The 72,089-nt window shown below is 42.4% G+C and overlaps 1 long non-coding RNA gene across 2 annotated transcripts; it reads right to left on the bottom strand.

Moving 5' to 3' along the window:
• Window positions 1–18,964: 18,964 nt before the first annotated feature.
• LOC306652758 lies at window positions 18,965–58,666 on the bottom strand. 2 transcript variants are annotated; one of them, XR_013761527.1, is made up of 3 exons: window positions 58,568–58,666; window positions 57,547–57,647; window positions 18,965–19,747 (listed from the first exon to the last, which is right to left on the bottom strand). It is a non-coding gene; the product is annotated as an uncharacterized lncRNA (long non-coding RNA). The 2 variants fall into 2 exon arrangements; XR_013761528.1 differs by lacking the exon at window positions 18,965–19,747 and adding an exon at window positions 56,717–56,765.
• Between the last annotated feature and the right edge of the window lie 13,423 nt (window positions 58,667–72,089).

Genomic DNA, 72,089 nt, shown 5'->3' with positions numbered 1-72,089 from the left:
CTCTCCTGCACTTTAATTTTATTGGAGGATCTCAGGAAGGTTTCAAGAGAGTCCTGCCTAGGTCTGACTTTTGACTGACAGCTGGATGACATCAGACTGTTATGACTCCACTGCCAATGACAAGTCTAGGTCTCCTTGGCTCATGGTGTTTCAAATTGGATTCTTAACCTTAAATTCTGATAGATTATCTTTATCACCCTGAGTTTCAGGATCTGGTCTGTGGAAAGGGTCATAGAAGTCTCCCTCTTCAGTGTAACTTGAATCCCTCTTATCAACATTATTTCAGGCCTGCATTTTTCCTGCAGATTAGAGGTAATTTACTGAGGAATATGCCATAGCCCATCCACTTAGGCTAGGGAGTAATGCAGGTAAATTGCTTCTTGGAAAAGAAAATATGTGGGGGTCATCACAGTGGGCCCACTTTATAGAATAATTCTCTTAATTCTCTTAATTAGAATGGGGTTCTCTCCACTCAAAGCTATCTATCCTCAATTGATATGGGAAATCAGGATCAAGTTCTCTGACAACTGAGTGAGCCAACACATGCATAGAAAACAAGTTTTATTTAAAATAAATAACAGAGATAATAGACTCCTCAAGAGATGATCTGAGACCCAGAACTGGTGTTCCTGGGTGTGGGAATGTTTTGCTTTTTGATAGACCCCCTACCTCCTTTATTTCATGCAGATGTTCCCAAAGGCAGGAAAGGGTAACCTCAGGGGTTAATTACTTGTGTTGGAACTTGTGATCCTTCTAACCTGGAGGTACTGCCTATCAGTTGAGCTTGAGTTGGGAAGTGTTATCCAGGGGTTATCTGTTAGCAACTCATTTTCTGTTCTTTGATGAACATTTAAAGATCCTTTGCTCCTGTCCTCTAGCAGTTTAGCCTAAGTCACACTATGGTTCAGATTGTGATCCCAACAGTGGGCCCCTGACCAGCAACTGTTTTATGAGAGAAATTGATAGCAATGCAGATTCTCAGGCCACACCCCAGACCTGCAGTATGTGACTCAGTGTGGGTCAGGAATCCTAATTTTTATGATCCCTCCAGGTGCACACTTGCCTTGTTTTGTTCTCTCCTCCAAGAACAGAATCTTTTTCACCACTTTGCAAAATGACTTTTTATGATAACCTCACTCACTGACCCCTGGCATACAGGCATCCAGTGTTAGTTACAACCAAGGTGCACAGACCTTGAGATAAAAGGGGCTAGGCTTATGGTTTCTTAGTGCTTAGGATTCCAGGGAATATTGTTCCAGTGTTCCCTTTAAGACCTTCAAACACAGCCAAGCCTAAAAGTCAAAACCCTGTAAACATTTTGACTTTATTTCTCCAGAGGTGAAAGCAAAAGCCAATTCATTGTTTAATAAGTTCTGGAAATCATATTGTAGCTCTGTGACCACTATTGAGAGGACCAGTTTGGAAGGATCATGTCTTTTTTATATGGAAGATCCTGGTTTGTGGTGCACAGATCCCCACCATTGTCCCTTGTGACCACTAGATTATGGGGATGCACTTTCCTGCCAGCACCTAGTGGCACTCTGCAGTCAGTTTCCCTGCTTCTTTGGGTTCCATGATAGTCTCTGAAATGTCAGTGTGCTGAGGTCGATTGTAGTGAGGTGTCCATGAAGTGATATGCATCCAGGGGTTGACTAGAGGGAGCAATGGCCATGATACTGTGGCAGGAAAGTCCTTTAGAATTTTACAGTCTTCCTACCCATGCAGTATAAGCTGACTATCTTCCCATAATCCTGAGTCCTAAGAGGTGGTGGCAGAGCTCTGGACACAGACCCTAATACAGTCAGGTGGAGGATAGCTCATAAAGTGGTGACCATTTTCTTTCTCATAAAGTGAGAAGACCATTTTCTTCTCATAGGAAGTCTAATAATCTGTTTGTAAAGAGAAAAAAGACCTGTCTTTTTTGATGCTTTAAAGTGTCCACTGGAAAGGTAACTGAGGAGGTGGGAAGGGAACTAGCATTTGAACCTTGGTTTCAAATCAGGCTCTGCTCCTGACTATGGGGGCTTTGGTCTGCTTCAGTGCCTCTTCTGTGACCCAATTTTGTTGCCAGGACAAGAGAGTGTGTGCAACAGGAACCATGTTTACACACTTACTCTTCTAAAGTGCAGTGGTCTTTTTATACTCCCAACCCTGGCAGCATTCCTATTCCCTGGATTAAGATGGGAGGGCCTAACAGAAAGCACAGTTCTGTGTACGCCAACTGAGAAGCTTTGTAGGTTTGGTATTGATGTGTCACCAATACCAAACTGACTGCAGACACTTGTCATGCAATAACCTGGGTTTGTGTTAATCAGTTAATGGCAAGACTCATAGAAACAGATTTGTCTCTCACAGATGGCTATATTTTCTTTAAAAATGTTGTGCATGGCAATTTGTGAAGTATGGAAGGGTTATGGAAAATAATATTCCTATAAAACAGCTCCCAAAGAAAATGGAGGGACAGTGTGGCTTGGAAGGAGGGAGGGGAAATTGATGGAACATTAAAACTCTCCCAGGGCATTCTTTTATAATAGCAATTAATGTTGGGAGAAAGGGGTGGATACTGAATCCTGGGTCCTAAATCTTGACCGTCTCCCATGGCAAATTAGTCCTAAATGACAATGAGTAAGATTTGAGTACTCATCCCTCAGGATCCAGACTTTTATCCTCCCAGACAATGAGTTTCAGACTTTTTAAAACTACCCTCCTAAACTAAAATTTTAACCTGTAAAACTTGCCCCTGATGGTCAAAACTGCATGTACATGGTTTCCAATTACATCATTTTATCCTACAAAACCAAATCTCATCTGTAGTTGATGATCAGTTTTCCATCTGGAAAGTGGAACCCCACCTTGCCCAAGTCCGTGAAGGAATAAAATCTTTTCTGAATCTACTGATGTCTGCCTCTTGTCTTTTTGTGCTTACAGTAAGAACCCTTTCTTTACAACCTTCAACTCTTCTGACTTTTGACAGGACTCTCACAAGTGTACATCTTAATTTATATTTAAAGAAAAAACATTGTTTTTCATTTGAGTTGTCCATGTAGGACTGCTCAGGCTATACTCTCCTGCCAGGTGTTTCAGACCAAGCTAGTCAAAACTGACCTTGTTTATATCTATTCTTATGAATGAGCTGAGATTCCTCAGAGATCACACTTGAGGATGCATGTGACTCCTCCTGACTCCTTCACCTTTCCTGTACCAGTGGTGCCATGTGCCAGAATGGATGAAGTCAGTGTCTTGATGAACAAATGTGGCTTCTCTTAGAAAGTATCAGGGACATTTCTATGTCCAATGACCCTCTTCTTTGTAGAAAGTACACCATGAGCTGGCCTTCTATTCTCTAGAGACCTCTTGATCTTCCTGATTGGCAGATCAGGTGTTCATCAGAATTTCAGAGTCCTTAGAGGAGTTCCTCCTATCATTCTTTGGATACTTGCTGACCTTGGAGGGCAAGAACCAAATATTGACTGCTTTTTCCTTGGTCTTTTTACTTCCTTGATTTTGGTCTCCAAGGTTTTTTGTTTTTAGATATTCAGAAAGACTGTTTCATAAATCTTAAGGAGGGAGTAAAGGTTATAACTTCAATATCTCTAATTCTACAGCCATTTACCTCTTCTCTTTAATCTGGGTCTGCTGGGGTCCAGTCCTAGCAGCAGTCGGGGGTCCGAGGTGGATGAGAGGCATTGGCATGGTGGAGAAACAGCACACAGAGACACCAAGTGTTCTGAGGCTAAGTCTGAATCTTTATTGTTCACAGAGTCTTTTTGTATGTTTTTTTCTTTGTTACTGATTACATCATTTCATGATTAATACAATGAAATATTAAGTAAAAAAACTTGAAGAGTAAAATTAATGATCTTATTCAATAAACATGTTTTTACTGTATGATACCCTAAAAAGAAAAACAGTTCCCAGCAAGGTAGAGGGCACCATGCTTCGTTTAATTTTAATTTCTCTGAAAGAAAATGACATTACGTTTATGGAGTAGTTACCCCTTCCAAAAGCTCTAATGTTAGTTATTAACACTGGAATATTCTTTGTTATTACTAACAGAGAAGAGATGAATCAGCTTATAGTTAATATTTATTCTATTTCATGTACTCAGTGATGGATTAAAATTCTAACTAGACATAGGAACAATACAAATTTTACCTATGATTAACCTATTTATTTATTACATGGGAAAAGTATCCTTAAACTTAATCATAAACAATAAGAAAGCAATGAAGACTAAACACCACATCAAAACTCAGAGGAATACTCTCACATACTTTATATAATTTTTAGAGAATTAGAATACAAAGAAAATCATAGGCTCTTTACGAATTACAGTAAATCATAATTGCTTATTTATAATTTCATGTATTAATATTAAACTTTATTGTATGTTATTTTGTGTCCCAGCACCATGAAATCTCCCCAGTATTCTCTATAATCTGAATCCAAGTATATATTGATTAATAGTATTAAAATCAACTGCACATGGAGACATGCCATGCCTATGGCTCCCAAGAGGGAATATGATTTTTCAACATAACGGTGTCAAGTGTTGAATTCTCTGCTCCAACAGAACTGTGTCAAGTGTCAGAGTGGTAGGAAATAGATGCAGCAGGGGTCAGTATTAGTATTGAAAATATTATATCTGGTCTGTCCTCTGTAGATGATTACCCATTACCTCAAATTAACTCGGATTATTATATTAGAAGCTACACTTTTGTGAATACTAACATGTAACAATTAAAGTTTACAAGGAAAATACTAAATGAAATTAACAATATCAAAAATGCATTCAGTTTGTATAATACCTATGGTCCAAGAAGCACAACATTTTATAATCGCAAACCTTACTTATTTATATTATACCTCCTGTTTGAGACAACAGTAATTTTTGCAACAAAAATTTATCTTCTGAATACAACTTTAAATAAGCATAAGCCTAAACAATTTGGGAGTCATTCTAACATGGAGAAAGGTGGGAGGCAGAGCCTTATCTCAAATTAGGTTGGGCTCTTCACAAATCACAATACAACATTACATCTGAAACATGAATCAATGTAAAGCTTAAGAGATTTTAGATACTTTTTTGTTGGAAAGTGGCAAAATTCTTGTATGTTTTACAATATTCACCCTTAAATAAATCAGGCTCTCATTATCTTTTTAAAATACATTTAAATTTTACCCCAGTGTAAAAAGTAACATAAAATTTTACATACATCTTATTGATTACAGATTCAGTTACAGAATATTACATGACATTAATTTCTAATTTAACATTTTTATTTCTATATGGTTTAAAATTACCAATTTAGACAACTTCAGTTTGGATAACACCAGCTTGGTAAAATGTTCTTCCAAGCTTTATATTTATAATTTGTATCTTAGAAGAAAATGAGTATACTTAATATACAAAGAACTAATGATATCACCATTATACTGATGTCCTTATATTAACTAGGTTTAATTTTCACAGTAAAATTCAGAATCCACAAATATTTACAGGCTTGGAGAGTTTAGCAAAAACAAATGATAGCCTTAAATCTCTTATCTCTTAAATTTCTTTAAGGAACAGTGTTAAAAATTCAAATTAGACTTAGTTAAAGCAGACAGATACAGGTAAGTTTTCTAAATGGCAGTGTTACCCTATGCCAGCTGTCAGGTATAAAAGATAGCACTTACTGGTTAAATCTACATGAACTTTTATTTTTAAACTTTTATAGAATATATAGATAAGTCTCAAATATATTTAATTTCAGATGTATACATATTTCTAGTCAGGTATATTTAGGTTATTCTTGAAAATCAAGCCTGGTCAAAATATTAAGTCATCTGTTTCTCTGATAAAGAAAAAATTTAAAAGCAATTGATGTCACATTTTAATATTTTATAGCTGTCGAGTCTTACACAAATTAGTATTCATCAGTGTAAGCTTTTATACAGGCAGAAGAGGCATAGTAGGATATCTGGCAAAGCAGACTCATTGTACAATTTTAAAAAACTGTCCAGAAGAGAATGAATGCTTCTTCTTTTATTATTATTATTTTATTTTCACAGACAGCATTTTGATTCATTTTAAACAAATGGGGCACATATTTTTGTTTCTATGGTTGTGCACAATGTAGATTTATACCATTCGTGTCATCATACATGTACATAGGATAAAGATATCTTTCTCATTCCACCAATTTTCATACCCCCACCCTCTCATTTTTCTCTATGTAATATAAGGTTCCTCTATTTTTCTCTCACCAACCACACCACCACCCCCATCATGTATCATCATTAACTTATCAGGGAAAACATTCTGCCTTTGGTTTTTTTGAGATTGGCTTGTTTCACTTAACATGATATTCTCCAATTGCATCCATTTATCTGCAAGTGTTATAATATTATTATTCTTTATGACTGGATAATATTCCATTGTGTATTTATATCACAGTTTCTTTTTCCATTCATCTGTTGGAGGGCATATAGGTTGGTTTCACAATCTAGCTATTAAAAATTAAGCTGCTATTTCCCCCCCCCCAGGGCAAGTTATTTCCTCCTAAAAGTAAACTTGGTTAAGATAACATTGATCACTTTTCCCAGGGTCACTTTCTCTTAAAAGGCATTTCTCACTTCTAGTAGACCTCTAGCAGGGCAGGTTCTGTTTTCTTTGCCTGGAAGATACTTGCACTTGAAATTTTTAATTTTGGTATGAGTATGTTGACACCATCCAGCAGAGTAAATTTGGCAGGGGAGACAAACGGGCAGCAAGACTCGAATTTGAAGCAGTTTATTGATGATTCAGGAACCCAGAACACCAGAGCTCAAGGAGAGCCAGCTTATATTCCCTCTAGGAGGCGAAGGATAGGGCCAATGCTAGTTATGTGAAGATAAGGTGAGGAGCTAGCTGTCCAATCATGGTAAAGTTCAAACAGGCATGAGCAGGAGCATTCGGGAATACATGTGCACACATTGTGTGCATGGACTTATTTGAATACGGCCAATGATAAAGCACTTGGGTGTGTCTATGTTAACCGACTTCCTCACCACCAATGTAATCAAAACAACTTCTGGCTGGTTGCCAGGCGCCATCTTGGCATAGTCCGCATGACATAGCCCCAACAGTATGTTATCTGTACATTTAATTTACACAACAAATTTTATCCCAGCAAAGGGATTAGGCAGTTTGGCATTTTTTAAATTTGTGCATTAAATCTTTTTTATTTCCTGTATACACTCAAGGGATTGTAAAACAGGTTATGGTTTGATCAGTCTCCCTTACTATCCTCATAATGCCATCAACTTTAAGTGATTTCCCCATTGTTAATTTTACTCAGAGACTCTCTCTTTACATACTTCTGATATAAAGGCACTGTTTAGTGAAGGTCACAGAAATTAGGAACCTCTTTCTTCAGAAATCAGCAGGCCAAAAGACAGGTGTTTGAATTCACAGGGACTCAGGGCAACACTTGTATTTTAGCTCTGTGGGCAAGAGGGAAGGCCTGCACCCAGAAGTATCCCCTGATAAAATAGGTCAGATCTTAATAAGAGGAGACAATATTGTCCTCACATTATAATTTAATAATATTAGAACCCATTATTTCATTTACTGTTATTGGCAGCTTTCATCTTCCATCCCCATTAATATAGTTTAGTTAATCATCAATAAATATAATGGGTTCCAGATAGGGCTTTTTCAAATATGAAACCCTGAGGGGTTAAGCATTTCAGTCCACTCCTTTGTCCCAGAGTGGCAGGAAAATTGGGGTGGACCCAAATGAAAGTTACAAAAAATTCAGACTTAGGAACTAAAAGATCACAGTCAAATAGAAAGTTATGGGTCAAGTCAACAGCCTTGTTATTGTCCCAATATCTATACAGAATAGATTCCAACAATTAGCCTTAACACTTTTAATATTTGTTGAGCATAGACTCTAATAAACACCTTTGTCCAAAGCCTAATTTCTAAACTAGTATTCTCAAGTGAAAAAGCTTTCCAAATATTTCCCCCTCATATCACAGGGAGATCCATCTTTTTTCTTTCATTCAAAACTAATTTTATTTCATTACGTTTGTCCTCTGCCATCATCCATGAATTTCACTCTTTTAATCCAAGGGGCAAGAACTCAGAAAGAAAATCAGTGAGGTCTATATTTTATATAGATACATTCATCTGCAGAAGCTGTGAACTGAGCCCTGTTTTCAAACTCTGGTTGTACTTTCATGGGCAAAGAATGGCTGAAAAGTAGGATAGAGGCCACATCCTCCTTGCCTATTTCTCTATAGATCAGGCAGCTTTCCTGAGATTTTCTTTTTTCTTCTTTATATCAGGACTGTGTCCCTTACCCATAGCAATATGATTTGCAGCTACCTGGGGCAAGACTGAGAAGTAGAACTCAGACTGTTAGCACTGGTTTGGAAAGAAAAAAAAGGAAATTCTACTTGTTGCCCTGCCATACTCACATGTTAGAGGGAGCACCTTTTTGAGTTCTACTTAGTTTTTGTCTGTTAGGATTTATTACATAATTGCATACATGCCTGTACATACAGAATATTTTGTTTATTTTACCTCTAACTGACAACTTCCCAAGTGCAAGATTGTAAGAAATCCAAAAACCATTCAGAGAGCAGACTGTTACAGTAAAACATCATATTTTTCTTAAGCAGGTTTACACCTATAGGTGGTCAATTCATTCAAGATCTTTCCCAAGAAACAATCTATAGAATCAACACAGAATTTCCCATGTCTTAAGGGACCAGAAACAAATGCAAACAAAAAAAACCAAGAGACAGACAAAAGAGGATCCCCAAACCATGGCTGACAGAGGGAAGCCTTTAAAAAAGACAGACCAGATGTGGGAAATTTATTTCAAGTTCCCAACAATGACTTAACTATTACTTCTACACCAGTGGCACCACAGATGTCCCCACAAAAAGGGACTAGATATTCCCAAAAAGGCGAACCAGATGCATAGAATCAAGGGTCTTGGTGTGCACACTGAGGAAGCTTACCAAATGGCTGAGGTGTACACACATTACTGCATTCAGTATCCTTTTTCTCAAAGCAGACCAAGATGGAGTAATCCTTAAAATGCAGGAAAGGAAGGCTGAAGTTCCCTGAAGCAAAGGGGTCTTTAGTAGCTGCTGGGAATTCCTCAGTTACTTCCTTTACTTAAAGGAATAGCTCCTTTTGTTCAACCCAAGGCAAGCTGTTCCATCTACTAATTTTCCAGTAGTCAGTTCTCCAAGTTTGCCACACATCTTCATTCAGCATGGAAGTGCAGTTGCTTGCAGTACCAGCCCTACCCAAGGAAACCAAGGTTGGAAAGGTGCTCTTGGTTCCCCAGGTAGGGGAACAAATTTGTCCTTGTTCCCAAATGCTCTGTCCTTGTTCTCATTGAAAATTAAATAACAAGGACATGGTATCGAGAAAAAGAAAAAGAATTATTGCTTTGCTAGCAAAAGAGAAACACAGGACTCTTATCACAAAGGCTGTGATTCTCCCCATCCGGAGGAACAAGGGCATTTTAAAGAAACTTTTCAAAGACTTCATTCCAGTAGTGCCCTGACAGGGGATACCAGGGCACACTGATGGCATGTTAACATTGACTTGTTAATTTGGAAGGTATTTATTTCCCAGATCTTCTTGCCGATATCTCCTTCCTGTGGAGAACATGTAACTCAATGTAATCTTGTTCCCCAACCCCAGGTTATGGAGGGGGAGAGGGAGAAAAGGAAAAGGAAAACACACCCCTTTAAAAAATAAGCCTCAGATCTATATTCAGAAAGAAAAGTGAAACACTTCCACAGTTACACCCCCCTCCTCTGCATCAGGGCTGCTGTGTTTGAACCTAGGGCTGTCTGAGGCAGTGGACAGACAAATTGATGGAATTTCAGTTCATAGAAAAGCAACCCTCTTGCCCTGAAATGACTCAAACAAACCCATAAATTATTCATGACCCTTGAAATTGAAACGGGGGCCAACATCATCAACTGGAAGCTGTAAAATAGATACCAGCATAACAGTGACATTTTCCGTCTTTGGTTCTAGCTACACTTTACTGGTACATGCTTCTGTTGCTCTCTGAAATATTCCTGGATATTTCTACTCACAAAGTAGCAGTATTGAGGAGGGATCTTTGTGAAGAAGTTCTTGGAAGACCAAGAGACAGACAAAGAGGATCCCCAAACCATGGCTGAAAGAGGGAAACCCACTTCATCAGCAGTGATGAAGACCTGCAAAAATGTAAAACAGTCTTCAATTTGTACCTACATGCCATCTGTTATTAGCCTCATGACATGAAGTAAGTATTGGATTTCATCTACCTTGGATTGCCTCTGCTTTAAGAATGATTGGTAGAAATATTAAAGAGCCTACTAAGCTCTTAGTGCTTTATAGCATTTTGGTGAACACTCAGTAACTATAACTAGTATCATATTAAAATTATTTACAAATGATATGACTGTTCGGCTTAAACACAGAAAACAGTGAGTCTGTTGCAAAGGCTGAGTCTTGCAGCAGCATGGGAGAACAAGAAGAACTGAAGTTGAAGACATTATTTCAAACTTTATTAAATCCAAAACTAGCCCTAGATGCCCAGAGGAGATTTCATCATGTGCTGGGGCTGTCCATGATGCCATGACCATGGACGCCACTGCTGCTGCCTGCAGGTCCTCTCTGGCAGATGGGGTGTAGCTGCCACAGATGCCTGGAGATGTTTTCCCTGGGCTTTACTGCTGCAGTCACCTGTGCCACAGCTGATTCTGATGCTCCTGCTTCAGGTGCCCAGAGGTCTTTCTCCAGGCCCTGTTGCGTGGCTTGATTCTGTTGCAGTCAGTGTTGCCTGGAGGTCTGCTGCCCCGATGGTGCTTCAGATGCTCGACTGTCAACTACACTGCTGCTGCTGCTGCTGCTGCTGTTGCTGCTGACACCAAAGCTCTTTCTGCTCCCAGAAGATCACCTAAAGTTCTCCTCTCTGGGTGCTGCGGCACTTGCTGCCATAGCCACAGCTGCCACTGCTGCCACAGTCCTGCCACCTGCTGCCAACACCACTGATGACTGCAGCTCTTGTTGACTCCCTGTCAGTTACCACTGACTTGTGCTACTACCCCTTCCAACACTGCCCAGAGGTCCACTGCCAGGGAGAATTCAGGCTTGGTTGCATGTTTTCACATTCATTATAAGGTGCCAACTAGAGCCTGGGGTTAGTTTGTGGTGCCAGTGGGTTTTGTGCCACTGCCATTTTGGGGCACAGCTGTACCTGTCTGGGGTCACCAGCCAGAATATAAAGGTTCAGCATCAAGGTGCCTACAGGATTGGCTGCAAGTGGGATCTGCCTCCTGGGAGCATGAGTTGCTCCCATCTAGTACAGAATCTCAGGGTTGCTCATCCGTTGCTGTCTCCCTCCAAATTCCAGTGGCACTATGATCATGAGATTGCAATGTAGCAAAACCCAGGACATCTGAGGATCAGAGTGGTGAGATAGTGGCTAGGTCTTCAAGGGTCTGTCTTGTGATAAGTCAGAGACAGGGCTGAGAAAGATTTGCATGATGGCAGAGACAGTTGTTCAATTTTTCACTGAGATTAATTTTATTATTTTTTCTTCTCTGATGTCTCTATCATATTTGGAGCAGGGTGTTTTTGTGCATCAGTTTGTTGAAGACAATAATATACATATGGTGTTCTGCTATATATTATAGCTATATATTTTGTATAATCTTCTATTTTTAATTTTTTTCTTCTCTCAGTATGTATTCTTCCTCTTGCTTATCTGTCTGCCTAGATTCCCTTTCTACTGTTTCTTCACATAACAGCCAATCTCTGTTGGTATCTCTCCCATGCTTCCTGGATTTTTATTTCTGGTTTCTCTGTTTCTCCCTCATGAACACCATGCCCTGCACTGTTTCTGTTCTGCCTTTGTCCACTATTTGAGATTTTAAATCTGTATGACAAATTTTCTGTTTTTATTGTGGACAATGATTGAACTCATCATTGCTGTTTTTAGCAAGAGGGCAGTGAAACCCTTGCAGGGAGATATTAGATATGAGGCTGTATATTGTTTGCTCTAGGTGTTGTTGACATTGGTCTCTCTCTTAAAGGTGGGATAATGGAAATCTTTATTTACAATATAGGTGTACAGGGTAGAATATATATTATCTCAGACCCATAAAACTAGATGGGAAAAGACACAAAACATAAAAAAAAGTGAAAAAAAAAGGAACAAGCAAACCAAGATGCCCCAATTAGAGAAGCCACTTGACAACACAATAGAAGAAATATCCAAGAAGTTTAGAAAGTATATGGTTAATCTGGATCTGTGAAATAAAGGATGGTATAAAGAATGAAATCAAAGAGAAAATACAGAAAGTGAAAGATCATTTCAATAAAGAATTAGAGTTTCTGAGAAAAACAAACATAAATCCTCAAAATGAAGGAATCAATAAATCAAATTATAAACACAGTGGAAATCTTCACCAGCAGACTAGACAATTTGGAAGAGAGAACTTCAGACAATGAAAACAAACTATTTAATATTAAATATAATGTTGGGACTGGGGATATAGCTCAGTTGGTAGAATGCTTGCCTTGCAAGCACAAGGCCCTGGGTTCAATCCCCAGCACTGGGAAAAAACAAAACAAAATGATAATAATGTTGGCCATGCAGTAATGATAAGAATTCATGAGCAGTACTTCCAGAAGCTATGGGATAACTTGAGAACAATTTCAAGAGTTATCTGGTAGAAGAAGAAACAGAGATACAAGCAAAAGGAATGCAAAATATTTTCAATGACATAATACCAGAAAATTTTCCAAACCTAAGAATGAAATGGAAAATCAAATATAGAAGTCTTTCAGGATGCCAAATATACAAAATTACAGAAGACCTACACCAAGACACATTATAGTAAAAATGACTAAAATATAGAATAAGGATAAGATCTTGAAGGCTGTGAGAGAGAGAAAAAAAAAAAAAGTTATGTATAATGGGAAAACTGCACAGCTTAATCCTTGACAGTCCCTAACTGTGACTTAGTATAACATATGTCTCCAGGAGGATTACTATTGGCTGTCCTGGAAGTTTTCAAGGAGGCAGACTTAGGTGGGCACAGTAGTTCACACCTGTAATCCCAGCAGCTTGGGTGGCTGAGGCAAAAGGACTTTGAGTTCTAAGCCAGTCTCAGCAACAATCAAGTGCTAAGTAACTCAGTGAGACCCTGTTCTTAAATAAAATAAAATCAGGGCTAGAGATAGGGCTCAATTATTGATTGCCTCTGAGTCCAATCTCTGGTTACTACTCCCATTCCCACTCAAAAAAAAAAAAAAAAAAAAAAAAGAGAGACAGACTTACATACAACAGAATGTAATTGGTGAAAGTAAATTGCTTCCCTTGAAAATTGACAACCTAAGCATTTATTAACCCATGTTTTTTAAGGGGGGAGGAAGCAAACCTAAAGACAGAAGGAGGAAAACCAATACTTATTCAAAGCAGGAATATATAAATTAGGAAAAAAGTATTTCAGAAAATGACTAGAAGAAAACATGCTCAAGATAAAAGAACTGCTGAGTTAGGGGGTCTTTATTATTATGGGCCAGAGAGATCCTCACTGGAAGATCCCACTAGAAGTCAGTTGTCTGGACACCTAGATCAACAGCTTTCCTTTTGGGCTGGCCCCACTAAATAACAAAAATTTTTGTTTCTGAAGAAAATGAAAAACCTTTCTCCTGAGCTCTCTGAGAGAACTCTGGTACCCTTGGTACAAACTACTCAATTTAAACTCAGAACTCTGAAGTTTGTAAAGAGCCTATGGTGCAGATCTAGAAATTAGTGGACAGGCCTGAGAACTTCTATATTCTTTGAATGGTCCTGCTTTCATACATATAATTCATCCCTTCAGCAAGTCAGCAAGGGCTATGGCATCCTTTTCCACATTTCCTAACTCTTTGATGGAGTTGTTACCCACTAAATGATTAATTTGAATGATTGCAGATGTACACAGTATCATCAGGAGACCCTGAGAAATTTGAAAAGAATTCCTGGCCATTGCAAGAATTTACCTCCATCTTAGCTATTTGTTGCTGCATAAAAATCATCCCCAAATTTTGTAGTTCAAAATAACTACAAACAACCATTAATTACTTCTCATGATACTGTGACTGTGATCATCTGAGGTGGGAGGGGTGATTCTGTTGTGTGTGTTATGGACTGAGATCACACTGGTATTGATGGACTGTATTCCATCAATACTAGGCTGGAGATGGAACATCCAAGATGGCCTTTCAGCCTCTAGATAACCTCTTCACTTGGCCCCTCAGTGCTTGGGAGTTTAAAAGCCCGGCCCAAATTCCTGATGCCCAGAATAATGAGAAATAATAACTCAGGTGGTTTGTTATATACCAATAAATTGAGACAGTTCTCCACATTTCTTTTCTTCTTTTCTATTTTCCACCCTACACATTCTATCTTTGGGAACTGTGTTTGTTACTATCTCCTCCAGCACCCTCCTTGTAAAAGGTTTCAATTCTATTTTGCTTAACTGCTGACTTTACAGATTGCAGAACAGTCAGTATATATTGCTTATTAGATATTTTAAAAAAGGTATGTAGAGGACCTGTAGGAATCCATGGAAAGTTGGCATCAGGTCTCTTAGAAAAGGATGAGAAGCATGATGCCTTTCTGCAGTATCTGCTGATCTTTTTACCATATCACATTGCAACAATTCCATGGTTTCCTTGTGTTCATCCAGTTTTCTGTATTGCCTCTACAGCTAGATGGACACTGTTTAAAGGATGGCCCATGGAATATAGAGTCAGAGAAGAAATATGTGGGAATGCCATTTTTTAAACATTATTTCTATTAAGACATAACTGAAATGCAAGGAACCATACATATTCAAACTGGTTTGAGTATTTTCACATAAATACAGCAGTAAAATTTGTACTGCAATCAAGTAAATAAACACTTTACTATCTTCATGCCCTTCTATAATTCCCACTCCAGGTATCCACTGATATCTGACAGTGACTTTCTGTCCCTATATATCAGTTGCACTTTCTAGGGATCTACAAAAGTGAATATATATTTTAAAATACGGATCCTCTCACTCAGCATAGTTGAGATTCGTTCATGTGGTAGCTACTCAGGATGAATTAAAATGTTGCTGTGGCTTCTTTAAAGAGATGATAAGATCTCATCCAGTGACCACATGTAGATAGATAGTGAGGAGATGGCCTAGCAGCAGAACTCTGAGCCCATGAAGAAGGATATTTGACAGTATAGAGAACCATCATCACAAAATCTACCTCTCTAGACAAGATGACAGACATGTGTGTTAGCACCCCATGCTTTGTACACAGTGATTCATCCACATGCCCAGAGAGATGTGCCAACAGTTCACCTGAGTGTGTGATTTTAATTCAGAGAAAATCCCTTCTGGATAGTCCATTACTCATTAGGCTATTTCTCAATTTCATTGATCAAACCTGCACTGGAACATCTGTGGACAAGAGCTAAGCACTTTCACAGTTAATAATGTGGGACTTGTTTCCTTGGAGCCTTTGATGGAGCCTTTTCAAAGTTCCAGCAACTCTAGCAAGGCTTGCTTATTGATTAGTATAATATCAGAGAGCTGTCTGGCTGACTCATGGGCATTTTGACTATGTGAGGGAATGGCTATAACTGCCCACGTGACCCCAGAATGTGCTCTTCTTGGGGCCAAAGTAGATTGAGGTAGTTCACTCTATAGCAGGGCAGCATTATTATAAACTACAATCCCATTTAAGTTATCTTTCCAGAGGCATCACAACCCTGCTTGCTTTAATTTTTTGGAGATAAAAAATACTTTATTGTCTGTGACACATGGTTCTTCTTGCTATTGTTTTATTTTTAATACTGTAAATATCTTACCCAAATCTTTTTTAATTTGATTAATTTTTCAAAAATGTTTTTGGCTCATTATATGCAAATGGGGTATAACATTCATTTCTCTGGTTGAACAGTAAGTAGATTCATACCATTTGCATAATGATATATGTGTATAGGGTAATGATGTTTGTCTAATTCTATTATTTTTCCATCCACCCACCATCTCCCCACCCCTCATTTTTTCTAGACAATCCATCCTTCCTCCATTCTTGCCTCCCTCCCAGCCCCCATTATGTATCATCATCCACCGATCAGAGATATCATTTGGCCTATGGCTTTTTTGGGATGGGCTCATTTCACTTAGCATGATATTCTCCAACTGCATCCATTGACTTGCAAATGCCATGATTTTATTCTTCTTTATGAGTGAATAATATTCCACTGTGTATATATAGCATGGTTTCTTTATTATTCATCTACTAGAGGGCATCTAGTTTGGTTCCACAATCTAGTTATTGGAAACTGAGCTGCTATAAACATTTATGTAGCTGTATCACTGTAGTATGCTCATTTTAAGTCCTTTGAGCATAAATTGTGGGCTGGGATAGCTGGGTCAAATGGTGGCTCCATTCCCAGTTTTCTAAGGAATCTCCACACTGTTTTCCAGAGTGGCTGTACCAATTTGCAACCCCACCATCAATGTATGAGTGTACTTTTTCCCCACATCCTTGCCAAAACCTATTGCTTGTATTCTTGGTAACAGTCATTCTAATTGGGGTGAGATGGAATCTGAGGGTCGTTGTGATTTACATTTCTCTTATTACTTAGAGATATTGAACATTTTTTCATATATCTGTTGACTGCTTGTACATCTGAGAAGTGTCTGCTCAATTCCATAGCCAATTTATTGATTGGCTTATTTGTATTCTTGGTGTAAAGTTTTCTGGGTTCTTGAGAGATTCCGGACATTAGTGTTGTATCTGAAGTGTGTGTGGCAAAGATTTTCTCCCACTCTGTAGACAATCACTTCACATTTTTAATAGTTTCCTTTGCTGATAAAAAGCTTTTTAGTTTGACTCTATTCCACTTATTGATTCCTTCTATCATTTCTCGTGCTTTTGAAGTCATGTTAAGAAAGTCTGGTCCCAAACTGACATGATAAAGATTTGGAACTACTTTTTCATCTATTAGGTGTAGGGTCTCTGCTCTAATTCCTAGGTCCTTAATTTATTTTGAGTTGAGATAGTTGTTTAGGGCGAGAGATATGGGTTTAGTATACCCTTGGCAGTTTTGAAGAGTAGGATGCAATTTTTTATCTGGCAGTCACCCCTATTGCAATGGATCAACATCCTGCTCCTCTGGTGTAGCTGGGCTGGTCTTTGATCCACTGTCCCACAACTGCCCAGCCCTGTTGAATATAGTTCTGCACTCCCTTGAGCTTACTGCTCTGCATTTCACATGTGAGATAGACACACAGGTATCTCACTGTTGCAGAGAGCCTGAGATTCCACCAGGGCTCAGCCCTTTCCTGGGGACCCATCCTGTGGGCCCCTTTCTATCTATCCTGGCTCGTGATAGGTAAAGTTGGAAATGACAGTGCTCAGACTTTTAAAGGTTCTCCTAAGTTATATGAGTGTGGTGGCATGGGCCTGAAGGGCAGTCATGGTCCTGGGTAACCCCTACATGATTCTCAGACAAAAGACACTGGTGTTGCATGCAAGTCCCCTTTTGCAAAAGGCATCACTTAAGGAGCAAAGATTGCTGAAGGAGCGGACTCACCCCAGTGACAAGACAGGTCCGGGAACTACTGTTTCCAGAATATAGCAGGTCATTTTGAAGGCAATGGTAGAGCTTCTGAATCATTACATGATTCACATATGTAGGATGAAACACACCTGGTGAGGTATTACAAGGCTCTGATTACCTCAGCACAGCCATGAAAGTGGCTGAGGCATGGACTATAAGTACCCATTGTTCCAATGGGTGCATGAAAGGCAGTAGGCTCCCTTATTTCTCAGAGTCATAAATTAGGGCATGGACATTCCCCCTCAAGCTGACAATGGCTGTGGAACTCTCACAGTGGAGCCTGCTCAGGACTTGGGATGTTCTGGAGCTGCCTGCACCTGGGTCCTTGTTGTCCTTGGACATTTTATCTACAATTATTGTGCTTCTTCACTTTATGTGTTCCTCATTGTGCATTTGGGTGAGGAGGGTGCCTGGGAGTTATTAGGATTTTATTGTGACTAAACATGATTAAATTTTGTCACCTTTCTTTCTTGTTTTAATTGCTGCTTTGAAGTTTACTTAAGTAATGAATAGAAATGGAGATAATGATAATCTCATTTTCATTGACTTAAAATGAATTAAAATCTTATTTAGAATTTTACCTGCACAAACATTACCATGTTTTTTAAATGAAGAGAGCATATTAAAGAGGTGTAATGAAGGTGCACATTGAAAGAGTAGGAAAATTGTAGAATAGCAATTGAGCTCAAGGCAGAAAATCCAGATCAGTTTGCTTCCTGGACACCAACAGAAGCATCCAGGGAGCCTTCACCTCCCTCTTTGTGGCTTTGCCTTCAACCTGAGTGCACAGTCATCAGTCATTTGCAGTCACTTGTCTGCTTTCACATTATTAAGAGATTCAACTACATCCCCAGAAACACCAGCATCGCTGCTTCCATTTCCTTTGATATGATGCTGTGGACACAAAAAATTCAAGTACAGTGGGAAGAATACCAGATCCAACATCAGTCCTGGCTCTGTCAACTGGTGGGCAGCCTTGGACACACATGTTCTTTCCTGTGCCTCAGTTTCCTCATCAGTCCAGTGGAACCAGTATCCTTAAGTTCAGTTATGTCTGTGTGTGTATGCACCTACATCCCGTGACCACAGCTGGAACTCATCCCAACCCACCAGGCTCTCTGTCTTGGCCACAGGCTTTCCCATGATTCTCTTACAGCAGGCTCTTGCAATGTTTACTTCTTATTAAGAATCAACTTGTTCAAATCTTTTCTCAGTTTCTTCTTGTGAGAAATAGAATGTCCAGAAGTCTATTTTCAGAATAATAAGTCTATTTAGCCTTACGTGTTACATTGAGATACGAGAAAGGCAGCCAGAGGGGAAATAGCATAAAAGAAAGTTGCACAATTTCTTCAGAGCCCATGGATGTGGCAGATCCAAAATTCATCACCTAAACATCCCCATGACAAACAGGTGGGGGAAGGGTTCAGTCTAACCAACAAAGATAGAAACCCCTCTGGTAAGCCAGAGTAACTTAGCTAAGTAAGAGCTAAATACATGTCAGAATGCATGCACCACAAGAATGCTTTTCTGCCAAAAGAGAACACAGTGAGGGAGGAACAAATCAAGGTATATTTCTATAAATATCTAAATTAGCCAAATGCATAAATTATACCCCCAAATTTGTTTTATCAAGTCAAGGGTCAGAGCTACATTAGGGATAAAAGCAGGTGGACTGCCCACCCAGGTGTGATTGCTCTGCAGACCTTATTTGGTAGCACACCCTTCTGCAGAACTACTTTGCTTTTACTTTGCTGGGCTAGTTCTGAGCATAAGTCTGATTCCTCATGACACTTGGCATATAAAACATTCTCAGATCTGAAAAGTTGGGTGTTGTAATTCATGTCATTGTCTTTCTGATGACTGTGAATACAAAACCACAGCTCCTAAACTTTGATGAGCTGAATGTGACTGTGCTGACCAGAAGTGGGCAACAGGGAACAGGCACAGCTCCACTTTCTCATATTCTGTGTGGTGACACCTGGCTTGGGCCCAGGCAGCCTGCAGGAATCTGAGGTCCACTGGCAAACTTCTGGATCAATGGCAAACACTGCAACAGCAGCCACCTATTTCTTCCCTAGCCTTCTTCACAGGTCCTAAACAGAAAAATAGAAATTCATCAGTCACTGTAAAGAAGAACACACCTGGACCACAGGGTGAGAGACTAAGACATTTCCAGGGCCTGCCTGAAGCCTGCAGCAGCAATCTGAGTGAGAGGGGGAAGTCACAGTATGTTTGAGCAGAATAACACCATCTATTCTTAAAAGGATCATTCTGGCTACTAATAAAGATGGGAGTAACTGAATAGTGACAAGAGGCCAAGTCAGGGCCACTGGTACAACCTACTGGGAGGTTGAGCTAGCCTTGATTAGGAAATGGCTTTCAATTTGAGCTGGTCATAAATGAAACAAGCTGCCTCAGGTGGTGGTAAGCAAGTTGTTGAGTCAATGGAACCATGGGGGATGGGTTACTGAGTAGGGAAGTTGTGCCATCGACACTCAAGAATATGAAAGGATCTGACTTAAACAACTCTCCAAGTCTCTTCCAACTCGAGATAATGTGGTTCAGGGAAGTCAGCTGAAGGGATTATTTTTCTCAGAGTAGGGATAGCTGACCACCTGGGAAGATAAAGGAGTGTTCAGTTGTGGAAATGTGGGAGAGGCAATACTGAGTAAAGGAACAGCTTGAGCCAACCTCCAGAGGTGAATAAACAGGGTCTTTGGGGAATCTAGATACAAAGAAGGGAAAGGTACATGAAGAATGGGGAGGGAGATGAAGCTAGTGAGAGATGCAGAATCGAATAGGGAAGAGCTCCCATGGAGCCTGAAGATGCAGAGAAAACACTTCGCGAGCCCTTGTTGAAGAAGAAAATGAGAGACTGTAGGAGCCAAAGAAGGTGGTTTTGACCACTCGGTTCCCCTGAACTTTTTTTTTTTTCCCTGACAGCTTGGTCACAAACTTCTTGAGGGCATGCCTACCCAAAATTCACTGTGTTCACTGTGCTCACTGTCGAGATTCCCACTGGAAAATATGTCCAGAAATGGCTTCCTAACAAGCAACAACATAAATATAAGTCCATTAGTGGGTAGAATCTTGATTGTGGGGGCTGTTTTGTGGCTTCACCGTAAGAAGTTGGGAACAGACAATTCTGGTGGGCACCAGTACTTGATGGAAGAGAACTATGCTCATGAGATGCTACAAGATGAAGTCCCTGCCTTTCATCAACTCAGAGCCACCCCACAAGCACCAGCCCTGGAATTCCCAGTGCTCAGAACCTGGTGACATCATCTTTAGGCAACAATGGGGCTTGAACTTTCCAAAGACTCCTATTGGTGGACAGATTCATGGGACAGTTGATACTCTGCTAAGCCATGGGCCTGGTAACAAGCCTCAATGGTATGTATCCTCAAATGGAGAACCTGGGCCTTTCTTTCACTAAGTATCCCTTCAGTCCTATGAGTGTGCAGATAAACTTTCAAGGAAGATCCTTTGTATCAATGTGGTGGTGGCTGCCTGCATGGGGTGCTAAATAGTTAAGAGACAGACTCCTCTAGGAAACTAAAGAGTTTTAGAAGGCAGAAACCATGTTCTGCCCAACCAGAAAAGATACATTTGTGCCCTTGTCAAGTGGTTCCTTGAGGGTCTTGCCCTTAAGTTCAGTTTATCCATCTGAGGGATTGGATGGGTACTGGACTGGGAGCCAGAAGGCCTGACTGAGCTGACTGAGTCTCAGCAGGTCATATTCCCTCTAGACCTAGTGTACCTTATCTCTGAAAGGCCAACATGGACTCTTAGGCTCCCTGCAGACCTAGCTTTAACTGAATAATAAAATGATGAGGTAGGTCTTTAAGGAGGGAGGGAGGAAATGGATGGATGAATGAGCCAAATCAAGGAGAAAAATGAGAAACAGTTCAGGGCCCAAGCCAGAGCTGTCAGTCAGCTGCCTCTTTTCTTTCTTTTACTGCTTCAGCCTGTGTCTCTCCATACTTTGGACTCATGGGACTCTCTTGTGTAGTAACCAGCAGCTGCATTATATTTATTCACTGGAAGAAGACACTGAGGGTGGGAGAGGCATGCCCAGCACTGGATGGAAGTGATGAACACTTCCACCTTCATTTACAGTCCACTGTTGTATTGGATAAATATGCAGAGATGCCATGGTATCAATGCAGCTATCAAAATTGGCCCTCCCACTGTTGTTACCAACACTGAGATGAAAGTCCATATTCCAGATTGTCTGTGGGAGTCAGAAATCCCTGAATGCAGGGGTTATGGCCTCAGAGGCAGCAGCCCCAGGACAGAGAGTCCTGTTGCTATGCAAGCCGCTCTGGTGGTCTCACAGCAGCCCCTATCTAATCAGATGCCACAGTGCCAGACCAGATCCCCATTCCCGATTCCCATCTTTCAGGAGATACCCTTTGTCCCACCCCTCCACAAAATGCCCCTGATGCTGGAACACACTCTCTCCTACCCATTAGATATCTATCTTGAAATGAATGTCCACTACCATTCACTTCCCAAACTGGCCCTGGAATGAACTGTTTCAATGCCAAGCTTTTGCTTCATATCTGTAGCCTCCACTCACTGAAGGTGGGAGATTTAGGTATCAGGTGTATGAGTAGAAAATGGAGCTAACCTCATGGCAGTCATGTTGACACAGAGAGCCCACTTGGATGTTATGTTATTAAAGATTTTTGGAAAAGTCAATCTGTTGTGTCTCATTTGCCAGTAGGAGGGCAATGTCCTTCCCCTGTTTGATGGTGGCACAAGTCTAATCAATACAATGAGAACTGGAGGTTGGCTTTGAAGGGGCACATTGAATCAATACTTGTGGATGAGCTCAGTTTCCTCCATCCAGGATTTAAGTTCATACATGTTCAAGACCCTGGGTTAGGTCCCCAAAGGTAGTGCTGTTCTGCAGGATGGTAAGTTCAATTGCCACAAGAATGACAGTTGCTGAGGGCACACAGGTATAGCAGTCCACAATGGCTATGCCACTTGTCAAACAAGTCATCATGAGGCCCATGAACCTCACCACACTATGGGCTGAATGGCTGATATCTATGATGGATTGAATCTCAGGTCTCTGAATTGGTTCTAATACAAGAACACTGCAAAATGGCTATCATGAGTCTTCACTTACTGATGAAGAGACAGGTTCCAAGGGCATATGCCATTATCTTATATTTTGTTGTTGTGTTGTTTCTGAGCCACTTCTCCAATTTGCATCTGCCATACCACATGGTATAATTTATCTAATCCTGTCTTGTTCAAACATATGTGGTGGATTCTTTTGTGTGTGCAGAGAGTCATCTGCTTGGTCTATAGATTTGCTTAGAGGAAGGGTTGGTATCTCCTAAAATTATACATAGGAATACATCCATAGCATACAGAGATCCATGGCTGCCCAAAAGTGAAGAGTCCTCTGTCACTTAGTTACAATGGAACACCTTGAATACTTTCTGGAAATGGTCCTAAAAGGAGAGATGAATATGATTATGAACTATTTGGCTCCAGTTTAAGGATGAGAAAGCCTGGATCATGCACAAAACTTTTACCCACTGACTTTGGAAATGAGCAACCGACTCACCATAGTTGCTCTAAACTTTAAATGTAGATTTCCCTGAGAGGAATGGCCTGTTTTTGCTTATCTTGTGGTGTGCGTGTGTGTGTGTATGTGTGTGTGTGTGTGTGTGTGTGTGTGTGTGACAGAGAGAGAGAGAGAGAGAGAGAGAGAGAGAGAGAGAGAGAGAGAGAGAGAAAGAGAGAAAGAGATTTTGAGAGATTGTGATTCTTGGCTCTTACTAAACATAGGTAATATAGGTAATTTCTTTTTTTTTTTCCTGTGTGGGCTGAAGGAATTAGGTCCAGCAACTGAAAAGAAAGCCCTAGCCCTATCTATGTGACTTCTCTCTTGCAATGGCTTTTAAACATTTTTCTTTTAATTTTGAAATGTAAGTGGAAACTTTTTTCCACTTTCATAAACAAAATCTTATATTGTAAATCAAAATATAAAACAGGAATAAGTGGATGGTCTCTGGTAGAAGAGGGGCAGGGGTTCACTCCTTCCTCACTTTGTTGCTTCTTATCCTTGGTGCTTTCAACCATGCAGTTGCCTAAAGTCTGAGACTTCACTAGAACACTGCTTTATGCCCACCATCTGTTAGCCCTTGCTTTCAAAGGAAGATGGAATCCATAAATGGACAGATCAAAGCAGATATTTTTCTCTTATGAACCAGGGGAGTAGGGGGAGGCTTTAGTAAGACATAGTGAGAGAAAAAGGAAATGTTTTATATAGACATAGTATAGTAGCTACTATCACTGATATGAAATAAATAAATCTCAAATGGAGTCAGGAAAACCTTGAATTCACTCACTAAAGAGAACTAAAATTGCTTATGTGTGACCAATATAGCTCCACTAGAACAAAGTAGATTTATATTTCTTAATATGAGAAATCAAAATAGTTTAGGTTCATATAAAAATACATGCTCTATAAATTCTAAGGAAAGCCACATATTTTCTGGTTTGGTTATGAAAGAAACCACATCTTGTTGGTATTGGTAAGCAATCCAATGAGGTGTGCAGCAAACTAAAGTGGTCACTACAAATCAACCAAGAGGTCATTACAAGTATGAGTCCATTATAGTCAAAATCCTCAACTGGAACTGCAGGACCAGCAAGGGGGGTGGTAGAGGTTATGTCCAGCAACTTCAAAGAAAGGAAACTACAGCAGAATGCAAAACAGCCAGCAGCAGAAGAAGGGTGTCCACTGCTCAGCCTTGTTGCCTCAGACCCTATCCTGAGTGCCAGGTACTCTGGAATCATCTTGAAGCCACTCACATTATTTCTTTGGGTCTTTGCTTTCTACATCACCTGTTTCCTCTCAGACTTGGGGAAGGCTCTTTAAGTAAACATTATTCAAGAAATATATAAATATATATTTAAAGCATTCAATAAGAAAGATCAAGTAGAGTGCTTTGGGAAACTAAGAAATGAGGCAGTAAGAGCTGTCAGAGAAAAGAGGAAAAAGAATTTAAAATGAAAACCAATCTTTCTCACAGAGCTGAGAATGTGGCAGGTGAGGTTTGACTGTAGCTCAACACAAGGCACAGGCTGGGTGAGTGAGGATGGCATACAGATGTAAACCTGAAATTAACATGAAGTTATAGGGCATGTAAGCTGGGGAGTCTGCTGGATTCGAACAAAGGAAGTTGAGATGCCTATCTCTGCCTGGGAGACATGGTAGTTTCTCATGCAGGATGACAAGGGTATTACAGGCCCCATGCAGGATGGGTTCCCCTGGCAGAACAGGCAGGGGAGGGGATGGCACTGTACACAGTTCATGGGTGATGCTGGCAGCAGACAAGCTTGAGGTGGGAAGAACAGAAAAGATTCTGAAAAAAAATTTAGTTTCCCATGAAAATAGCAACTGGATGAACAAGAGAAGTACATACTACAAGAGTTAAGGTGTTCTTAAGTATATGGCTATAAATAAGAACTTGAAACTAAAAAGGACAAGCTACCTTGTCCTCAAGTATATTTCATATAAATCAGTTACTCAAAAAATACCTTCCAGCTGGGCACAGTGGCACACGCCTTTAATTGCAGTGGCTCAGGAGTCTGAGGAAAGAGGATCACAAGTTCTATGGCAGCCTCAGCAATGATGAGGCACTATGCAAGTGTCCAAAGAAAATACAAAATAGGGCTAGAGATATGTCTCAGTGGTCAAGTGTCCCTGACTTCAATCCCCAGTATCCCTCCTCCCCAAAATATTACTGCCATGTGCAGATATACCATTTATATATGTATAAAACATAACAGTATAATTAGATTTATTGCTAGCACTTTACTTGGTTGTTACAACATGTGTAAGGTTGTGTTTATGAAAAGGGAAGAGGGCATGGAAAGCAGTCAGAAGAATAAGAAATTATCTTCAAGTTTCCTACAGTTCCAGGCTAATTTTAACTATATTTCCACCTTTCCATGAAAGTGAAATAACATGGATGTGCAAGGGAAATGTTAAAGAAAAACACTTTTAAAGGGTGAAACACAAGCAATAATGACAAGCAGACACATTCATTAGAAAAGATATTGTCTTGCTTTAACTGAATATTAACACTTCTAGAAAAAATTTAAGGTTAGCCAACACCAAGCTGAATGCTATGTGAACAAAAACACCAGAGTTTCCTTATTTAATGGTAGTAGACTACACTGGCTTGCAGGTCAACTTGGACAAGTTAAAGGAAATGAACTCTATTAGAGAAATCAGTGCCAGGGGAGAGCCTCTAGTTTCTCCCTGATTTGGCTACAGCAATGTTTTGTAAGTTTTCCTTTTGTGTTGTCCCAAGACTGCTTCTAGAAACAATAGCAAATGTTAACTCAACATATAGGTGACATGTAGGTACCAACCGTTCCAATCTAGGGTACTGTTTGCCAGGTGGACAAAAGGGAAAAGTATTATACTTCCCATCATCACATGAAGGCTCCTGCCACAGTGCAAGCTACAGTTAGGCATCCTCTGACAAGAAAGCCTCTATCTACTTCTGAGCTGATATCAGTAAGGAAAGGATATGATTTCACACATTTCAGTTTACAAGGTATTTGGTCTTAGTCATCTCACCAAGAAATCTCTCAGATTCTTGGCTTGCTCCCAGGTAAAGTCTCAAGGGATAGTTTCTTGAGTTAAAAGTAGATGGAGCCTTTTCTTCTAATGCTCTGGATGGCTAGTCAGACAGTGACTACAGATTTGCTTTTTACCATTCAGAATGGAGATGATACTGAAGGAAGGAATCAGTTAGAGTCTTCAGATAAACTTGTGTTGGGTAGAGGAAGAAAACCTAACTCACTTCAGGGAAAATGTAGCTCTCCACTGAATAACTTTTTATGCTCATAAACAGAAAACAAAACTTAAAATGAGAAAAGTCCTCAAGCTCTGGTTCACAGGAAAGAATTTATTGAGGGTATATGAATAAACACTCAGAATTCAACTTTCATAACCCTGGAGCTGTCATCAAGTCTCTGAATCAACACATCTGTCTTCAGGAAAAACCCATGGCAGCACCTTGGTCTTTGAGGGATAAGTTCAGTATATATGAACGTGGTTTCAGCTTCTCCCCAGATCAGATAAATAATTTTTAATACATCATTTGTTCACATCCTGCTAAAAATCATTCTTTGTACTTTTCAAACATGTATATTCTTTCATTTTAACTATTTACAAACAGAAAAGGCCTATCTTTTAGAGACACTTTCTGAGTCTTTGTAAAAGGCAGGTTGGTTTTTGTAAATAACTTACTCAGCTTTTTAAACATGTTAAAGTGGAAATGTGTGTTCTAAAATAGTTGGAAAAGTAGAGTGCTGATTTGTAAAAGGGTTGTTTTGGTTATTTAAGTAAATTTTAGGTACTTCAGGGTACACATCCATTCCTAAAGTATGTCTGATGAGGGTGGACACCTGACTCTATGGTTAGCTCCAGGAATGAGTACATTCCATCTCCACTGTAATCAAATGCTCTCAAGTTCCTGGTTCTGGAAAGGTAGAACTTAGGGTGTTCCAGATTTACTGGTAGGTCAGCTTCCCATCCACATCTTGGCCACGTCCTTGTGGAATAATTAAGCATTAACTGCAGCTGTGGAGGAGTAACTTATTCATTTGTCTGACATATATTCATGCTGCACCAGGAAATATCACCCCCATTTGTTTTTGTTTTCCTTCTTCTCACAAAATTGTTCTGCAGCATCCAACCTTGGCAGAGGAATTGTCTCTCCCTCCAGGCAAGGTACTGGCAGAGACTACTCTTATCTGAAGAGTGTGAGAGAAAGCCTCAATTCCAAGTTTTTGCTTTTCTTTTTCTCATAGCTCTTCTGCCTGGGAATTGGACTTGTCATGTGGAAGTGCACAGAATGTCCAGGGCCTGTAAACCCTGAGAGGAACATCAAAAAGGGACCCTTAAGAGCCTAAGAATGAAGGTAGAATTCCAAGGAGGAGCAAGATGGAAGGAATTACTTCAATTTGTTGTGAACCAACAGTTTCCCAGAACCTCTCTGAGCTTCACAAGCACAGATCCAACCCAAGAAGCACAAGCAGAGTTCTCAAGGACTGAAATTTATTGTAAACAACTGAGCAACCCCCCATATTACCCAAGAAAATAAGAAGGTCAATCAAAATTTCACAAAACCATTTATAAGAAGAGAAAAGAACCTACTATGCCCAATTCTACAGAGCATGGCTGGAAAACATCCATCAAAAGCACGAGTCTATAAAATTGTTGCATAAGAATTGTGACTAGTAGTAACACCATACACAAAATCCAGCTTTTTAAATACCTGCTATTGCTCCTCAGTCACATGAAAATAAAATAAGATATTTTCAGTCACATGAAAAGAAACTAAGATATTTTTTCACCACCTATTCACTCATTTCAACAAATAATAAATAAAGCCTTTCTGATGCTAAACACAATAGAGGAAGGAAATGCAGTGCCAAGGTAAAGCTCTCTTCTGTCATCATCACCTGTACATTTCCAGCTCACATTGGGGTTGACTTCAAACCCTGCCCACTTGTACCAGTCCACTTCATTAACATGCAGACCGGGAGTTTGTCCCACAAGGCTACAACTTACCAAAGACTACTGAAGCTACTACTTTGAATTTCATGACATTAACTCCTTGAATACATGCTTTCTTCTTTAAGAATATGTTGGTTAATATGCCACATCAGCTATTCATGTCAATTCTGATACCTAACACTTATTGATGGTGGTCCCATGCCCAGGGATGTCTACTATAAATATGCAAGGTAGCTGGGGAAGCAGTGAGAACTCCTACCCCAGTTTTTTTACTGAGAACACTAATAGTAATGATGCTTCCATTTTAAGCCTGCTGCTTTTCCAACAACATTCTACTGACATGATTCAACAGAGGAAATAAAGGTTGATAAGCACTGATGAGCTGGAATATCCATATGGCAGATGACTGGATTCTCTTCCAGTCTGACCTCTGTAGAAAGCTTTGGAAGAAAACCATCACTAGACTAAACAAATTACTTTCTAAAGAATTTATACTTTCTAGATCCAAGATGGTGGGCAAGAGGGAGGCTGCATTCCTTTCACTCTGTAACTCCGGTTTCAAGCAGAAGATACCTGTTTCTTAGTAAGGCACATTTTGCTGCTTATCAATCCCCTGCTGTTTACCCCATTTGTCTGCTGTGATCACCTGCAGTCTGCCAGCATAATGATGCATTTTTGAGTACAGACTGCTCACTCTCAGGCACCTATCATCTGCCATTTGCCTGCCTCTTGCCTGTCCATTGCCAGCCTTACACCTATCCATCACCCAACACATGAGGTTCACCTCCCGATCATCGGAAAACAGTCAGCAAACTGATCACCGACCACCAGTAGAGCACCAGCTGCCTGCTGTTGCCTGGAAGTTCACTGTTACAGCACCTGCAGGTTTGATTACACGTGGCTGCCACCATTTTTAGACAATAGCCAGGCCCCGTAGGACCCCTGGCTGGATTGACTGAGCCCTGTCACCAGGATCTTTCAGTCTGACCAATCCCTCCCTCCTCTGGGGCCCTCACATCAACTGAGTGCTCCCTGCCACCAGAACCCCCAGACCAACTGATTGCACCCTATCACTGGGACCCTAGACCGACTGCAACCAGCCTCCAGGATCACACAACCACACCAAACACACCCAAACTACAGGACCCGTGCCTGACCAACCACATCCCGCCTCCAGGACCTCCTACTGACCATGGACACACCGTGAGCTGCTGCTCCCCATTTGCCAACTCATTTTGAAGCCAGAGCGACCATCTTTGATAATTCTGGAAGCCGGAGCTCCGATCTTTAGGTGGGCAAACCCATCCTGAGACACCTCCTGGAGGCTTGAAGCTCATTGTCAGATACCTCTCATGCATCAGGCTACTGAACACTGGGAGGTTTCATTATTAGATGACAGTTATACTGTAGATTTTCTTTTTTCTCCTTATTAAAAATTTTAAGTTTTTATTTCTTTACTTTTCTTGTTCTCTTTTCCTTTTGTTTATGTGTTCCCTCAGAGTCTCTTTCTCCCTTTTTTGCATGCTAACATCCAATTTCTTTTGATTACACTCTCATGCTTTCTATTATCTAGAACTTCTATATATTCTTTTCTTATCCCATTAACAGCCACATTCTACATCCCTCTGCATCCTCTTTGTCCTCCAATTGAAACCAGAGACTGTAATGCAAATCTGTTTGTTTTACTGAAGATAATATTTGAACTCATTCTGTTTATTATCACAATTTTGTTATTGTCGTCATAGGGGCTATTTGGTCTAGGATTGCATAGTGTCTGAATTGAGCCCTGGTAATATTGATCTCCACTTAAAGAAAGGGTTTTGGAAACCTAGAGGCCCACTATAAGCCTCTAGGGGGCAATCTGTAATACCCCAGATCTGCACTGGTAGAGGGAAAGATACATGAACAACATAAAAAAAAGGGAAGAAAATGATCGAAACAAATCTAGATTCTACATTAATAGAATCCAATGACAGTATGTTAGAAGGAATATCAGAAAAGGACTTCAGATTATACAAGATTAAGATGATTCTCAAACAAAGGATGAGATAAAAGAGCAAATGCAGGCAATGAATGATAATACCAATAAACTGACAGAGCAAATACAGGAAGCAAAATATCATTTCAACAAAGAGGTAGAAATTCTCAAAAAAAAAAAAACAAATGGAAATCCTTGAAATGAAGGAAACAATAAAACAAATAAAAAACTCAATGGAAAGCATCACAAAAATACTAGACCACTTGGAAGACAGAACCTCAAACAATGAAGATGAAATATTTAATCTGGAAAATCAAGTTGCCCAAACAGAGAAGATGGTAAGAAATCATGAACAGAATTTCCAAGAACAATGGGACATCATGAAAAGACCAAATTTAAGAATTATTGGGATTGCAGAAGGCACAGAGATACAAACCAAAGGAATGAACAACCTATTCAATGAAATAACATCAAAAAATTTCCCAAACCTGAAGAATGAAATGGAAAATCAAATACAAGAGGCTTACAGAACACCAATTGCACGAAATCACAACAGATCCACACCATGGCACATTATAATGAAAATGCCAAACATACAGGATAAAGATAGGATTTTGAAGGCCATGAGAGAAAAGCATCCAATTACATATAGGGGAAGATCAATACCGATAACAGCTGACTTCTCAACCCAGACTCTAAAAGCTAGAGGGGCCTGGAACAACATATTTCAAGCTCTGAAAGAACATGGTTACCAATGAAGAGTCCTATACCCAGCAAAAATAACCTTCAGATTTGAAGATGAACTAAAATCCTTCCATGATAAACAAAAGTTAAAAGAATTTACAAATAGAAAGCCTGTGCTACAGAACGTTCTCAACAAAATATTCCATGAGGAGGACATGAAAAACAACAATGGAGGTCAGCAAAGGGAGAAACTACCTTAGAGAAAAACCACTCAAAGAGAAACCAAGCCAACTTAAAAACCAAAAATAAGCCAAATGACTGGGAATACAAATCATATCTCAATAATATCCCTGAACATTAATGGCCTAAACTCATCTATCAAAAGACATAGACTGGCAGAATGGATTAAAAAGAAAGACCCAACAATATGCTGCCCGCAAGAGAATCATCTCATAGAAAAAGACATCCACAGACAAAAGGTGAAAGGATGGGAAAAAACCTACCATGCTTAGGGACTCAGTAAAAAAGTGGGGGTTTCCATCCTTATATGAGATAAAGTGGACTTCAAGCCAAAGTTAGTCAGAAGGGATAAACAAGGACATTTCATACTGCTTAAGGGAACCATAAATCAGGAAGACATAACAATAGTTGTCACCACCCACAGCAACAATCCCGCGCATATTTGTTACCACCTGCAGCAACAATTGCATGGGTATTTGATTATCTATTGAAGCGTGTTGGCCTTCTCCTATTAGCATATCAACATTTCTACCAGGAAACCTTGCTACTGTGTTTCTGCAAGCAGTTTCAACAGCTATTTCCTGCCACTGAGCTCTCCAATTCAGATATTGTCCTCCAGATAACACTGCTCTGCATAGCTGTTTCCAATCAGTCATAAATGCCTCTTTAAAGTTTTTCTAATGGTTGATGGTATCTCTATTTTGGTCCTCAAATATGGACAGGTTTCACAAATTTTGGAGTTCTTTGTATTAGGTTTAGCTCTCTCCTACCTTTTTCTCTTGTTCTTAAATTTCCTCCAATCTGCTATTCCTTTTGGGGGTTCTTTGTATTCAAGGGCGTCTAAGCTCTTAGTAAGGTCCTGAATAGCCTTAGTCAGAGGATCCTCCCATGATGGTGCAGAAGGTTGAAAAAGATTTGGCTCTCCCTTATCTTTTTTCTTTGTTTTCCCTAAATTATTTAAGTAATTACTCTCTAAGTCACTACCACTTAATTCTTCCTCACTTTGTTCTCTTTGTTGAACAGTTTCCTTCACCGTCATGTCATTGCCTTTTAATACATCTTTTTTAACCCTAATCATTTGGGTCTTTGAAAATTCCGACCCCATTTTTTCTTACTATCCCTCGCCCTTAAACTGCTCTGGCCAGAGACTTCCACCAGGCTCCTACTTTCCCTCGCCCTATTCCTGCAAAGTTCCTCAATTTACCCACCGTGCCTATTACTGGAGGCGGACTGGGAATTTTCCCTCACCCTATTCCTGCGAGGTTCCTCAGTTTCCCCACCATGCTGATTTCCCTTTCCCCATATGGGACACCATTTGTCGCCGCCCGCAGCAACAATCCCACGGATATTTGTTACCACCTGCAGCAACAATTGCATGGGTATTTATCGGAGGTGGATTGGAAACTGAGCTACTTCTATTATCTTTCTTTTTAGTGTGCTGCTTTCTTGCTTGTTCACTAGTTTATAGAGGAAGAGAGGCTTATTTACTTTTAGAGGAAGTTTTAGAGGAAGACAGGCTTTGCTTAGAGCTTAGAAAAAGAGAGACTTTGCTTATAGGAAGAGAGACTTGTTACACTTTCAGAGAGGCTACTATTATCAGAGGAGCTATTTCTTAAAGGTCTGCTGCTTCTTCTTAGAGGTGCGTCCTGCACCCTGCAATCTTCATTCTGTGAGCTGCAACCTGCATTCTGCAATCTGCCTTCTGTGATCTACCTGCTTCCAGGTAAAGAGAATGTCTTATATACACTAAGACAGCCAATCAGTTTAGGATTAAGTAGCGCGGTTGGAGCATGCACCATGGTACCAATTAAGAATGAGGAACATCTGTTGACCACTAGCGCAGAGGAGACATTAACCAATTTGGCAAAGGTAGATCACTCCATGTTAACACTATGCACCACCTCTTGGACCAATGACAGCCGCCATCTTAGGACAACTAAAACATGTCTCCTACAAATGGTAAATATTTATGCCCCAAACAATGGTGCATCCGTGTACATCAAACAAATCCTTCCCAATTTCAGGAGTCACATAGACCACAACAAAATAATTCTGGGTGACTTTAATGCACCACTGTCACCACTGGATAGATCTTCCAAACAAAAACCAATCAAAGAAAACATAGAACTCAATAACACAATGAATAACCTAGACTTAATAGACTTATATAGAATATTCCATCTATCAATAAGCGGATTCACTTTCTTCTCTGCAGCACACAGAACCTTCTCAAAAATAGACCATATGTTATGCCACAAAGCAGCCCGTAGGAAATGCAAAAAAATAGAGATACTTAGTTGTGTTCTTTCAGATCCTAATGGACTGAGAGTAGAAATTTATGACAAAATAAAAAAACAGAAATTACTCCAATACCTGGAGACTAAATAATATGCTCTTGAATAAAACATGGATAACAAAAAACATCAGGGAGGAGATAAAAAAATTCTTAGAGGTCAATAAGAATGATGATACAACATATCAAAATCTCTGAGACACTATGAAAGTGGTACTAACTAAGAGGAAAATTCATTGCATGGAGTGCATTCCAGAAAAGAATGAAAGTCAACAATTAAATGACCTAACATTAGAGATCAAAGCCCTAGAAAGAAAAAGAACAGAATAAAAGTAAAAGTAGTAGAAGACAGGAAATAATTAAAATCAGAGCGGAAATCAATGAAATTGAAAAAAAAGAAACAATTCAAATAATTGACAAAACACAAAGTTGTTTCTTTGAGAAAGTAAACAAAATATACAAATCCTTAGCCACACTAACAAGGAGGAGAGAGAAAACTCAAATTACTAAAATCTGTGATAAAAAAGGAAATATCACAACAGACACCATTGAGATACAGAACATAATGAGAAGCTACTTTGAAAATCTGTATTCCATCAAAATAGAAACTACTGAAGACATTGACAAATTTCTAGAGACATATGCTCCTCCCAAACTGAACCAGGAGGACATACACAATTTAAACAGATCAATATCAAGCAACAAAGTAGAAGAAGTCATTAAAAATCTACCATACAAGGAAAGCCCAGGACCAGATGGATTCTCAGCCAAGTTCTACACGACCTTCAAAGAAGAACTCATTCCAATACTTCTCAAAATATTCCAGGAAATAGAAAAGGAGGGTACCCTACCAAACTCATTCTATGAAGCTAATATCACCCTCATACTCAAACCAGTCAAAGAAACATCAAGGAAAGAATATTTTAGACCAATATCCTTGAAGAATATACATGCAAAGATCCTTATCAAAATACTGGCAAACCATATCCAAAAGCCTATTAATAAAATTGTGTACCACGATCAAGTGGGGTTCATCCCTGGAATGCAAGGACGGTTTAATATAAGTAAATCAATAAACGTAATCCATCATGTCAATAGGCTTAAGGATAAGAATCATATGGTTATTTCAATTGACAAAGAAAAAGCATTGGACAAAATACAACACCCCTTCATTCTCAAAACACTAGAAAAAATAGGGATAGTAGGAACATACCTGAACATTGTAAAGGCTATTTATGGCCCATGGACAACATCATTTTTTTTTTTTTTTTTGCGGTGCTGGGGGTCGGACCGGGGGCCCTGTGCTTATGAGACAAGCACTTTACCAACTGAGCTATCTCCCCAGCCCCCAACATAATTCTTAATGGAGAAAAACTAAAACCATTCCCTTTAAAAACAGGAACAAGACAGGGATTCCTATTTCACCACTTCCATTCAACATTGTACTCAAAATTCTAGCCACAGCAATTAGGCAGAACAAAGAATTTAAAGGGATATGAATAGGAAAAGAGGAACTTAAGGTGTCACTATTGGCTGATGACATGAATCTATATTTATAGGATCCAAAAACATCCTCCAGAAAACTGCTAGACCTCATCAATAAATTCCAGAAAATAACAGGCTATGAAATCAACACATAAAAAATCTAAAGCATTTTTATATGCAAGCGATGAAACAGCTGAAAGGGAAATGAGGAAAACATCTCCATTAGCAATAGCCTCAAAAAAATAAAATAAAATACTTGGGCATCAATCTCAACAAAGAGGTATAAGATCTCTACAATGAAAACTATAAAACATTGAAGAAAGAAATTGAGGAAGACCTTAGAAGATGGAAAAATCTCCCATGTTCTTGGACAGGCAGAATTAATATTGTCAAAATGGACATACTACCAAAAGTGCTATACAGATTCAATGCAATTCCAAATAAAATTCCAATGATGTACCTTACAGAAATAGAGCAAGCAATCAAGAAATTTATCTGGAAGAATACGAAACCCAGAATAGCTAAAGCAATCTGTAGCAGGAAGAATAGAACAAGGGGTATGTCAATACCAGAACTTCAACTATACTGCAAAGCAATAGTAACAAAAACAGCATGGTATTGGCACCTAAATACACAGGTAGATCAATGGTACAGAATACAGGACATGGACAAAAACCCAAATCAATACAATTTTCTAATACTTGACAAAGGTGTCAAAAATATGAAAAGGAGAAAAGATAGCCTCTTCAACAAACGGTGCTGGGAAAACTGGAAATCCATATGCAACAGACTGAAAATAAACCCCTGTCTCTCACCTTGCACAAAAATCAACTCTCAATGGATCAAGGACCTTGAAGTCAGACCAGAGGCCCTGCATCTTATAGAAGAAAAAGTAGGTCCAAATCTTCAACTTGTTGGCTTAGAATCAGACTTCCTTAACAGGAATCCCATAGCACAAGAAATAAAAGCAAGAATCAATAACTGGGATAGATTCAAACTACAGAGCTTTCTCTCAGCAAAGGAAATTATCAGCAATGCGAAGAAAGAGCCTACAGAGTGGGAGAATATCTTTGCCACTCATACTTCAGATAGAGCACTAATTTCCAGAATATATATAGAACTCAAGAATACTCTACAAGAAGAATGCAATTAACCCAATCAACAAATGGGCCAAGGATATGAACAGACACTTTACGGAAGAATATCTACAAGCAATCAACAAACATACGAAAAACAGTTCATCATCTTTAGTAATAAGAGAAATGCAAATCAAAACTACACCAAGATTCCGTCTCACCCCAATTAGAATGGTGATTATCAAGAATACAAGCAACAATAGGTATTGGAGAGGATGTGGGGAAAAAGGTACACTCATACATTGCTGGTGGGGCTGCAAATTAATGCAGCCACTCTGGAAAGCAGTATGGAGATTTCTTAGAAAACTTGGAACAGATCAACAATTTGACCCAGATATCCCACTCCTTGGCCTATACCCAAAGGACTTAAAATCAGCATTCAACAGAGATACAGCCACATCAATGTTCATAGCTGCTCAATTCACAATAGCCAGATTGTGGAACCATCCTAATGTCCTTCATTAATGAATGGGTAAAGAAACTGTGGTATATATATATATATATAATGGAATATTACTCAGCTATAAAGAATAATAAAATTATGGCATTTGCAGGCAAATGGATGAAACTGGAGAATATCATGCTAAGTCAGATAAGCCAATCTCAAAAATCCAACGGCGAATAATCTCACTGATAAGCAGTTGATGACACATAATGGGGGGTGGGAGGGGGCAAGAATGGAGAAAGGAGGGACTGTATAGAGGGAAAAGAGGGGTGGGAGGGGTGGGAGGGGTCAAGGGAAGGAAAAAATAACAATGAATCAAACATCATTACCCTATGTAAATGTGTGATTATGAAAATGGTATGCTGTTACTCCATGTGCAAACAGAAACAACATGTATCCCATTTGTTTACAATAAAAATAAATTTTAAAAAGAATTTATACTTTCTTATTTGAAAGCAATACTGTCAAATGTTTTAGTCACCTGTCAAGACCTGTGGTTCTGGGGTGTGTCATTATAGAAACATTTAGGCCAGTCTTAGTCAACAAAAAAAGGGTTGTGGCTGAACTCTGACCATAAAAACCCCTCAGTGATCTACAGTGGCATGGGGCAGGAGGAAAGGCTGGAATACTTGGGATAAATTACATTCTCAGGTTATTATCATTTAAGAAGACTGTTGGGCTAATTCAAACCTTATCCCCCAGCCTTTAACAATCACAAACAATTAATTTACAACTCACTCTCCCTTCTCCTGGCCCCTTCCTAACAAACATACTGACCAGAAGATATCTGGCCAAAATGAAAGGCCCAGATGGAGTGATGGCTCTCACCTGTATCCTCAGGGACTGGGAAGTATGAGGAAGGAGAATCTTGAGTTCACATTCAGCCTCAGCAAATTATTCAGGCCCTAAGCAACTTAGCCAGACCTTGACTATAAACATAAATATACAAAAGTAAGAGGATATGGCTTAGTTTTTTAGCCTCACCTTGGTTCAATATGAGGTACAGAAAAAATGAAAAATTCAAACCAAATGTTCATCCCTCCTGATTGTTCTGTTTTTTTGCAATTCCCTTCAGGAATTAGGAGAGTTTACCTTCCAGAAAGTCACTTCCATTGACTATCCCAGCATCCCCTTCCACTCAAAATCCGGCTACTCTGGTTTTGCTTCTTCTCTCTGAAGAACCCTATTAACAATTCTGCTGTGAAGTCATTGAAAGCATTTGACAACTATGCCATTCAAAGTGGAACAGGCTAGCATCCATCAACTTTGGATTTCAGGGTCTGGAGATTCCACACCTTGGTGGAGATTGCTCTTGCTTTGTCTCCCTTATGGGCCTTTCTGGGCCATGGGAAACAAGATCCCATTTAAGGCTGCTATGACATTCTGTCCACTCTCTCAAGGTCCTATTTCTGACAAGGTAGAACTTAGGGACTTCCTGGTAGGTCAGCTTCCTATCTATATCCTGACCAATCTTATGGAATTAATGAAGCATTAATTGTAGTGTGTAGGTAACTCATTCATTTGGTTGACATATATTCATGAGCACCAGGAAATGTGCTGAGGTTAGGGAATTCCATAAGACATGGAATTTAATCTTGGTTCAATTTTATATCACCCCAGGAATTCACAAGACGCAAATGTGCTAAACATGGGCAAACTCCAATAGCATACAGGAAGTGGTTACTCTAGTCCTCAGAGGTAATGTTTCCTGGTGGAATGGCATTTAAGAAAATGTGAAGAGCAAGAGAAACACAGGTAGAGGAAATGGGTGATTTTCCTGGGAGTTAGCAAATGTAAAAAATGTCTTAATGTTACAATGAGTAAAATATATTATTGGAAAAAAAGTAAATATATTTTTCTGTGAATGATATACTCCCTACTGTTTATTTTGCTAATATTTGGAAAAAAGACTCCTCATTTTTGGAGGGGCCTGAAAAACTGGATCCATTTTTAATTTATTTTACTATTCTCACAGTATCATGTTTGCTTTTCTGCCCTCTCCGTTATACTATAATATCTCTGAGGAAAGAAAGTAACTCTGCACCTTACATGGTATCCTCACTGCTTACTATGTAGTCTAATGAGGCCCTTAGTTAATGAATGAAGCTCACAAGAAACATCAAAGGAGAAACCAGATGGTGTACTGATTAAGAATGCCAGCTTTGCAGTCATAGAGTCTCAGCTTGAATTCTGCCTTAACCAATTGTTTGATGGTCAGACTTAGGAAGTTTCCCATCAGTAAAATGGGAATTGCACATGAATACTTATGTTCACAGGATAGTCATCAGGATTATGCCAAGATACATAACAAGTGTCCATAGGAAGTATTTAATAAATGTTAAATGAATTTTTTGGTAAGTAAAAATACATAGAACATTTATTACTTAAAACAGTCCCACAATCATCCCAACATATAAATTTTACCTTCAATGCTGGAAATTCTTTGTAGGGAGATAGCCCTTAGCTGGGGAGCTTTCACAATTTGAAACAGAAACTTTTCACAGCACTGTGAAATGTGCTCTGAAAACTCTGTACTTCACTCTGTACAGATGTAAAACTCTGTACTTGATCTGTAAAACCATGTATTCTTTAGTATAATCAAATCTAACACCCAATTAACCTAGTATCAAAGGTCTTTTAGGGCATTCATTCATGTATTAATATAATAGAAATAGTTGAAAATTAAGTAGCATAGTGACTGTGAAGTTAAAGGTTCGGATTGAGATGTCTATAGACAAGTGAAGGTGAATCAATATTATATTATACTTTAAGTTTTCAAATAGATGTTCCTCACTGAAATATATTATGCATTGTGACCATTCCTAATGAAAACAACCTGAAATACTCAAAAATCTGCCATTTCTTGAGTAGTAATATCACATAAGAGGAAAATTCCACATGCGCCCTCATGTGATGGGTCACAGTCAAAATGAAGGTGTGCTCGGTGTGGTGGCACCTGCCTGTAATCCCAGCAGCTCAGGAGTCTGAGGCAGAGAATTGGGAGTTTAAACCAGCCTATGCAGTCAGGCTTTAAGCAACTTAGCAAAACCCTGTCTCTAAATAAATTATAGAAAGATAAAAGGAGCTGGGTATGTGACCCAGTAGTTAAGTGTCCCTGGGTTCAACCCCCAGTACCAGAAAAAAGAAGGTGTATACAAATATTGCATAAGATTACATCAGAGGCTGGGGATGTAACTCAGTGGCAGAGTGCTTGCCTAGCATGTGCAAGGTCCTCAGTTCAAGCCTCACAACTGAAGAAAGCACAACAATAAAGGATAAAAAGAATCCACCCTTTCCTAAATAGCAAGCTAGGTGTATATAAAACATAAATGTTTCATGTTGTGAACTGACTACCCATACCCAAGGTATCTCATTGTATATATGCAAATATTCAGAAATCTGAAACACTTCTACTCCCAAACATTTTTCATAAGGGGTTCACAGCCTAGAGTACAAGTTAGCATTATACATTATTCATATGGAAAGAGTTGAAGCAGTCATGTAACAACAGCAAAAAAAAAAAAAAAAAAACTGGATATGAAAGACCTTTAAACATCCTGGGACATGTGCAATAATCTGGTCTTGGACTACATGCTACCAAGTAAGCTGGTGCTAAAAGACTGGTTCCATAAGATTATGTAGCACCAAATGTTAGGATAAAGCCTCCCACTGTAGTTCTTTTTCGCAATGAAAAGAAACCAAGGGAGATTATATTGATTTTCCAAACTGAATAATGCTTACTGGAGAAGGTGTCAAAGGCAACACAGTCTAGTGCCTTTGTATTGTCCATAATGGAGGGAACACATCTGCCAATATTAACTAATTATGTCCCTACCAAGCCAAAGTCAAGTGCTCTTCTAATACAATGATCCTACCATTATATGTTAATGCTTGTCAGAAGAATTAAAATCTATTTTTGAGTAAATTTTATACAGAAATGAAGAGTCCCAAAAACAACATTTAGGGCTGCTTTAATATGTTATGACAGTAACACTTTTGTCTGTAATTGGATGCAGACAGCAAGTCTATTTCCAGCTAAACATTACCCATTCTTTCCTTAATAGACCAGAGTACAAATCATATACAAAATGGGTTTTTTCTAAATGAAAACAGAGTGCATGAGCTTCACCTCCATAAGCTCAGGCATCACTCACTGGGTTTGATCAGCGCTGCTGAAAACACCTTTCACACTCCTTATGTGGGAGCAAGCTGCCCAAGCCTGCATGAAATACTCAGAAGTCAGCCCAATGCTCGCCTTCTTCTGCAGTCTTTGTAGGGCAGTTGTTATCGGGTTTGTTTGTGTGAGCACTGATCAGCTCCAGTTTCTCTCACAGCTTGGACACTGAGAATTTGAGCTATCTTATTTCTACCCACAATAAAGATCAAAGATGGTTTAAGGGGCTGGAGTTGTGGCTCAGAGATAGAGCACTTGTCTAGCATGTGTGAGGTACTGGGTTTAATGCTCAGCACCACATATAAATCAATAAAATAAAGATGCATTGACAATTAAAAAGAAGAACATTTAAGGTAGAAGACCTCACTTGAATCCTGAGTCTCTACTATGTTCCCTCTAAAGGCACTAAAGGAATGAATAAACAAATGCCAAGGATCTTTGTTGTTCAGTGTTGATGTGTGTCTGGCTGGATTTGAGTCTAGATCTTTAAGGCAACATTGTACTCCAGATGATCTCATTTGCTGTGAAAATTTGGCTGATATGAGAAGGCATATATCATCAGCAGGAAAGGAAATGTACCCTTGCTCAGGTAACTGTACAACACCCATTTATTAAATGAGGAGAATATTGTTTTCTAGGAGGTATATCACACTAACTAAATAACTGTCCTAAATATCTCACACTCCTTTGTGACCAGACCACTTGAGGGAGAGTTTTATGCCCATGCCAGCCTAAACACTCTCCTAAAATAACTAATAAAATAACAACAACAAAAAGAGCTGAACACAAACAAACAAAAGCACTCCCCTATACTTCCCTCTGTTTCCCTATGGTGATGGTCAATTGATGGCAACAACTCACAGAAACATAAAGAAGGAGATGTAATAGTTCTAAATCAAAGTCTTATTTGTTTAAGTCTTTTTAAAAAGTTTACACAGTACACTTCATTTTATTCCCAGGAAGATCTAGAGTGGGACATGAATATAAATTTAATTATAAAAAGAGAAAAGTCTGATTTCTATAAGGCTACTTTCTAACTGCTTAGGCTACTGTGAACAGAGAGGCCTGATTGTATGTGTTTTAGAACATCGGTTCATCTCACATTACTTTTATTCAATGTGTATTAATTTTTATCTCTTCTCTCACTACTTCTACCCTAGTAGTTACTGTATAGTAGTTCGCTCTACTTAGGGAGTTCCAATATGAACCCATGTAATGAAAACAAGATATTAATTGAAGAATGGGAAGGACAAATTGTATCTGGTTATGGTGCATACCTGAGGCATGACAAAGGGATTAGTACAGTAGAGTGAGTTAAAAACAGAAAGGGTCTGAAAATAAAGCCAAGAAATTTAGGTGAAAGTGTATACTGGTGATGTTTTCTGATATTTTCTGTTAAACTGTGAACTACTGCTGAAACCACTACTACTGTCTAAAGTAAACAACTGTTACCTTTTCAAGTTCAACACTTCTACCTGGCTCTTAAGTTTTCTTATTCTCTAAGTGAGGCTTACAAAAAATGGCAGAGGCAGAAAATCAATGAGAGCCCAGATTATAATGCATTAAAATATTAAATATATGATTTTGAGGGTATAAAAATGCTAAGGATGAAAAAATAAGATGGAAAGCATTACATCAAAAATGTCTGCACTATGGTTCTACTCCAAGTTTATTTCTTTTAAGCCTCATATCCTCTGAAATTATCAAATGCAAGATGCATCTTGATGACACTGTAGCAATTTTGTAACAATCTTCCTGGCTGTCCCTTTATCTTAGCCCAGGACTTATAATATTAAACAACACTCTCATCAGAGTGTTTTGTAGGATACCAAACTTTCATAGGATACCAAAACATATCAAAGATTTCTTATTTTCTCATTATATTATGTCTGGGTAGAACAAAAAAGAAAAGGTACATGATGAAGGGAACTTGTTGACACTGAAGGTATTAATGTACTAAGACTGCCGCCGAAACATGGGAAATGATTTTGAGACTGGATACCATTTTTAGATGATCTATATCTTTGTCCTCCATCATTATTATAGATAATTGAATGACTTAGCTTTAGTCATTTCCCTATGGAAGCCTTCCTGGTCTCTTAGAATTCCCTCAACATACAGTATATATATATATCCTTTATAGCATTTTTAGACTTGTGATTAGCTATCTGTGTATTTCTGTGTTAAAGATTGTTTTTGACTGATGGATTTTGAGCTGCACTAGAATAAGGGTCACATGTCTATGCTGCTCAATGTGGCTTTCCCAGTTTGGCAGAAGATACATACCTAACACAATATTCATTTATTCACTAATATAGTAATTTACTAATTGTTTTGTCTTGAAATTGTAGTACTGTGAGATCAAAGTGTTACTTTTGATAAGAAAGTAGCATGTCACAAGCAAAGAGTTACTGATTCATTTATTTTTACTTCAGGGTAAGCCTCCTGTTATTTAGCTTTATGTTTGTGATTTTTGTGGTATCAATTCTGTTGGTCACTTGATAAAAGACTCTCTTTGCAGAATTGCAACTTCTTAGAGGTCAAAAAGAACAATAAGAAAAGATAAAAGATAAATGAACATTAAAATTTGAGTGGCATCTAGAATTAAAAAAAAAAACTGGTCAAACTTATCGAAAGTGTTTCAGCCACTTTCAAGAGAAAAGGCAGAGGAATGGGAGTATGGGAAGACAAAACTTTTACCCAGACTAGACTGGATAGGATGTGACTAGAAGTAGTAGGATAGATGAATACTATTACCAATTTACTGTATTTATGTGTGAGGTTGTTTCCATCTTTGGTGGTTACTTGAACTTCTAGTACAATTTCCTGTATTTGATTTTCCATTTTTATATGCACCTATGTCTTTGCAGTACAAAATCTTTAAAGGGTAGGGCCAAGAGCTATTAAGAAGATAATCTACAGGGTTCCCAACACAATGCAAATAAATGGTAATTAAAACAAACAACAATAAAATAAAAAACAGACTATATTCTAATCACTGACAACATGAAAACTGCAGAGTCAGAAGGCATCAGTGATGTAATAGGTTACTTGCTTTCCTTGTAGGAAAAATGAGGAACTGAATTCAGTGACCACCTTGCAGCAGAGCCAGAGGCCTGGCAGCTCTCAGGCCTCAGCAACCCACTCCCCCCAGCAGATGGACTGTAGTGGGTGCTCCTAAGGCCACAGTAAGGTGAACAAGGCCATGGAGGCTGCCACCTCTCCTGTCTGTGGGGCTCTTTTATAGATAAAATCAAGCTGAAATGCCCATTTGATCTAAAAGAGACACATACCCAAACAGAGTTATTTACTTACCTCTAAATAAGTAAATTCCCTGGGGTTTGGAGATGGAAGGGGGTGAGTACTAGTAAGGGGACAGGGAGGACAGAGCCATCACCAGGCCCTGTCAGCTCCTCACAGCTCCTCAAAGCATGGCTAGTCCCCAGCCCAGTTACCAGGGCATAGAACTAGCTGGTGCTGTGTCTAGAATTGCACCTGGTCTCCAGAAAATCCCTTTACTCTTTCATCCTCTAGACTTGCTGGGAAGGGAAGTGACATACTTGAAAGAGGCTAAAGAGTCAGAGACACATACAAAATGAAATAGGATAAGGAAAGCAAAAGGAAATTTTGGTTAGTGGACAATTCAATCAACAGTTTCACACAAGCAAACAGGTGTTTGGTTAATCAACCTGGAAAAGTAAACCACTTAAATTGTTATACACTCTTTGCCAGCAAAATTTTGCATAATTTATGGAGCCATTAAAAATTTTAGCCAACTTCACCACTAAGGGCCCTTGAAGCTCTTTGGAGAGTCACTGAGTAATTGAAGGATCATAGCAAGTTATTTTTCTTCCATGGAGAGACACAAATCTCTTGTTTGAAAACAGGACTGAAGTTACATTTTAGATGTTTCTACCAAAGTCACTTACACATTCCTCACATTCAAAGTTCATGAGAACAAAGAGAAATCCACTGAACACACACATCACTCTAAGGACCAAGGTTCTGCCCTGGAGGAACATGCAAAATAGCTGAAGAGTGACACTCAGGACCTTTGAAAAGAAAAACACTTACTGATAGTAACACTAACAATGCAGCAAGGATGGGGGTGGAGCCCAGTGGTTGAATGCTTGCCCTGTAGGAGAGGCCCTGGGTTCCACCCCCAGTGAAGGGGGGATGTCACAGAGGGAGGAGGAGGAGAAACATGAGGCACCTTTGAGAAGCATCAGGCACAGGGCAAGACAAGATGAAGGAGATCTAAAGAGACCATGGGAAAGGCAAGCATCTGAGGCAAAGAAAAGGGGTGGGGGTTGGAAAGCCACTGCTGTCAGGCAGACCAGGACAGTAAAAAATAAAAGTCAAGGTTCAAATTGGGAAGCATGCACAATTTGTGAAATAAGGCAAAACAGGTAGGGCTGGACAAAGGCAGGAAAGGACTTGATGACAAAGCCAAGGGGTTTAGGAGCAGGTGACAGTCAGCGGGATCCCACAGCTGAAGACTGCCAGGACAGAAGGTGTGAGCAGCAGCACAGCAGTACTGGAAGGGCTAAAGATGGGAGGAGGAAAATCAACAAGTAATGTCTGTCGCCCACCCAGAGGCCATCCCAGGCTGAACTCAGATGCTGGTGACTGGGAAAAAAAGGAATAGCCCTGTGAGACCTGAAGGCACAACTGACACAATGTGCCTGTGAAGGGAAAGAGATGAGAAAAGGGTTTTGGGAGAACAGCAGCACTGCCAAAAGAGAAAACTGAGATGGATGAGGGAGAGAGAAAAAGGGAGGAGCTGAGGAGCCAGGTGGTTGAGTCTGCCCAAGGGAAACCAGAAAGGGGACCGAGTGAAGACATGGACAGGAGTCAGTGGAGCCTCTTCTATCCCATGCCCTAACATCCTCAGTGGAAAACAGATCCTGGAAGCCAAGCCCTGGACTCCCCTGTGGACCTTCAGTCCTGCCCTCCTCCCACACAACTCAGCCAGGGAGCCACTGGCCTAGGGGAGGGGTTTCATGTGACAATGTCTATGTTTTCTATCATAGAATTTTAAAATGAAACACTCTAACCCAAGCACCTCAGAATGCTGCTTCCCCTTCCAAGCTCCTAATCTGTGGGGCATATCCTGTGCCCACAGAGCCTTCCCATCCTTACAGGCACAATCAGTTGTGGTGTCTGCACTGACTCATTTCTCCTCACCATGCCAGGTGAGTAGCACTGGGAAATGTGTTTGGGTGGCACTAGATTTGAAGCCATCTTCATGGATGAGACCTTTCATGAAATGTTTTGAGATTGACACTGGGAAAAGCAGTGTGATAAAAAGAACACTAATTCAAGAATTGGATCTCTGCCACAACTCCAAACTGTTCTTCAAGGTCTTGGGTTCCTTCCTGAGAACAGAGGGGGCAGGTGCTATGTCCGACTGGCCACTGCTCGTGTTCCATTTCTGGGCTAACATCTAACAAAAGTACCTCAAAATGCTGCAAATGCCTACTAGAAACCTCCAATTCATTCCTTAACAAAAGTGAGTAAATGGAGGGCTGGGGCAGACGTGGCACAGCGATTGACTGGCACACACAGGTCCAATCCCCAGTATTGAAAGCCAAAAAGTTAACAAGACCTTTAACATGACTTTTTAATGCTACTGACCCCAAAACAAATGATAAAATTTTCATAAAATCAACAGAAATGCAATGGACATGTCTGAGCCCTGGTTACCTACTGAAGTAGAAATTTCCACCTGCAGTTTTCTATCATTAAATCCTAAACTACAACTAAACTCTTGGTTAAAGTAAGCCAAGAGCATTTATGTTGGGCAGGTCCATTTCTCCCAATCCTTCTCCAAAGGGTCACATAGAAACTAGGACTCCTAATTTATTAGGACCCTAATAAAATCACCTATTACCAAATGCCACCCCCACTTGTCCCTCCTCAGACCCTGCTGTGCAGTGATATTTGAAGCATTCTTTCTGAGGCTCTCACTAATATTTCAGTGAGAGCTATAACTCTGTTCCCACCTGTATTGCAGCCCTCCTTTCTCACCCCATGAACACTCTTATCACATGACTGCTTCTCCTCAGTCTTCCTCCATAAGAAAAGAGGTAACTGAGTGAATGCTGAGGATGGACAATCACAGTCAGAATAGTTGCAGCTGCACCAGACAAAAATCCTAATGGCTTGGCAAAGAGTCTGGTTTTGGAAGGAGAAAAGCAATATATTTTTTGATGCAAGATGAAATTTAACAACTGCCTAAAACAAAAGCAATTTACAAATGGCTTAATTTTTAAAGACTGGGGGCAAATCAAATTTGAATTTTGAATTCTGTAAATCCATGCATGCAGTTTCCAAAGCAAACTTCACAATTCTGAAAATAGTAAAGTAAGGGAAATAAACAAGTTTGAAAATTAGACAATCAAAATACCTATTTATTAAAACTAGTGTTTGAAGAAGAGATTGGCAGAAAGGTTTTTAAATCACTCTTCTGGTTCTGGAAAACAACCCACCCTGCCCTAGTCCCCTCCTTGGAGGGCAGACATGCAGCTTCATTCCTGGCTGCCCTTCCGTCCCTACTATCCCCACACCTCTCACCCCTACCCCACCAGCCCAGGCTTACCCAGGGTCAGGCATCCCACCTAAGGCTGACAACAGGCAGGTTGGCCCACAGCTTGTAGTTCAGATCTGGGGGGAGAAGTGGACCAGATCAAGTTTCTTTCAAGAATGTAAGGTAGGAAATGTGACAAGAACTGTTCACTTAGAAACTAAAAGAACACAACAAGAAATGTCACAAAGTAGAACTGGGGCCATAGGGGTTTGGGCCAGCTGAGAAAGCACATGATCTGAAGCCACAGGGGAGGGGAAAGAGTGAGCAACACAGCCAGTTGGTTATGGGACAGAAAAATTCTGGCATATGGAGTGAGGTGGGGTCCCATGGGGTGAAGTTTCAGGGACAACTGCTGCCCCAAGAGCTGCCAAGAGTCCCCTCCACCACGAGGCTCCAGCCTGTCCCAGCTGGAAATACTCAATGTCTGTGTGACTCCTAAGGCACCACGTGTGTGGCTGCTAACAGAACTCCCTTTCACGAGGGCTGGAGCAGCCTCTGTCCACACAAACCCTCACCAGCAGACAGATGTGGACAGCAGAGGGCATTCAGACATGTCCCTCATTCACTAGTTAGGGCAGCACCACTTAGATACATTTAAGGGAAACACAGGACTTCTTTTAAGAAACACCCATACACACAAACAAAAGTCTCACACTGCCAGAGAAAAGCACAAGAGAACTTTCTGGGGTTCTGTCTTGACAGAGGTGTGGGTGACTCTTCTTAAAGCTGATCAAACTATGTGGTTAACACATATCCAATCCACTATATGTAAGTTGCACCTCAATAAAACACTCACGACACTTCCCCTTGATCCATTAGAAGGACTGGAGTTTTTCTTTTGACTTTAGGGTGTGGGGTGCTAACTGGCAATGGAACTCAGGGCCTTGTGAATAACAGGCATGGGCTATGTCACTGGAGCAAAACCCCAGTCCATTATTTTGTTTTTCAAGATTGTACTGATCTATACAAAGCTCACAACATAATGCAGAAGCAGCCAGATCGAAAACACCCAAGTTTCTATTTATATGAAGAACTCAAATGTGATAGTCACCTGCAGCATTAAAATCAGGTTAGTGGCACACTTTGAGAGGGTGGGGAGCACGGACCCAAAGGAACCAATGTTCTGCTATGTTCTGCTTCCTGACCCTGGGGTCAGGAAACTGATGTGTTCAGTGTCACATTTCCTCAGGGTGTGTGATAGTGAGAGCCTTTTCCTGTAGTTATCATATGTTCCTGAATATATATCATACCCTAATAATAACAGAATAGAAGGTAAGGAATATCATATAGTAACCTACAAGTGACTAGAACCATTTTTTTGTTCAGTAAAATGTTTATTTTTTGCCAAACTTTTAGGCAAGTAACAAAAAAGAAGAAAATGAGACTTCAGTTATGTCATGTGTGAGATTCGACTCAGATTTGTGTTAGGTGAGAAACTTGTGCAGAGGTTGCCTAACAATATCCATGGTCTCCACCCTCCAGTGCTTCTCCTGAGACTACCAGCAGTCACTCACAACCACAGCAGGCCTCCACATACTGGAACCCATGCACCACATCCCCGTGCCACTTTAACCAAAAAGAAAAAAAAAAAAAAAAGAACAAAATTCATAGGAAGTGTTTAGTCAGAATCCCACTTCTCTGTTTTTAAAGGGAGAAATAATGTGAATTCATGTATGATCCTGGAGTATGTTTTTAAAACACAAAGGTGCAGATTTTCAGAGGCTTATTTTAAAAACATTATAAGGCCTAACCCCCCACAAGCAGCTGCAAAAGCCCTACCCCCATCTCTTGGAACCACACCTCGGCAATATGGCTCATATCCTGCTTCTCTTCCAGAGTGTCAGTTTCTCGCCAGTGCAGCCCCACACCCAATCACTCTCCACCGCCCTGCCTCAATCCCCTAGTGACAAAGCTTGCCAATCACCTACTGCCCTGTCCCATACCCTAGCCTATGAGACTTCTCTCCACTCTATAAAAGTGTGCACATTCTCTAAATAAAGTGGAACTTCTCCGGTGGACGGACAGTTGGTGTCCCTCATTCTTTCGGTGGTGCCAAAACATGGGAGAGATGGGTGTCTCTCTGGCTCCATTTCTCTTCTTTGTGACACTGCTAACACTCCTCCCTCATCCATCTTTCCTGGCACTGGCTTTCTTCACTCACCACTGGCTCATCCTTTTGGTAAGTCCCCAGCTGGGAGGAGGAGCCACTGTCATTTGGGCGATCATGGGACTCTTGACCGTGATCATCCGGCAACATTCCAATGACCAACAAGAAGGGAGGTCACACCCCGCCTAGGCCTTCAGGGTCACAGCGGACTCCAGGGCTCCTCCTAAGCCAAAACATCCCAAAATTGACATTTAACTTAGACACTGCCAATCTTAACACATGACTCAATCAGGACTTATACTCCTGTCGCCCAGTTTCACTTTTAAAGACTCTCGGAAATTTACCTTCCCTTGCGCCACCCCTTCTCTCCACCGTTCCTCTTTGCTGCTCTCCTCCAGACTGCGGGGTCTTCACAAACACTTGTACCAGGTTCCTTCAGGCTCCAGGCTTTTGCCTTCTGAAGAATGAGGGCCTGGGTGAGGATCCACACCCTCCTTTTCTCCCGGTTCGTTTTTGAACCACTCCGGGATTGATGAAACCTATCGGGGATGCCCTTTAGGATCTCTTCTCTCCCTACCAGCCGAAGGATTCACCTTTCTTTTTCCTTCTCTCTCTCTTTCCCCTTTCTCTCCCCTCCCTGTCTCTCCTCTCCTTTTCAGCAATGGGAACGTCTTCTTCCTCCCCCTTGGGGGACTCCCCCATTCAATATCTTCTAAAAAACCTTAGTACCCTGTCCCTCAAGCCAGAACTTCTCATCAAATTTTGCACCCAGGATTGGCCTCACTATCCCTTAGACAATCAGAGTGTATGGTACCCCCAATGGTACACTAAATCCCAACATTCTTTGAGACCTCTCCTATTATTGCCAGTGCCAGGAAAAATGGAAAGAGATTCCCTACATCCTAGCTTTCCACCTTCTAGCCCAACATCCCTAACTCTGCTCCTCCTGCACTCCATCTCAGGTCCTTTTAGCCTGCAAACCTCCCTCACCGCCCCCCAGGCCTCAGAGACAGACTTTGACCCTGTTGATGAACCCCCTCCTTATAGGCCTCCACCTTCTGCTCCCACACTTCCTCCTGCTGCTCCCTCTGGTACCCCAGTATCTTCCCCAACTTCCTGTCTGCCCCCACTTCCTCCCACCACTGACCCTTTTAGCCCTCTCTTCACACACTCCTGTGGGCCTCTCCATACCCCCCTCACTATTGCCCCTCTCTGTGAAGTGGCTAGCACCTAGGTGTGGTCTGGGTCCATGTGCCATTTTCCCTGGCAGACCTGACACAATTAGAGAAGAAACTGGGTTCCTTCAGTACTGACCCCACCACTTACATCAGGGAGTTTCAATGGGTCCTTCAGGCTTATAGTCTAACACACCATGACATCTTCATGCTCCTGCCCAATAGCCTCCTACCTGAAGAACATCGCTGAGTCTGGGATGCTGCTCAAACCCATGCCAATGACACACACCACACCCCAAACACCCACCCAGCCCACATGCAGTCCCCGAATAAGACCCACATTGGGATTATAACACTGCCCAAGGAATCCAAGCCAGGGACCATTTTGCCTCTTGCCTGGTTATGGGTCTTAATAAGGTTGCCTGTAAGGTTATCAATTCTCAAAAGATTCAGGAAATTATCCAGAAGAAGGACAAAACCCCATCTGAATTCCTAAACAGTCTTACTCAGGCCCTCCAAAAATACACCAACCTAGACTCCAACTCAGATGACGGCCAACATGTCCTTATGATGTATTTTTTGGCCCAATGCTACCCCGACATTAAAGCCAAATTTAAAAAATTGGAACAGGGCCCAGCTACCCCTCAGACCAAAATCTTATCAGTGGCCTTCAATGTTTTTCATAACCAGGAAGAGGAAAAGGAGTGCCGCAAGCAAAGAGCTGATCAACCCAATTTCCAAATGCTGGCTCAGATCTTAAAACATACCCCTGGGCATTCTCCTGCCACATCCAACCCCAAGCCTCCACCTGGGGCATGCTTTAAGTGTGGCAAAGAAGGACATTGGTCAAAAGCCTCTCCCTCTCCCAGGCAACCCACCACACCTTACCCAAAATGCCAAAAGAGGGGGCATTGGTGTTCCAATTGCCCTTTTGTTCCAAGGGGCGGATGGTCAAGTGGCCCCCAAGCATCCAGAACACAGCAACCATCCATGGTAGGGTTGGCCGATGAGGATTGACAAGACCTTAGGTCCTCCTCGACCATGTCCATAACAAGAAGAGAACCCAGGGTCATTATTATGGTGGATGGCTGCCCCACCTCCTTTCTCCTGGACACTGGAGCCACCTTCTCAGTCTTGAGGGAGTTCTGGGGCCCCACCACACTTAGTACCTCTCCTATAGTCGGGGTAGGAGGAAAACAAATTTTCCCCCACAAAACTCCCCTCCTAACTTGCTTTATTCAAGGCAGTAATTTTTCTTTCTTCCACTCTTTCTTAGTTATGCCTCAATGCCCTGTCCCTCTCATGGGAAGGGATATCCTCTCCCTATTAAAGGTGTCTATCACCATACCATTTTCATCCTGCCCCATGACCCCCTTCCTTTTAGTCCTCCTTTCTGAAACCAGGGATCCCATCCCAGAAAATTCCCTCCTCACTTTGACCTACCCCATAAATACTGCAGTATGGGACACTAGTAGCCCCTCCAATGCCCAGTGTCCACCTATTACTATTAAACTACATGACCCCACCTAATATATACATCAGGCCCAATATCCCCTAAGCACCACCACACTCCTTGGACTTCAACCCATCATTGAGGATCTCCACAGAAAACAGTACATCCGTCACACGCATTCACCCTTCAACACCCCTACTATCCCAAGTCCCCTCATCATCCACACACTTCTCGGTCTTGGATTTAAAGGATGCCTTCTTTACCATTCCCCTTGACCCTTCCTCCCAAGATATCTTTGCTTTCACTTGGATGGACCCACACGCATGGCATTCCAAACAGATGACATGGACAGTCCTTCCTCAAGGGTTTCGGGATAGTCCCCACCTCTTAGGACAGGTTTTGGCCCAGAATCTCAAAATCTTCCATGCATCCCATCCACAATCTGTCCTCCTGCAGTATGTGGATGACCTCCTACTCTGAAGTCCATCCTGGGAACAATCCCAAATCAACACTGCTTCACTTCTCAACTTTTTAGCAGAGAGGGGTTACCGCCTTTCCCCTTCCAAGGTCCAAATCTCCCTCTAAACCATGACTTACCTAGGTTTCCAGCTCTCCCCACAGAGAAAGGAAATTACTCTTGACAGTAACAGCTCCTCACCACCCTCCCCATCCCCAAAACCAAAGCCGAGATCCTCTCATTCCTGGGACTGGTCGGGTATTTCAGGGCCTGGATTCCAAACTTCTCCCCCTTGGCTCGACCCCTCTATGACTTAGAAAAAGGGGACACTGAAGAACCTCTATCCTACACACCTCGACTCCCCTTCCTCAAAATTAGACAAGCTCTAGGTGAATCCTCCACACTTCATCTCCCAGACCTTACCAGACCTTTTTCCCTCTATGTCCACGAAAATAGTGGTCAAGCCTTGGGGGTCCTAGGACAGATCTATGGCCCTTCCTTCGCCCCTGTGGCCTACCTTTCCAAACAATTAAATGCCACTGTATGAGGATGGGCCCCCTGCCTATGAGCCCTAGCAGCTGGGCACCTATTACAAAAGGAAGCCTAGAAATTAACATTTGGGTCACCTCTCACCATCCTTTCACCCCATCATCTCAAGGATCTGCTCTCCTATAAAGCTGTCCAGTCCCTTCCACCATCCGGACTCCTAGACCTCCTGTCTTCCTTCCTGGAGAATCCCACCATCTCCTTTCTCCCATACCTACCCCTAAACCCTGCCACTCTACTCCCAATACCATACCATCCCAACACACCTCTCCATAATTGGTTGGAGACCCTCCAGAACTTTATACCCTGTCACTCTTCCATTTTCGAGGGCCCCCTCCCACACGCTTACTTCACATGATTTACAGATGGGTCTTCATTCAGGGAAGACCACGCCCATTATGCGGTAATCTCCCTTGATTCAGTCATAGAGGCCCAATCATTACCAGCAGCTACTACTAATCAGCAGGCAGAGCTCATTGCTGCCACCCGAGCTTGCACCCTCACCGAAGGGAAGAACCTCAACCTGTACATGGACTCTAAGTATGTCTTTCACATTCTTCTGCCCATGCAGCCATATGGAAAGAAAGAGGCTTAATTAACACCAAAGGGAATAAAATCACAAATTCAACACTAATCACCAAACTCCTAGAAGCATCTCAACTGCCCCATTCATTAGGGGTCAATCACTGCAAAGCCCATCAAAAAGACAACTCCTCCATAACTCAGGGTAACTATAAAGCAGATAACATGGCACGGGCCGCAACTGTGTCAGGGACCACCGATACCCTCCTCCCGGCCTTACCCCAGCAATCAGAAACCCCAACTTCAACTACCCCTGAGGTCACCCTTCAGGAAGACTCTCAGTTACAACTTCCCATGGATAAACTCTCCCTCTTCCTTCTTCTCCATGATCTCTTTCACTCCACCCCCATCACTGTCCCATTTTTTTCAAACCTTCTTCTCACTTACCCCAGCAGATAAAACCCTATTCCACAATATTTCCCTCTCTTGCGCCATTTGCCAGAGCATCAACTCCAACACTCCCCTCAAACCTAAACCTTATCCCTCACACCATGCAGGTGCCACACCCCTGCGGCTGACTGGCAGGTCAATTTTACCAATATGCTCCCTCTCTGACATCACAAATACCTCCTAGTATTTGTGGACACCTTCCCAGGATGGGTGGAAGCATACCCAACAACCAATAAAAAAGCCTCCATCATGGCACACTCTCTCCTAACACAGATCATTCCCAGATTTTGAATGCCTACTTCCATCCAATCTGATAATGGACCAGAGTCCACAGCCCAAATAATCTAGGGAGTATCTAAATTCCTTCCACTCCCTTGGCAATACCACTGTCCCTACCAACCAAAAGCATCAGGGAAAGTGGAAAGAAACAACAGAACATTAAAAGATATTTTAACCAAACTTTCTATAGAGCTGCACCTTGACTGGGTTCATCTTCTACCCCTTGCCCTGCTTCAACTTAGAGTACTCCTAAAGCTTCCCACCAACCTATTCCCATTTGAGGTCATGTTTGGAAGGCCTCTCCTACCATCTGGAATCACAGCCATTCCAGGGCCCATACCATCCATTATAGCCCTACCCCTACTCTCCCACCTTTGGGCTGAACTATGGAAACATCAAGATTGGCTACTCCCAGACCCATCAGCCACAAAAAATGATCTTATACTACACCCAGGCCAATTGGTCTTTCTCAACCCCCTCAACTCAAAGCCCCCCTAACTCCTAAATGGGAGGGACAATATCCCATCATCCTATGCACCCCAACAGTCACTAAGCTTTACACATCCAATAACCATGTAACACCATGGGTTCATCTTTCTAGATTGAAGCCTTATACCAGGAACCCATCCTCAGCAGCCACAGACCTTGACTAGCTACAGGATGAACCAGTACACCACTCTTTTCAGTGCACCCCTCACCCCTCCAACCCTCTTAAGCTCTGTCTCTCCCGCTTCCCAACCCTGTCCCCCATTCAGGAAGAATGACTCCCCTCTTAAGCTTCCTTCTACTTCTACTCCCTCTCTACCCAGAGGGTTCTCAAAAACCATCCTTTGTCTGGAGATTTAAAGTGCGTGAAACCTACATGGACAGGCAAACCAGTAACCTCTTTTTTCACATCTATGATCCCTATAATCCCAAGTGGGCTTCCCCTCGGAAGTCTGCTTTCTACTGCGTCTGGTCCTCCAAACCCTGGGTCTTCTCCATTTCTCAGGAACACAACCCTGTACACAGAACTCTTTCCCTGGTTTCTGTCAACATCCAACACAAAGAGGAACAGCTCTCCTCTGCCCTGAACCACCTCTCATTCCCCTACCAACTCCCCTCGGTCACCCATTTATACCTGCTCAGAGCTATATCATCTCCTTCACTCACCACATGGACAAAGTCAGTTATTGGGGCTGGTCTCTCTGAGGGAGCTCTAGGACACACCCTGTGGGCAGTAAAGGATGTTAATGTCTACCTTGAAGGAGCACTCACTTCCACCGCTGACTCTCACTCTTCCCTGCAATGGCAGGTAACCTCCTTGGCTAAGGTAGCCCTGCAGAATTGCACAGCATTAGACTTACTCACTGCAGAGAAGGGTGGTACCTGTCTTTTCCTCAGAGAGAAATGTTGCTATTACGTTACTTAGCTTGTAGCCTACAGACACACACAAGTTCTAACCCTTTCTCTGCCTATATCCAAAACACCCTCCCCACTTGAATGTGGCCCATTCTAGGCCCCTTAGCTGTAATCTTAGTGGCCTGTCTCTTCCTACCTTGTATTGTGAAATTCACCCAAACCCAGGTGGGAATAATCTCTAATCAAACCTTTAACCAGCACTTACTTGGGAATTACTGGCTTCTAGCCACTGAGGACCCAACCAACTCCTCGCGAGAACATCTCAGGAGCTGTTAAGCTGACCAACCCCTTCTGTCACCAGTGGCAGCTATTCCTGGAAATCCTTGTCACTGATGCCTGGATGGTCACCCCCAGCAATTCCCTCTCCCAATGGGAAGACCAACTGCAAATTTTGTGGTTCCAAGGGACTTTCATGGACTTCTCTCCCAGTGAAGTGGCTGCATTTGGCCTTCTGTTATGGGGACTAATAAGTGGTCTACTCCTCAAACCCCTCCTTTCCTCTACCTTCCCCACAATGACCCACTTCAGCAGGAAATAGCCAGAAAAAGAATGATGACCCCATTCCCATATACAGAGGAAAAAGGGAGGAATACAAGGCCTAACCCCCCACAAGCAGCTGCAAAAGCCCCACCCCCCCTCTTGAAACCACACCTCAGCAATATGGCACATATCCTGCTTCTCTTCCAGAGTGTCAGTTTCCTGCCAGCACAGCCCCACACCCAATCACTCTCCACCACCCTGCCTCAATCCCCTAGTGACAAAGCTTGCCCAATCACCTACCACCCTAACCCATACCCTGGCCTATGAGACTTCTCTCCACTCTATGAAAGTGTGCACATTCTCTGAATAAAGCAGAACTTCTCTGGTGGATGGACAGTTGGTGTCGCCTCATTCTTTCAAACATCTTGCAAATGATACATTTCATGAGCATATAAACAGAGTAAGTGAAGCAATGGAAACAATGAACAGTAAGTTTATAGAGCAACAAATTCTAAGACTTAAAAATAAGAAGCCAAATAGTAAATGGAAATGTACAGTACTTAGAGCCATAATTAATTTAAAGGGGTGTTTATACACCCTCACTTGTTGTTTTGCACCATGATTGTAGTACAATAGCAATCCTCTCACACCTGCAAAACATACCCATATGTGATCAACCACCATTATACAGAAGAAAATAAGTCTGCATCAACACATCATCCCACATTCTAAGGCTAAAAAGAACCACAATAAGTCATGATTCTATGCATGCATAGATCAAAAGATACTGAAATCCACAAGGGCAAGGGGAGGTAGTTAAGACAATAAAAAATGCAAAGAACGCCCAAGCGGAACAAGGGGCACCGGGCTGGTCTGAGGGTGGAAGCCTCAGTTGCTCTCATCTGCATGGCTGGGCCCCTGCACTGGGTTCCATAAACTCCTCCTTCCTAGCAAGAAAATGCTAGGATTCAATTATTCCCATAATTTTCTCTTGAACAACTTCAACTGAGAGCCAAATAAAAAATGGTTAACATCTTACTCAGCTCTGGGGAAAACACAAAAAAGCAGGGGGAAAAACACCATGTATCTCAAATTGTGGAGTACTCCTCAAATAGCTGTTTCCAAAGAGTGCTTTTATCAAGTCCTGTCTTCTGTGTATACTACAATTTCAGATGCCTGTCTTCAATGACTGGGGGGCTAAGCACTCTGGATCAAGGGGCTCCCTGAACTCTCCAGCCTCAAAGAGCAGTGATGCTCTAAGGCTTCCACCCTGCTCAGGCTTCATACACACATCAAGGAACCCCTTCCAGCACAGGTCACTCTAGTGCCAGCCTATCTGGAGTTTCCTGAAGTCACATCTGGGACTCTACTCACCTAACTTAAAGTGAGGAAGGAAAAAGTGAGAAAGAAAAATAAATCCAATAAGCCTACCTGTCCTGCTGAGGATAATCATTAAGAATGTTATTTCATGTTGAATATAGTGAGAGGATATTCAAAAGTGCATAGCTGAATATCCTCAAGGATCCCAAAGTCTAGTTGTAAAAAAAGAAATTATGAGGCTTTTATTTCAGCAAACTGCTCTCTATATTATTGCATTTCTCTATATTATTGCATTTCTGTCTGGAACTTCCTCTGGTATGTTTATTTGGCATATCTCTCAGAAGGAGCAGATTATGTGGGAAAATAAGCCATTTGATAGTAGGAAAACTGTTAGGGAATAACAGTTTTACTCTGGGTGAGCTAAAGTAAGTCATTTGCCCTCCCTAATTCCTCTCTGTAAAAGGAGATTTGGGAAAGATTATCTAGAAACACACTCAGCTCTAAAATCATAATAATCAAAGCCAAACTTTGAGTTCTCCAAACTCGACTCCAAGTCTACATTCATCTTGATCTTGGAGCTTACGCTTCCCCGTGTGCGGGACCTCGTTCTATTTACTTTTGCAAACCTTACAATGCTGGTACACAGTAGGAATCTAATAAGCTTTTAAATTTTTAATTGGGAAAATTAATTTTACAGTATCTCCCAGATAAGAGGATGCTTACTGGGGGAGAATGGGTGGGGAAAGGATAAAAGACAAGCGTGATGCTCGTTTAAGAAACCATACATCCATCCACCCCCGGGGATCCCCCGGCCTACAGAGCCCAAAGTGACTACCCTGAAGGACCCGCCAACTCGCAGCTTCCCTGAACCCCGCCAAGTGCCAGCTCAGGTGTGTGGCACGGGCGTCCAGGCCCGGCTGCCTCAGTTGTATGACAACTGGCATGGCCAGGGCCAGGGGAGCTCCGCGGGTCCCTGACCACGGACCGCGGCCTCAGTTCGGCTCCCACAGGAGCGGCTCCGGACGTGGCCGGGCGGCGCTCAGGCTCCGGGCCATCAGGCAGGCGGGAAGTGGCCAGAGCGTTCTGGGGCCGCCCAGGGGTGCGCTCAGAGCCCCGTGGCAGGGTCACGCACCTACCTCTTGTCAGAAAGGCCAGGCCGGGGCGCAGAGCGGCGGGTGAAGCTCTTACCGGCGGCTCTGCTGTGCCATCACAGTTCCAGTACTCGGTGGCCACAGCTCAACCGCCGGTTCCAAAGAGGACGCTGGGCGGGAGCAGCGAGGGGCTCAGCGAGGGCTCGAGCTGTTGTTTTGGCGATTTCCAAGGCAGGGCCATGTGCCAAAAGGGGCGCGTGTGCGTGACGCGTCCTGGGCGGGACGGGGGTGGTGGCGGGCGGGGTTTGCTATGGAGGGGGTGGGGTGACAACCGGGCCCGGGCCCGGGCCCGGACTGCGCAAGCGCGCACTCAGGACCGAGAGCGTGGGAGGAGCTCGAGAAGACGTCCGTCCTGACGCACAGCGGGTCTTGCCAGAGGCCCTGTGGCTCCGCCCAGTTTGCGTCTCCAGGCGGGGCAGGGAGAGGGGTGGGGCTCTGCCTATAGCGGTGCCTCTGTTGGTCGCAAAGGGGCTTAGAGCAATGCTTAGAACTGCCTGGGCAGGTCTGTGAATGGTGTGAATAGGCTGGGCCTCCCTTACTGCTGCTCCTGGGCTAGCGCCTGCCTCTGAAGTTCTTCCTGGTCTTCCTCATTTTTTTGTTGACTGCCCAGAGCAGCAGGCATCCGATAGTGCCCTGACCACATTCTCGCGGGTTATGGACAGGACTGGGGAGGGGCTGGGTGTAACCCAGGAGCAGCCCTGTCAGCAGCCCTACATCTTTATCATCAGGCTGTGGGATGGAGCTAAGACAAGCGAAGACCGTCATCAGTGGGCTGCTAGACCGGTCTCTGTTGGCAGCAAGAACAGCTGCCCCAGCTCTGATTCTAAAACTTAAGTGCAACACATTGAGAGATGCAAGCTTCCTGAGTGCACAGAAAAGGGGCTAATGACTATGAAAGGATGTCTGGCACGTCCATCCACACAGAAAAGTGACTGTATAAGCACCATGCAATTTCTCCATCAATGTCACTGTTGTTCTGATCACATTAGTCTCCTGGGTGGCTTCATTTGGGGCTGCCTTTGCACAGAACAGTTTTGGAATTTCCTTCAGGGCCTATTTACCAGCTTCACAAGTAAATCTTTCTTTAAATCATGATTTCAGATGTTTCAGTCCATGGTCAGTTGGCTCTATTATTTGGGGGACTACAACAAGGCAGAAGAGCATAATAGGAGAATGTGGTGGAGCAAAGCTGCTCATCTCAAGGTGACCAGGAAGAAAGAAAAAAGGGTCAGTGTCCCAATATACCCTTCGTGGGCACAGCTCCAGTAACCTGACTTCTTCCACTGGGTGCCTCCTCCTAAAGGTTTTACCACTTTCTTACATTGCCATGAGCTGCTGACCACACCCTCAGCACAGGAGACTTTGAGAAGGTGGGGGAGAGGGACATTCCAGATCCAAACCATTGCAGATCCAAGAAGTGAAGACCTGGGAATTCAAAGCAGACATTCATCATCAATAAATTCCAAATGGAAAAGGAGAAAGTCCAACCTACATATTAAAAGAACTTGGGGAGACCATTGAGCCATACACTTAGGTTCATATTCTCTTTTTCTATGTATATTACCCCTTCAATTAAAAATTTTAAAGAAAACAGACTTGAACCATCACCAATAGCTACACATGAACTTTATTTCCATTTTGTATTGAACAAATAGTAAAAAAATGTTTAAATGTCATTCAAAATACATATATTAGTAATCATGATGAATTTTGAGGTGGGATAATGGAATTATGCCTGGTGTTTTTAAAGAAGCTGGAGGTGGAACTCAGTGGTACAGTACTTCCCAAGCATGTGCAGGACCCTGGGTTTGATCCCCAGTGCCCCAAATAAATAAGGAAATAATCCTTTTCCCCAGGCATGGTGGCACACACCTGTAATCCCAGCAACTCCTGAGGGTGAGGCAGGAGAATCACAAGTTCAAGGCAAGACTCCGCACCTTAGCGAGACCCCATCTCAAAATAAAAATGGCTGGTGAGATGGTTCAGGGGTAGAACACCCTGGGTCCAGTCCCCAGCATCAGCAGCACCACAACCACCACCATCCTTCTCTTTCAGGAACACATACTGAAATATTTTCAGGTGAAATAATATGATATATGGAATTAGCTTCAAAATAATCCATATGGAGAAAGGGAGAAGGCAGGCACAGATGGAGTAAGATGGTCCTGAAATGATCATCATTCACTAGGCTATTCTGTCCACTTTTGAATATGTTTGAAATTATCCATAAAAAGAGGTTTTGAGTTAGGTGGGGTGGGAGGGGTGGGGGAGAAAGGGAAAAAAATAACAGAATGAACCAAACAACATTGCCCTATGTAAATTTATAATTTTTAATAAAAAAAGAGAAAATGAGAATGATGTTTCACAAAAAAAAGAGTTTTTGAACAAAAGGACAGTCTATCAACCACCAGGATACAAATCAAGCTGTAATTATAAAAGTTATTTCAAAATGTCTCAAGCAGTACTGGTATTATTAAGATACATGAGAAAATTCCTAAGGTAAATAAGTTGAAGGGAACATTGCCTGCCTAGACGTACACTTTACAGTATTGTATGTGTTTGTGTTGGGGAGGGGGGATGGCTGGGGACAGAGTCCAGGGACTGGAACCTACATGCTAATAAGCTGCACTCCTGGCCCATTTGATTGTTTGAGAGCCAGTTTTGTTGGGCTCACATCAAAAATGTACAAGAAATGCTACAGCTCGACTTGCCCCAGAGTGAGACCACATGCTCTGGTCCTATGCCTTTCTCAGGTGCAGATCTCTTACATGGTAACCCCATGTGAGGCATGGGGATGTAGCTCAGTTGGTAGAGTGCCTGCCTTACATGCTCAAGGCCCTGAGTTCAATCCCCAGCACCAAAATAAAAGATGGCCATGGTGTGGACTGGGAGGGAACGTGCCCTGGGATCAGGTTTGGCTGCCAGTGATCAAAAACCCAAAGTAAAGGTGTACTGATGAGATAAAAGTTTAGGTCCCTCTCATGTGAATGAAGTCCAGGGCTGATAAGTGCCCCCCAGGATCACAGTCAACTGCCAGTTCCCCTGAAAACCACCAGGATAATCTGCTGATGAACCAAACTTAAGTCCTGAAACCAACTGTAGTAGGAGAGGAGGCCACCTAAGCAGTCCCCTGAGGACACTGTGTGGGTTGAGTGACCCAGGCAGTGTTGGCAGGTGTGGGGATCTTGGCTTAAGTGTACAAAGCAGATCTCTCAGTGCTGGGATCTAACAGGATTGGACCCAGTTTTTATGTGATGTTTAGGCCTGGTGGATACACCGAGTCTTGAAAATTTGAGTCTTGATGAATAAACTTTAGTTGTTTGATAAGTAAGCTGTTTGCAGAGGAGAACAATCTGTCCCACTGTGGTGGGGTTGTTGGCCAAGATGAGCAAACTTTTGTTAGAATAATTTCTTTCTCATAAATTTACTGAAGCAAACATTGAAACTAGTTATTGGTTTACAGTCAAATCTTGCTGAACAAGAATTTTTATGGATCACAGAGTAAATTGCATTGACTTGGGAGGTCTTGGATCTCAGTCCTGATAGTTGATCTATGTGGATGCAGGGGTCTCATCCCTCATCCTGGGGACTCAGTCTCCTTCTGTCCCCCTACTTTGCCTTTACTACACAGTATGGTCCACCTTGAGAGAGCCAGTAGGAGCAAGGACATGCATCAAACCTCTGGCGTGTGCTGTACCTCCCCCTTACATCCCACTGGCCAAAACTTGGTCACATGGGCACACATAACAGCAAGAAAGGCTGAGAAATGGAACCTTATTATATACCCAGCTAAAAGTGGTCACATTCCCTGCTAAAAGTGATGGGTTCTCTAACCAAGAAAAAGTCAGAGGGTGGCTGCTGCAGGCTCTCATATGAAGGGTGTAATCAAAGTGCAGTGTGGAGGCTGGGGACGCAGTTCAGTGGCACCATGCTTGCCTGGCATAGGCAATGGCCTAGCATATGTGAGACCCCAGCTTCGACCCCAGGAAAACATGCACCCATGATGCAGTGTGAATATGTGTTTGAAATTTTTCAATATAAAAGGAGGGACAGATATGCCATCAGATTAAGTGCTATAAATGGGAAATGAATAAACTTCCATGAAGCCAGTGCCTGGGGAGCTGAGGAAGACCTCAGAAAGGAGAAACAGTGGGACAGAGATACATCCAAGGACAAAATAAAGTCACTGGTGGGTGTGCTGTATCCCCAGAATTGTGTGTGCAAGTGTGCACACTGATGCAGAGAAAGGGAAGGGCAAAATTCTCAAGAATGCCAATAAGGGTTGGGGCAAGGAGCAGTGTTATAGGCATTAATCCCAGGAACTCGGGAGGCTGAGGCAGGAGGATCTCAAGTTCAAGGCCAACCTCAGCAACTTAGCAAGACCCTGTCTCAAAATAAAAACTGAAAAGAACTGGGGATGTGAATCAGTGGTAAAGTACCCCTGGGTCCATCCCCAGTATCAACAAATTACCAATGATAATAACAAAGAGCTGGGACCAGGAAGAGAGCCAGGAAGGATGAGGATACATAGCTGGAGAGGTGGAAGGAGAGCAGGAGAGGGTGGCGACATCCTTGTCACCAAGAGAAAGTTCAAAGCTGCGCAGAGTCAACAGAGCGAAAGGCCAGTATTTGGTAGTCAGAGTGTCACTGGCATCCTACTGGACACAAACTCATCAGGTTTCAGGGGCAGAAGACAGACTGCAGAGAACAGAATGGATGCCAGGAAGTGAGTGTACAGACTCAAGCAATGTTAGGAAACAGCATTCTCTACAAAAGAAGAACCAGGAGGCGAGGAGGCGAGGAGGAGGGAGGAGAAGAACTTTAAGAATCCTTTGCAGGTGTCACCCTTCGCCTTTCTCTAATCCCTGGCTCCTAGTCTTATCCATGGGCTGAAAAGCTGCAGGCATTCACCACCCAACCTGTGAATCACATCACATACTGCCCAGAGGACAGACTATGTCTTCCTAGGGACCCAGCACTGTGCTTTTGTCTGTGGGGATGCTCTTCTCCTCCTTTCTCTGAAGTTGTATTCCCAAATACTTCAAGCATGCCCCTCACTCCTGAGCATTTCTATTGGCTGACTCCTTTTCTGTGTGTACTCACCTCCTCCCTGGCAGATGGAAGCCTTGATGGATGCGGCATGAAGTTTCCACTTGTCAGGTGCCCATGGGTCAGAGCCAAGACTCCAAGCCCTGGTATCCACAGCCAGGCACTCTGGGTCTTTCCAGCTGCTCAGCTGAGTCCCCATCCAAACCTGAGTCTTAAGCTGTCATTCCCTTTAGTTCCACTGGCTGACATCAGATGCAGGATCAACAGCCTGCACACACCTGCATGGGCATGATCATAGGTGGACAGGAAGCACTGGCAGATGGCACCTCCCCCAACAGGATTAACCTGAGATGGGGACCGATCATTGGCTTCTGGGTCACATCTCTACCCCTCCTCACACAGTGTTAGGAGACATCTCAAGGAAAGCCCAAAGCTGGCAGTACCAGAGGCCTGGGGTAGAGACCAGGCAAGGGTCACTGCAGGAAGACAGGCAGCAAGCGAGATCTTAACTAGGATTTTAGGCTCCAGAGCTCACACCCTCTTCACCACTGCAGGTGAAATCATGATGATGAGAGCAAGTTCAGCTACTTAGAGGGCTGCCAAGAGGACCATGACCCCTTGTTACTCCCCGGCGTTCCTGCACACTCTGGCACTGTGTTTCCACCTGTCACTAAAGGGCATGTCCAAACCCACTTCTGGAAGTGGCCACTTTCCCACTTGGTGGTAAGAATTGAGACAGACTTGCAGAGTCTCCTGACATGGATCATCTGGCAAGGTTTCCAGCTTGAAAAAGTACTGAAAATGTAGGTTACCTTCTCAGTATCATTTCCTAATTGAGCCCTGTCATTAATCCAGTGGCCTTGAGCTAATAAATTCCATTTTTCCCAAGATGGGAAAACTTCTGGCCAAGAAGTCAGATCTGCAAAAGTTATTGTCCAGCCTCATCTGTTTCTAAAATCCCTCCTTTCAGTCTGGAAGAGCCAAGTTGCCTGGAATGTGACTGTTTTCTCTGCCCAAGTCTCCCCTCTTTCAGGGCACTCTCTACATTGCTGGCAGAATTTTCTTTCAAAATGAGACCCCAAATTCTCCCAGTTTCAGTTGCATTTTTTATTTGAGTGCATTCCAGGACTGGTAGTACCACAGATCTGCCCTGGGAAGTTTCTGTACACACCCAGTGTGACTCCTGGCTGAGAATCTCGTATCTGCTCATTTCACACCTTGATGAAAGTTTCATCTCACCTCTCTGCCAGCCTAGAAGGGCCTGTGTGCCTGTCTGACCCTTCTCAGTGGCCCAGAGCAGCTTTTAAGTTTTTTCTCCCCCAAAGGGAAAAAAAAATTAATTGGATGTTGATGGAATTTGGTGTCAGAAAACATATCTCTCTGGGTTGTTAAGCTCAAATAATAAAATGTTCATGAAAACACTTTGTAAATACTTCCCACAGCCAAGCATCCTACAACCTCTGGAATGTTCTGGACACATAGATTATAATTACCACGCTGTCTACCCTCTAGCTAGTTGCTAGTCTCATTCTTTATTTCCAGATAAATCTTTTTCCATCTTAAATTTTCCCCCAGACAGAAAAACACTACGAAAATTGTTTAGAAGACCCAAAGTAAAACATGATTAAAAGACTAATCCAAATTTGTATGGCTTTTTAAAAAATTTTTTGATGTTGATAGACCTTTGTTTTATTCATTTATTTATATGTGGTGCTGAGAATTGAACCCAGGGCCTCACATATGCTAGGCAAGCCCTCTACCACTGAGCCACAACCCCAGTTCTTGTATGGCTTTTTGATACAAATAGACTGAAAAAAATACAGAGGTCTTTTTTGATAAACCATCTTCTATTAATTGTGAGCTGCATGGACAGCTAAGGGTTTGGGGGTACACAAAGAGACCATCGTGCCCTCCTGAGCAAAGCTCACTCAACTTTAAAATGCTAAACTGTGAATGTATAATTCATCCTAAAAGGCCTGTGTCTGCCCTCTCTGCCTCCCCTCAAGGGCCTCTTGGTCAGGTGCTGTGCTAATGCCAGCTTGTGACCTCAGATTCCTGTAGGGCATTAGCTGGATGCTCTGCCACACCTCAGAAATATATAACCACACTGACACAAAACACATGTGAGCTCCCTGCAGGTCCTGAGGATGGAAGGGATGGCCCTGGACCTCACACAGCAGAAATAAGAGCCTTGGCCCCCACAAGGCTCCAGAAGTTTCCACATTGGTGCAATTTTCTGCAAATTGGAGGACTTAAAGCAACAGAAATGCACTCTCACCACATGACTTGGATCCAGTGCCCTCCTGCAGCTCTGTGGGAGGAGAAGCCTAGCCCAGCACCTGGGAGCCCCAGGCATTCCTTGACTTCTGGCCACATCACTCTGGCCTGTGCCTTCTCCTGTGTGAAAACTCCCTCCTCTAAGGCAACCAGCCACTGGATTTAGAACCCACCCTAAATTCAGGATGATCTGATTTCAAGATCTTTAGCTTATATCTATAGGGATGATATATTCAATTTAGGGCATCTTCACAGCTACAGGCTTTAGGAGTTGGACACATCTTTTGGGAGACCACATTCAACCCTCTAAAGAAAATGAACTCCAAAGAGAAGGGATGCACTCTGTCCCTGTGCTGGACGAGTCTTTTCCAGCATCGTACAGTGAGGAAGGGTCCTTCCCAGGTCAGCAGTCACTTCTGACACTGGCCCCAGGGGCAAGTGAGACTGAAGGAAGGGCAGGCAGGCCTGCCCCTCACTCCGGAGGAGCCAAGAACAAAGACACTGTTGTCCAAAGTGGCAAAGAGCAGTCACTGTTCAAAGGCTTCTGTGTACCTGGAGGGGAGCTTTGGCCTCAAGTCACGGGACACAATTGGGCCACAAAGGCTTTGTGGGGACCAGCCTCTTAGCAGTTCAGGAGAGCATCTGAGAAATCCCTATGATGCTGACAACCTGAGCTTGTTCCACAGTGGAGACAGGAGACACGGGGAGGTCTCTTTGTTCATTTCTATGGGTAAGTCAGAACTTGGGGTTAGCTGACAAGTCCTCTCTCCCCACAGGATATTTAAATAAAGCACCCCATCTCTGCTTCCTCCAAGAATGAAAAGCTCCCTCTGCCATGCATCCACACATAAGGCCCAGCACTATGTCCTCCCAACAGCCCATTTCACAGATGGGACATGGAGACACAGAGAGGTAGCAACACCCAGGACAGAGGACCAGTGCCCACCTTGGTGACTCTGAGAGCACCCCCAGAGGTCCTTTGAGAGCATCCCTGCCTTTCTCTTTAACTCAGTTTCCCTGCTTTTTGTTCCTTCTCCCAGCTCAACAGTTTCAAGATCTGTCCGTCCTGGTGTTCCAGTGGGGACATCAGGCATGTGGCATGACCAGTGGCAGCCAGCTCTGCCAGGCCTGGAGGGAATGTCAGTACCTGTGAATCCTCACACACTCTGGTGAGCAGGGGAATCAAGAGCACGTTTGCCTTAAAAGATTCCCATCTGGTCCATGTTCAGCAAGAGTGACCTGACTCATGAAGTCTTTAAATAGCAAGTGGCAACAACTTGCATGACTCCACTTGTCTCCCATATGCTTGTTCCCTGTTCTGATGTTTACAGCAAAGCTCCCAGGGCCTAGCATGTGACAACATGACACAGGGGAAAGAGGGGGAGTCCAGGGATTAAGTTCAAGTTGTAGCACGATGAATGAAATTAAAGTTGGCCATAACTTGGTGAAAAGTAAGTTTTTTCTCTCCCTTTCTTCCCCCCTCCCCTCCTCTTTCTTATCTTTTCTCTTCTTTAAATCCACTTATTTTTATGTCCCACCAGAAAAGGCTGCCAAGTCAATCTGGATCTCTATAAAAAGTAAAGCTTAGCCAGATGCAGTGGTCCACGCATGTAATCCCAGTGACTCAGGATACTGAGGCAGGAGGATTGAAAGATTGAGGTCAGCCTCAGCAACTTGGTGAGACCCTGTCTCAAGATAAAAATTAGAAAGGGCAGGGGATGTGACTCAGTGGTTAAGCAACCCTGGTGCCATCCCTTATAGCTGAAAAAAAAAAAAAAGAAAAAAAAGTAAAGCTTACTCTGATGAGAGACATTGAAGCACCATCTTGATTTCTCTCAGCACTTGCTTTTAAGCAAGTGTACAAAATGCTGAAAAGAAAGATGATTCTCCACAGCCACTCCAACATACTAGGAGGACATGGGCTCATCCAAACCCATGCTAGGAAGCCCATACTGCCTCCAGCTGCGTCAGCTCCTCGACACTCTAGCTTCCAAGGCCGTTCCACTAACCTTGGCCAGTCTTCAAATGTTTAAGAAGGCAGCATTGAATCATGCCTGATGAAGACTAACACCACTCCAGGCCCGATACAAATCTTCATTTCCAGGCACCTGTTTAAGAAAGGCTTGCTGTTGGCAGACAGCAAACACAGTGAGGTGGCCCACCTCCCGAGACTCATGGAGCATGCAGGGAACTGCAGGCCCAAAACTGCCAGGGCCCTGGTAGTCTCCTGTGTCTCCAGAGAGACAGTGATCTGGAGCAGAAGCAGGTCAGGGTCTTGTCCAGGTCTTGCCATGACTATTTGCCCCAGGAGCAGTTTTCCTAAGCAGAAGAGCACGGCTCCAGCCAAAGTCCTTAGCAGCACAAAAAGGTGGATTTCAAATGCTTTAAATCAATGACATTTTTCAGATTATAAATTAACATAGACCACAACAGACACATAGATTGTCCACATGACATCCATTTCCCCATGCCTCCTTCCCAAGGCCATGCCTTTGGTCAGGTGTCTGCCCTCTTCCATATGCGAGGACTCCATCCTGGAGGTCAGAGTCAAAGGCACGCTTCCTGTCAGGGACTGATTTAGGAGTGAGTGGGTATGTGAGCCCATTCAGGGGGTTCTGACACAGCTGTGCTCTCCCCAATGAGGAGGCTGAGGTCCCAGAGAGAGAGGTACATGCCTGTGATCCCAGCAACTCTGGAGGCTGAGGCAGAAATATGGCAAGTTTGATGCCAGTCTCAGTTCGAGTCAGGGTTCTCAGCACTTATAACTAAAGCGACATGCACATGTGCTCATTTTAGAAACGTTTTTAATGCAGAAATGTGTGAAGTAGAAAATAAAAATCACCTGCAATCCCACCACACAATCCTAACCATGATTTCCATTTTCCTGACGTCCCATCCCTCTTCCCCAAAGCAAGTCGGCCCACAATTGGGATGCCTAAGTTCAGAGGCAAGTCAACTTGTTTTGTTAAAAATCCAAACAACACAGTGACTGAATGCACCTGGCAAACAACTCCCATAATTCCTCTACTTAGCGGGGCTCTGCAGTTTGCTGTCTCTTCTAGGAATTCTCTCCAGCATATCAATATTTCCCAACATGTCAGCTGGTCCTGTCTAAAGAACACCTCAACCTATTAACCCACTGCCTGAGTGACAAGTGAAGGAAGCCTCAGGTCCTGACTTGGAACAAGCTGCCTGTGTGGAATCCAGATCCACAGAAGGATGCCCTGTTCCCTGTCTCCTCCACACTGTCAGTTCTGTGGCAGGAACAGGTGATCAGCTGAATCTAAGTCAAACATCTGAACCCCATCAGGCTTCATGTGTCTGCAGGTAAGGGGATACTTACAATCAGAATGTGGATGGAAGATTTAAGAACTCTGGGGCAGGGACTGGGGAAGTAGCTCAGTGGTAGTACACTCACCCAATCCTAGCATCACATGGGGGAAAGAAAACCAAAAAAGCCCCAGAAACTAGAAAAGAACTCTGGTGTAGCCTAAGACCCTGGATGCCTTCCTAAGCAAGGATGCGGCCAGCAGGCCTCAGATGGAACCCTGACTGAGCTGAGATGGGAGCACCAGGGATGCTGTCTTGTGAGCCCTTCATCTTTTGCTTTTGAGGAAGTTGCCAAATCTCATCTCCAATGGATGACCTCCCAGGCAGTGTTGTACATGAGTTGAAATTGCTTTCAGTGTAGGAGTTTTTAGTGAGGGCACATCCAGGTACTGATTCAGCCCTGGGTCAGATTCTAAGGGTGCTCCTGATACTCTAAATGGCTGTCTTTTTGTTGGCTCAGGATCAGGATGTGCCAGCAAAGCTCCACTCTTTCTAGTAGTCAGAGCCTTTGCAAGGGTGAGCGAAGCCTGCTGATGTAAGCACAGGTTGGTTCATGTAATCTGCGATGACAAATGTAATAAGCATGCACTTCCAGGGCATGAGGGCCTTTGGAGACAAGCTGGACTGTGTCCTTCTGATGAATGAAGACATTATCAATTAACCTGCAATAAAGCTGCAGGTGATATTTTGCATTCACTCAGCATAAATTATTATCAAATACACACTCTTTTATCCTGTGGCTAGATAAAAAAATTGTGCTTCCCATCCTGCCAGAGAGCTTGCGTCCTCCACCACAGCCAGTCTGCTCTCTAAGGATACCAGCTCCTTCCTCTTCTTCCTTCAGCCAGCCTCCTGTTCAGTTAGGACAGGTGGCCTGGGGTCTGCTGTCTTTTCCCTCATGCCTCACTGCCTGCAGAGGTGTTTCTCTGAAGTTGAGCTGGCCCTTAGACCCTGCCTGGGAAGTCAGGGCTGCCTTCTGTGACATGGGGGGATGTTTACTAGAAGAAACTGGTTATTTGATTGCCATTTTAAGCCCCTGTATAGACAGGCAGGCAGCACAGGTCTGTGATGCTGAGGGCAGGTCAGCAGACAGCAACTTGGAGCACAGGAGCAGGAGACTACAAAGGGCCTCATTTGACCTTGACTTGGGGAAGCATGTGCTTCTCTGGCTGGTCCAAGGCCCCCCCTCATGTCAAGTGGTGTTCCTGCACCAGCAGCTGGAAATACTCTGCACTGGTGATGGGGCTGTATTAACAGAAAAGTGTCCATTGTCACTGGGAGTGAAGGCACAGGGGACTGTTGTGGGCTGGGTGGAGATAAGAGGCCTCATTAATGAGTCACATCTTTTCCTACTCTATACCTTATAATTAGGGTGACACATTCCAGCTGACCTGGGACAGTCTCATTTCTGCTTACTGAGTATTAATGATGTCCCTTTTCAGTCTCTACAGGGACTTGGTTGTGTGCAAATTCTAAGCTGACTGATGGAGAGAGCTCCAGGAAGCTGTGGAGCCCACTGAGACCACCTGGGTCAGAGGGCTTTAGGATGAAGAAGTAACCCTTCTCAGGAGCTGGTGTTCTCACCCTTAATGGCTCTGGGCAGCCACATAGCCCCTCCTGTGGGCCACTGGTATGACCATAGAAGCCAGGACCTGTGGGCAGGTTCAGTGTGCCCAGATTGGAAAAACAAAATGATTCCTGCCACCCAGTGGCCCTGAAGCTGACCAGGTGAAATGAAGTCTTGCCACTGACCTCTGGAGCCTTTGGTTTCAGGCCCTGGGTTCAAGGGAACTTCAGGGCCAGCCCCACACAGGGCCAGGAGTTGCCCAGGCAGTCTTGATCTTGGGCTACCATGCTGAGTCCTGCCAAGGCATGGGCTTGTAAAAGGAAGGCCAAGTCATCCTGCTGTTCCACATAGACCCTCCCCTGGAATGAAGAGGGAAGGACTGGGGCATCTCAAAGACCATAGTCCCCAACTCAGCCCTCTCCACTGTCTCCACCTGCAGGAGGTGACCAGGGCCAATGGGGGCTGGGTTTCCAGAGCAATTCTTGGGTGACAGGCCAACTCCAGGGAAAAATCCTCATCTCAGTCTTGATCTGGGAAGTTGCTTTGTAATTCATCAGTTCTGTCTAATAGCTTGGAGCACATCAATCACCATTAGCCTGTCAAAACATTCATTCAGCCTCTGAGAAGAGCTTATTAGAGCTTTTAGAAAAAACAGTCTCTGGTGATGATGTCAGTGGGGCTTCTGCATGTACCCAAAAAGTGCCCCTCCACACAGATGACCTGAGTAGCCTTTACTGCAGAGAACAGGAAGAGAGAAACTGTGGGCAGATCTACTGGACACACAAGGGACAGCAGTCACACACAGAAAGGAAGCCTCAGGCTGAATTTTGTTAAGATGGGGTGTTGGCCTGGACTCCCTAAGGTCCAAAAGAACTCTCCCTGCTCAGGCCCAGTCCCCACTGGCATCTACCACAGTGGGTGGAGCCGGGTGGTAGACCTCAGAGAATCCTATGAGGTGACGGCAATGGATCCTGGGAGAAATGGGAGAAAGTAGAAGAAAAGCCTATGACATTCCAAGGCTATACTAACATCCTGCAACTGTAGGAGGCTCAGAGGCAGAGTGTTTGCCTAGTACCATAGAAAGAAAGAAAAATCCCTTTGAATTCTAAATCAAAAGACCCGTTTTTGAAAAATTTAGTTCTCAGACACATAAAGCACAATATGAAAACATGATGGAGGTTTTTCAAGATGGCGGACTAGAGGGTGGCTGCATTTCATGTTGCTCCAAGACTCAGGATACAAAAGAGGAGATATTGAGAGATTTGGGACCAACTCAAAGC

The sequence above is a fragment of the Sciurus vulgaris genome, assembly GCF_902686455.1.
Source record: "Sciurus vulgaris genome assembly, contig: HiC_scaffold_570_arrow_ctg1, whole genome shotgun sequence".
In the NCBI taxonomy this organism is placed as follows: Eukaryota; Metazoa; Chordata; class Mammalia; order Rodentia; family Sciuridae; genus Sciurus; species Sciurus vulgaris.
Note: the sequence above shows the minus strand (reverse complement) of the source record. Positions and strands in the feature narration are given on the sequence as shown.